This window comes from Taudactylus pleione, unplaced genomic scaffold (genome assembly GCF_031769625.1).
Source record: "Taudactylus pleione unplaced genomic scaffold, aTauple2 ptg000331l, whole genome shotgun sequence".
Lineage (NCBI taxonomy): Eukaryota > Metazoa > Chordata > Amphibia > Anura > Myobatrachidae > Taudactylus > Taudactylus pleione.
In genome coordinates, this window is record NW_028284732.1 from 2,699,229 (window position 1) to 2,771,317 (window position 72,089).

Genomic DNA, 72,089 nt, shown 5'->3' on the forward strand with positions numbered 1-72,089 from the left:
TTAGTAAGGGACAGAGACAACAGAACAGCATTCCAATTTAGATGAAATTTGCCTGAAACAGCAAAACTAAATTCATTTCCCACCACACACAAGAGCTGAGCTGGCATCTCATATGTTTAATGCAGGGAAGGGTGCAGGCAGCTTGTTCCAAACTGCTGTTATGGAGAGCAGATGGTACGAACACGCGTAGAGCAGCAGTGTGCGAAGAGCGGGTGTACTGTTATGACAGACTGCAGCAGTCCTGGCCTCCGTTTCCTAACTGCTTCTTGCAATCGCCTCATTACCAGAGCACAAGCCAATCAAACATAGCTGCCTATGAGAAGTTACAGTTTCTTCCCAGGATCCTTTGTAAGCTAGTGCATGACATAAGTTAGATGAGATTTGTGAAAATTAAAAGATATAGGGGCCTATATTTCAAGTTTTGTTTATATAAAATTATGTAGAAATTGCAGTTTCTGCATAATTTTATGTTTTTTTTTTTTTTTTTGCTATGTACTAACAGTCTAATGCAGGAGATTGCCCCCATTATCATCCATGAGTACTACAGTTTGACCCCTATGTACTAAACTGGCATCTGGACCCATTCATTTATCCCATCACTCAGATGGCGTAAGCCGATTTACGCCTATATAAGCATTCGAGCAGGAGAGGGATCTTATGATCCCTGCCCAATCAGCTTCCACCCAACTCCTGAAACTAACTGTGCACTTAATCAGTGTCAGATTCTCAGGAGTCTTTTGAAAACGGTGTAAGATTCCTCCTCTGTGGCCAGGATGTAACTTGCAGGGACAGCAGTTATCACTACCGCTGTCCCTGCAAGTTAACTTTAGTACATAGGTCTCATAGACATAATGTAAAATTTTATAATTGGCAATAGTTTTCAAACAGGTACTTCAATTACAATATATGTTGTCAGGGAGTTTTGTTGCACTTACAGAGCAATAAGTTGTGACACAGGTGGTAAGAAAGACGTATGAATACTAACACTAATAATGTAGTTTAAGTTTTTCAATTACTTTTTGCTGGTAATATCACCAAAGTCATGTGGATGATCAAATGATTTGATATTATTTCTTCGCTCATAGACAGCATGAATGGATCACATGTATAAGATCAGATCATGGTCAACTGGATTTTTTTTTATCAGTACCAATCAACATTGTGGTCAAATGAGGGTTTACTGGTTGCATGATTTAATATTAGGCTTGTGTTACCAAGACCATTTGGTTGGGAATTGATAGTACTGACTGCCAAGTGTTGTAGAACTACAAGTCCCAGCATACATTGCAAGATAACCGCAGGCAGAGCTTGCCTTGAGCTGTAGCTCCACAAAAGCTTGCAAGCTAGAGGCTGCAAAATACCTGTTCAATAATGTTACATAACTCCAATCCTAACATACTAGGTTCTAGTGACATTCCATTTCAAACGGTAACAAGTAAAAAAAAAACTATTTTTCAAAGAAACAGTTTCAATATTCACAAAGCCAAACCTCCCCAAACAGAGTCAAATATGTGCAATTAGAAATATCTCACTTCTGTCAGCTTGGGATTTGGAATGACGAGCTGTTGGTGTCTTATTCTAGGGAGATGTTTCAGAATCAAACATTTCAGTGGACAATACCGGCATCTAAGTCACTAGGAAGTGTCCAAAATAAGACCAGAAAAACAAAAGTCCAATATATTCAATCAAACTGAGTACTTGCAAGTATCTATGCAGTGGTGGTAGATCGTATCAGCAGCAACAATATGAAGAGAACCAGCCACATCTATCCTTCTGTAGTTGCCACATAGGTAAAAGTCATGCATAAAATATCCAGGTGTGCAAAATGAAAAGTATAACTTCCAATATATCAAGCATTTTTTCAGTCTTACTGGAATATATATTGCACTTGCAACAAATTTGTCTCTCGTTTATGCTGTGTTGCTAGGTGATCACTACTTCTAGGAGCGATTGGTCTTAATTTTACATCTTGCTACAATCACTTGCATGTACTAAAAGATCAGAGGTGGTGATCGCATAGCAACATTGCAAAAACAAGAGACAGCCTGGATCTAAACATTAGAAACACTTAGCACTCTTGTTTTAATTAAATGTTTAATTTGAATGCATTTTCGCAATAATATTACGTGTACTGATTTGTATTTTGTTCTCATATATTCTATCATTAAATCGTATTTTCAATTTGTTATTAATTAGTGCAGTTTTGCAAGTTAGTAGCATGTATGTGTGTGTGTATATATATATATATATATATATATATATATATATATACACACACACACACACAATTTGATCTTGTTGACTTGTAAATGATTACTGCTTTAAAATTTCAGACACTCAGTAGAATCTCATCAGAACATGCATCTCACAGGCTATGACATCAGACCTAGAATCCTTTTTGTCTGTAGAAGAGTGATTCCTCTGAAAACACGTAGCAGGGACGCCTCCTTGCCCGGTTAATGTGGCACTTCTGTAGTAGTGGTGGTGGACAGATGGAAGTGTTGCAATGCAGGTATGTTCAAAAAGTTTGTAAGTGCAATAAAGTCTGTGGGAGCAATTCAATTGTTGCTCCATTCGGGCAGGAACAGCCGTCGGCGCCGGCATTTCTGCTCGCACCCACCAGAGGAGACAAGCAGAAATGTACGAAAAGTCATGGTTTGGGCACCTTAATAAACTGGGACTTTAGATGGATTTAGCCGTTTTATGTGGCTAAACCAGGTCTAAATGTGCTCAACAAGCACGATACTAAATGGGCACCCAAAAACAATTGCATTGCAATATTGTGCACCCATTAATTAGTGTAACTTTAAACAATATATATACTTTCCAGTAAAACTGAAAAAAAAAAAAAAACCTAAGAGATATTACCTTACATAGCAATCTCTTTTATAGACAACAAATTGTATTTAAAGTTAGTGGTTCTTTAATATCCATGTAAAGAATCCTTCATCTTTTGTATTAAATTTACCTCATTTAGTCATTCTAGAGATCAAGATTTGAACCCTTATGTCTGAAAGATTGTATATAAATGTGAAAGATTGTATATAAATGTATAGAAATGAGAGTGCACTTACATTAGTACTGGAAAATTATTCTTTTGTACAACAATGTTGTACAAAATCGCTCCCTTATCCTGAATGCCTAGAGTTTTTTCATGAACTGTTATATCTGCTTTGGAGCCACTGGATGCCTAAAATCCACCAAAATAAATAAAGTAACCCATCTTTCCCCACTGTAACCCCATTCTCATTAATAGGGCTTTTGTTAGGCAGAATATTGAAACAGATTTGTCCAGTGAATCTATCAAAATAAATTTTACCCAAAGTACACTCGGCTACTTTACCCAATTACAGCGAGTACAAATATTTATAACTTTTTCAAAATGGAACATAGTTATAATGTCCAGCGGAAAATAATGTTTAAATCTAACTTACTTTTCTGTTCCTCCTGCTGGTGTGTTATAAGTGCCCATAGGTGAAAAACATGACGGTCACACAGTAATAGGGCCATTACCCAGTTTTTTTAAAGTGTACTCACAGTTGGACTTGCAGCATTCAAAATTTTATGGGGAGGGCACACTAGGGACTACCAAAATGTTATTTGTTCTTAATTTAAACTGGATTATGGCCCTCATTCAGAGCCGTACGCTCTGAGCAGAGCGCACGCTCTGAATGAGGGCCGCCCTCCTTAATTATGGAGCGTCCTCCTGGACGCTCGTATAGCTGTATTACTAAGCCTATACGAGCGTGCAGTTTGATGGCCGCGATGGTCGTGACTGCGAGCCGGAGCCTGCGGTTGAGGTTTTCAACCGCAAGGCCCGGAGTGATTTTGGCTCTATCAGAGCCAAAATCACTCCCACTGACATCACTAGTGATGTCAGTGGGCCGGCTTCTGACGGTAGGCGTTCCCTTGGGAACGCCCCCGTCAGGGAGGCACGCCCACGGCACGCCCACCAAAGGGGCGTGCTGTCAATCAACATCGACAGCACGCCCCCTTTGATCAGACACAACAAGCGAAGGAAAGTCCTTCGCTCGTCGCGTCTGGCGCATGCGCACCACGGAGCTCCCGCCGTCGTGCGCATGAGCAGTGCACAACATCGACCCACTTGCGAGCGGACAGCCGCTCGCGAGTGGGTCTGAATCAGGCCCTATATTTCTAAACCAAGTTTAAAGTATGGGGTTAAGAAAAAACATATTTAAAAAAAAGGTTAAATTCCATTACAGGTTGAGTCTCCCATATCCGAAAATCCAAAATATTTCAGGGCATCTGTGATGTCACGACGTGACCTGACGTCATGACGTCACTAGTATAGTGGCCAATGAATAGCGGTGTGGGCGTGGTTCACATGCCAGGCCACCCCCTGCAGCACCCGCCGGACCCCCAGTGGCAGCCGCCGGACCCTTCTGCGTCACCCGCCGGTCCCCTCGTGACACCCGCCGCACCCTTTCACCTTACCCGCCGGACCCTTCCGCCTCACTCGCCGGACCCCTCGCGACACCTGCTCCACCCGCCGGACCACCGCAACATCCACAGAACCCGCGCGACACCTTCCGGACCCACCAGCAGCACACACCAGGCCTCCCACTGTGCTCCCCCTCAGGTATTCCGAAAACCGTAATAATCCAAAATCCGAAATGCTCCTGGTCCCGAGCATTTCGGATATGGGAGACTCAACCTGTACTAGTACAGAAAGTGTAATATTACCAAATAGATGGAAAATATGCAAGTAGATGTTTCTATGGTTTAACAGATCGGAAATCACTTCCTGTCAATCACACTGAGATGGGTCTGCGTAGCCTCTGCGATCGCTGTCCCGATCGGAGCAACCAGTTCCCGCATGTGCACTGCGCTGCATGTGCAGTACACAATTGGCCGATTGTGTGCGTATAAGCAACTGCAATCCTTGCTGAATCAGGCCCCTAGTCTGGGATGGGCCTTTTGCACCAGAGTTATGCCAGCGTCCCCAGAAGTAGCAAGATGACCTAACAACAGGCATAACTAATTCAATAGCACTCTTGTAAAATGGAATGTGTTTAAAGGATTGTGACACACAATACAAAATAGGAATTATTTATAATCTCCAAAAACAAAATAAATCTACTGGCTTTGAAGCATCAATGGCTGAGCCTCACAATGACAAAGTAGCTTCTGCAAGTACAGGAGGGCAAGGTCACTGTCAAAGTAAAACAGAATATTGTGAGAATATAAAATTACTAGGGAACAATGTTATATGTCAAATAAAAAATGGTCCTGAAAGCTGGATGCAGCAACTGTATGGGAGAAAGTGATTCATTACCACTCACAAAGGTCAAGACAGCACCTTCTTATCTGGTAACCGTCTAAGTTTATTTAACCAATACCTATGTCAGCCAAAATGAAGTAACATTATACATTTTATTGGCTGAAGTTACAGGATCCATCTGAACTAATAATCAGATCTAATAACAATATGTCACATATGGGAGAGGAATAGGACCTCCTATAAGAGGCTGCATCCAGCGGCAAAACCAGTTTCACAATGTCAGCAATACAATTTATGAAAACAACCATTTTATGTTGGTGGGAGGAATGGAAAATAAAGAAGAGCAATAATGGAAATAAGAGAGAGGAGAATACAAGGGAACACAAAATAAAAGAAAAAATGCATCCCAGAGAGTATAAACACAAGTGTAGCCTCCACACTGTCCAGGGAAAAAGAAACGAGGCCGGAGGGCAGCTGTGGAAATTTCTCAGCCCTTAAACGTCTGCTCTCCAGAGTCCTTCAGGTGAACGGAAACTGCTTTCCGCCCCTATAAATTAAGATAAAGTTCCGTCAGGGAAAATGCAAGTCTATTATGCTCCCTGCTCCTCACAGGATACGGGAGACAAAAGGCTCAGTCTGGCCACGTGGCAAAGGAGAGTTGGGTGGCAACACACACAACGTGGGGGAGGTAAAGATAGAAACCTCTGCTCTCACCCCCTCCATAACAAGCGTCTCTCATGCGATGAGGAACAGGAGAGAGTGACCGATCTGTATAACTTTATTAGGATTGCTTCAGGCGCTTGCGAGGTGGACCCAAAAAAGGGCACTGGGCAGAGGCCAGGGAACGGTATGCTTCTGCTACCAGGTGTGGGTGTGATACCACCATAGACTTCCATCCTGAAGTTTCCATGACATCAGAAGCGTGGCTGGGGGAGAGAGAGCAGGGGAAATGTGTAAGTACAAATGAATTGCAAGAAGAATATTCTAGAAACAATGGCAATACAGTACAAGCCCTTCCCAGTTCTTCAAACACATCTTTAAAACACACTTACTAGTTGATGAAGTCAACGGCCTGTGTTTTCAGCTGGTCGGCACTGTGCAAATCAGCCAAAATCAGAATCTCTGCTGCGTTTTCCACTGACAAGTTACTACATAGAGCTTCCTCACACATCACCTTCAGACGCTCTAGAGCATACTGTAGACACAAGCAAAAGCAAAATGGCTTACAAAGAATTTATATGAAGGAAATGCATTGGCGACGGCTTCTCAATATTATCAAATGCACTAACAGGGAAAACATGATTATATTTAGAACTAATTAATAGTGAAACTCAAAGTAGTGCGGCATAAGTCAGTAATAAGTAGGACTATACTAAAGGACATTTATGAAAACCAATAGCAAGCTAGAAGATTCTGCTAATTTTTAAGCTGCAGTTAGAAAATGGAAGAAAGACATCTGATTTATCACCAAACAAAATAACTTCATGGCTTTGTAAAGGAGGCATCTCTTTTAACCACATTTCAAACTTATAATATAGAAAAACAATACATTGTAGTTGCACAAATAAAACATGCCATGTGTAAAGGACCACTACACCTCAAATGAAACAGTTTTTATATAGAATATGAGCGAATAGTATTCACAAATAAATAATATAAATGTTTCAGATGCTAATCAGAACTGGTTGTGGACACAGTAGACTTCCTGGTAGGCATATCATTAAAGCATAATGGTGCCAGGCGGTTTTACCATTCATTTTATGCAAAATAATGCTAACAGAATAGCTTATGCTCAGACATCCCAATTCGTACCTGGTTTGGGAACTCCTACATGATTTGTATTAGCAACACTTTTATTTTATGTATAGTCATTTATTAAACGCTATTTCTTAGTAATCCCAGGCAAGTACTCTAACCATTGCTACTTGGTAGTGCGGCTAGCATAGATCCTCTGGCCAGCATGGCATTTTATCTGAATGTAGTAATGCAGTTCACTCCAAAGGAACTTGATACAAAATAGCTTAGATCTACATGATCAGGGTACAACGTCCCTTTCGCCCCCACAGTATACTATTGCCTACCACTTCACAGGAAGCCAGCGATATTACTGAGGCACTATTGAATGCTGCACTCTAGAAAACGGCTTACACTACATCCTAATGTACATTGGTGACTGATCTAAGTTAACATTAACAAGTATCAAAATATTAAAACAAGAGTAATTATCAGAATAGGCATGTTTGCAAAGTTGATCATGGGGAACTTAAAGGTACCCACACACATACCGATGTACTCACGATCCGATGATGTGTCCAATTTCCCTTGAAACTCTCCCCGGCAGCTCAGCACACGATCAGCAAAAGATATGCTGTCCAATCTTCATATGATCTCCTGCAGCCAGACTTTTTTACTGTGCATTGTTTCCTAGATTGTCAGATCTGCCGTACTGCACGACAGATCTGAAGATGCGATGCGCGACCTGCGGGGGCACGCATCGCATCGTGATCGTGAGTGGGGACTCACCATTTGGAAATTTTTTACCCGATCTGTCGTTCCAATGTGTCAGAATCGGCCAGATCGGGGGAAAATAAAAAAAAAATCGCTGTGTGTGTGGGCACCTTAAGTGACATAGTGAACAATGCTTTGTGTTTGGTTTACAAAATAAGAGCAATGCCTGTCATGTATGATTATACATGTGTGGCTACTGGTGTTCTGTGGGGATGGATTTTCCTGGCAACCTCAGACATACACAGTTAGTGCACACAAGAAAAAGGTTTGTCTAGTTCAATTTAATCACTGCCTCTCCGTATATATCCGCTTTACAGCGCCTACACCATGTCCCTGTGGCTTACTTAAGGCTGCTGGAAATCTTTTCCTCATACAGCTGTAATTACAACAACTTTGTTGCTTTATTGACACGGCTGACAAACCTGTTTGCTACTGAAATATATTCCCTTTTACGATCCCTCCTTATTTATAATGCTGTGACAGAATACCTCTCACGTTATTACTCTGTGCCATAGGATCAATCAACTAGACATTAAAGTAAGATATACATGCCAATATTCTGTTGCATGTAGACCACTTAAGTACTCTACATTTTTTCCACTTGTCTACTGTATTCTATCAACTAGGGATACATTACAACATGTGACAGTCAGTGCTACGAATAGTCATTCAGCAGATACATTAATGGCGATAAAAACCAAGGCATCAATTAAGTGTGAATATATAAATTACCCGCCTAACTAAGAAAAACCAATGTACTTTGGTGTGAATGTAAAAAAGCCTGATAAATAACCTCAACTGTACATTCATGGATTGCAGAGACTTAATAAACGAGAAGCGAACACAAAGTTGCTTGACATAGGATTTGGGTCTAAAATTTACTGCTGAAAGTAGCAAGATTGTGTTTGGCAGACTGTTTTCATTGCTGCTTAAAAAAATAAATAAAAAACTACCGATGCTGCACAGCTTGTTTCCATATCTGCAGAGGTTGCTACATAGGGACAGCTCTTATACGCTATTAAATCGCAAGTAGCAGTGTGTTTTACATCTTTCAGCAGGAAATTTCAGGAAGGATTTCTATTTTAAGTATCAGAATTCTTCTTACTTCAAATTCTATTAGGGGACTTCTATTTATTGGTGCTGCCATTTAAGACCATAATGTTAGACATAATCAGCTGTAACCCATAACAACCAGGCAGATAAGATCAGATTTCATTAGTCTTTCTACACTGGACTAAAAGGAATTGGTGCGATTTACCGCCGGACTCAAGTCCGGAAGTTGGAATCCCGACAGCGGCTGCCCGACATGGGTGAAAATCCCGATCGTCTCTAAGGTAATTATTCACTAACCTAATTTCTTCCCCTAACCCTCCTTGGGGGTGCCTAACCCTAACCTTGCCCCCCAGTGCCTAAATCTAACCCCCCCTTCCCCGCCGCCTAAACCTAAGTCCCCCAGGGGGGTGCCTGACCCTAAGTCTCCCCCGTGGTGCCTAACCCTAACGCTCCCTTCCCCTAGCCTAACCCTAAATCCCCCCCGGGAGCCCTAAGCCTAACCCTCCCCCTCCCGCGGCTGTCCGCGCTCGGCATCACTTCGATCGGGATGCCAGGCGCCGGTCTCCCGGCATCGGTAAAATGACAGGGGTGTACATTTAGACACCTGTCATTTAACCCTCGCCGGGATAAAGCAGTCGGGAAGCCGGCTGTCGGGATTAGGTCCGCCGGCTTCCCGACTGCATACCCTATTAAAAGCTGCTACAGTTTACAGCACATTATTAAATAGGCCCTTTAAAAAACACCATATTTACCGTATATACTCGAGTATAAGCCAAGTTTTTCAGCACATTTTTGGTGTTGGAAAAGCACCCCACTCGGCTTATACTCGAGTCATGTCGAAGCCGGCAGCTGTGTGTTTGTTGTAATCAGCAGCCGATGAGAGTCTGTCAGACTCTCATCGGCTGCTGCTGCTCCCACTGAGGGAGCCATCTTCCGGCTCCCGCAGTGGGTAATGGGAGAGAAGTCGTCATGACGACATCTCTCCCATAATGCAAAGCGGCCAGAGGAGCCAGTACCAGCGTCGGGACCAGGAGCGGGGTTTCAGGTAAGTGTTTTTTTTTTTTTTGTTTGTTTTTATTACATCTCTCTCTACTGGGGGCACCACCAGGGGGGGATTAATACTGGGGGCACTACCATGGGGGTAAGATTACTACCAGAGGGGGAATATTACTACTGGGGGCAGTACCGGGAGGGGGGGGATTACTACTGGGGCAGTACCAGGAAGGGGATTACTACTGGGGGCAGTATCAGGGGGTATTACTACTGGGGGCACTACCAGAGGGGGAATATTACTACTGGGGGCACTACCAGGGGGGGAATATTACTACTGGGGGCAGTACCAGGGGGGGAATATTACTACTGGGGGCAGTACCAGGGGGGGAATATATTACTACTGGGGGCAGTACCAGGGGGGGAATATATTACTACTGGGGCAGTACCAGGAAGGGGATTACTACTGGGGGCAGTATCAGGGGGTATTACTACTGGGGGCACTACCAGAGGGGGAATATTACTACTGGGGGCACTACCAGGGGGGGAATATTACTACTGGGGGCAGTACCAGGGGGGGAATATTACTACTGGGGGCAGTACCAGGGGGGGAATATATTACTACTGGGGGCAGTACCAGGGGGGGAATATATTACTACTGGGGGCAGTACCAGGGGGGGAATATATTACTACTGGGGGCAGTACCAGGGGGGGAATATATTACTACTGGGGGCAGTACCAGGGGGGGAATATATTACTACTGGGGGCAGTACCAGGGGGGGAATATTACTACTGGGGGCAGTACCAGGGGGGGAATATTACTACTGGGGGCAGTACCAGGGGGGGAATATTACTACTGGGGGCAGTACCAGGGGGGGGAATATTACTACTGGGGGCAGTACCAGGGGGGGAATATTACTACTGGGGGCAGTACCAGGGGGGGGAATATTACTACTGGGGGCAGTACCAGGGGGGGGAATATTACTACTGGGGGCAGTACCAGGGGGGGAATATTACTACTGGGGGCAGTACCAGGGGGGGAATATTACTACTGGGGGCAGTACCAGGGGGTATTACTATTGGGGGCACTACCAGGGGGTGATTACTACTGGGGGCACTACCAGGGGGGGATATTACTACTGGGGACAGTACCAGGGGGGGATATTACTACTGGGGACAGTACCAGGGGGGGATATTACTACTGGGGACAGTACCAGGGGGGGGATAACTACTGGGGGCAGTACCAGGGGGGATAACTACCAGTAGCTGCTGCATTTCCCACCCTAGGCTTATACTCGAGTCAAAAAGTTTTCCCCGTTTTTTGTGGTAAAATTAGGTACATCGGCTTATATTCGGGTCGACTTATACTCGAGTATATACGGTAGATTGGTTTGTAACCTTTATCTTGGTCTGTTAGACAACAATGGTACCTTGTCTGCAGCAGCAAGAAGATCATCAGCCATCTTGTCAAGGTTGGATGCCTTCCCAGTGTAGATAAAACACATCATTTCCTTGAAGACATCCGGTTCCACATCTTTTATCTCCACGCGATTCTAGAATGAAAAACTCATCGTAACAATACTGAACATCAAGTCTATAGAGCGAATGCATACTATACTTCAAATCAACTGAATGAGAACTATACTTTATTTTTGTCAATTATATTTTCCTTTGCCTCCATTTCTGCCATGCAGTAATGCAATGGAGCCATCTGAATCCTTATTGTGCTTTCTGCTGAAGTCAAAATGGAACTAAATATGTGCAACACTATTGATCACTATGAGGTTGATGCAGCGTGACTAAGGACCCGAATCAGAGATGGACAGATTTGCAGAGCTGCACACAAGAGGCTGTGCAAATCTGTCCATCTCAGATGCAAATGCAGAAGGTGGTGTCAGATGCCTCCTTGATGCATTTGCGACCCCAACACTGCGACCGACGTCAGAGCCTGGGAGCACCATTGCGACTAGGGGCAGTATTCCATTTGATGCGAAAAGTAATTATCGCCTATTTCCAATATCCCCATATTCAATTTCATTGACTTTTCGCCAGTGCGAAAATTCAATGTAAAAAAACGGGGATAATTTTTCTCTCGTCTATAGCAGGCGAAAAAAGTGCAGAATTGGGGTCTAAGTTGGAAAGGCTTAAAGCTAAAGCTTCCCGCAACCTGCCCAGTGCCTGGTCACGCAGGAGACCAGGAATCTGCATCTGCCGACGCAGACCCTGGCCTCTTCCCTAACGGAAAATGGAGGCAACGCGCCTCTGTTTCTGGGAAAGGCAAAAAGGCATGCCCCCTCTCCACCCCGTAAACGCCGCAGCCCGTCAATCATGCTGCGGCTTGGGCGGTCTGCGAGCGAGATCACAGGACCCATTCTGCACATGAGCAGAAGGGGTCATGCGCAGGCGCAGACCCCTAACTATCGGAGATGGGTGTTCCTGAATGTACATCTCTGAATTAGGCGCTAAGCCAATCAGCGTGGTGTATCTTCCCACTGTGCATGCCCATAAATGAAACAGACACAAATGGAGAGTGGAATGCATTTTGGACAAACAAGCCTAAAGCTGCCAATCCACTAGCAGACCTCAAAACGACTGCACAATTACGACATTGTAATCGTGCAGTCGTTTGTCAGTCTGTGATGTGCCTACACTGAACGAGCAGTCGTTCACTGTAGGCACATCAACCATCTGCAAACATGCTGAACCTGACGTTATCGTCAGGTTGTCCAGCATGTTTTTCCAATGATAGATGTCTAAACGACAAGCGGGAGCGCGCATCGCTGGTCGTTTTAGTCATTTTTGCAAACGATTTATGAACGATTCAATCGGTCAACTTAATCGTCTAGTGGATGGGCACCTTTACGATTGGAGACAGGAGTGGAAAGGAGCTTTCTCATATAGGCAAAATTCAATAAGGACGTGTTCACGCAAAAGCATCATATTCAGACCAGCAATTATGTACACAGTGTTCTCCCCAGGCTGTTTTCTGCGGGCACATCGCCCGGCAGAAACAGCCTGCCGCCCGGCACTTTCCCCGCCGACCCCTGCTGTGGAACGCTGGCCTCTGAAGTGACCGGAGGCTAAAGAAACCTCTGATCGCTTCAGAGCCAAGCGTTCGCAGTGATGCACTGCGTGGGTGACGTCATCCGCGACGTGGAGGAGCCTGCCCCGTGCGCCTGCTGGAAGTAGTTAGATCCAGTCAGAGTGTGGCAACGGGAGTGGGAGCGCGAGCGGCGAGCAAGTAAAGGTAAGTTCTGGGCTGGGGCAAGGACCAGTCTGGGGGCATTGCCTAAGGGGCACTATTTAAGCCTGGGGGCACTGCATTAGGGACCAGCCTGGGGGCACTGCATAAGGGACACTATTTAAACCTGGGGGTACTGCATAAGGGACACTATTTAAGCCTGGGGGTACTACATTAGGGGCCAGCCTGGGAGCACTACTTCAGCCTGGGGGCACTGCACAAGGGCAAAGCTAAACTACAGGGGGCAATGCATAAAGGGGAAAACTACAGGGGGCACTGTATAAAGGGCACAAATACTGGGGGCACTGCATAATGGGAATTTTTGTCTGAGAGCCAGTGGGGGAGCAGCCCGAGACCTGTCGGGCTGGATTGGTAAGGGAGATACCCCCTTTTCCCGGCGCGCGCATAATTGCGAAGGCCCCCACCCGGCTACTTTTTGATGCCACCCGGCTGGAAAAAAATTCTGGGGAGAACACTGTGTACATATACAGTTGTTCAGAGTAGTGTTTGCAGTCGCTATACAGCATGCGCAAATAAACACAGGTGACCACTCTGCGTAAACTAGATGTATATGCTGACCATGCAGCCCCAGATGCATCCTCAGATATGTGAAAAAATACACAATTTGGCACACACACACACACACATATATATATATATATATATATAGATACACACACACACATTTTTTTTGTCATTTACACCTATTTACTACCACCTCAGCATCAGGGCCCATGTGGTTAGATGTGACCTATATAAACAATGATGATAGAAACACTACTAAGCACAATTATATCGCTGAACTTTTCTTGATAAGAATAAATGCAGTAAACAAAACAAAAACCATAAGTGCTGGAATTGGACCTGTAGCACATAGCAGAGCCAGCTTTGTGGCCTAAACAAATAATTATGAGAAGTTGCTACAAAGCAGGGACAATATGAAGGCATGGCGCATAAATATTGGTTAAGCCCACAGAGAGGTACACTTTAAAGTTAAACCAAGTCGAATGCCAATAACAGATTGTTAATAAGAAATAAACAACAATATTGAAATATAATTATTGTACCTTCTTACTCTCTTCCATCTCATGCTCAAACATTGCACTGAACACTGGAGATCGGGCTAGTGAGGAAAAACAAACAAAAAAAAAAGCACAAAATGATCTAATACGCATCATAATCCATTACACAGTCAATTCACTGACTAAGCTAATTAACATAGGTGCATTTCTACTTGGCCAACCGCATCTGTGTATATCTATATTAAGAAAACAGAAGGCTGATGCTTTGCCTGAAGCCAAATTGATGATTCTTATTAGTTGTCTGTGTGAAGCCAGACTGAAGACTTTCATTGGCTGTGATCCAAGGCAGCTGAATTATTGGTTCCCTCATTTGGAATCCATGGCCATAATCAGATAACTGGCTGCTTTTTCTTTCCCCCACACCCATTTCATAAATGCAGCTCTACACTATTTTTTAGTTTGCTTTCTCCACCATAGCAAATCTGTTTTACAGAGGAATGTACCATATTTTGTGTAAAAGATATTTTGCAGAAATCTTTATTATTCAGAATGGCTGTCAACATTACGCTACAATGTAACAGTGCCACCGATGGACACATACTCACAATAGTTTTCTATAATCTCTATGTGCATGCTATCTGCAAACTTGTCTGTGCCTTTTCTGCTCGGTCTCAACCCTGGCCCATGCCATGGACTAGAAAATCATTACTTAACACAAATGATATCAAACCGTCTCCCTAGGCTATTGTATTGTGTGAGAATAATCTCACATAAGTCAGACAAACAAGATTGATGGGAGCAGTTGAGCTGTGTACACACTTACAGATATATTGGCCGATCAATTGATCGGCCAATATATCTGCTGCCCATCGGCCAGTGTGTACCCGCGACAGGTCCTTGAACGACGTCGTTCACAGACATATCGCATTGGCACAGCCGATGGACAGATATGTCTGCAGACATATCTGTCCATCGCCAAGTGTGACCGGGCAGTCTGCAGACCCACCCCCCGGTCAGCGGGACCCGCCCCCTCCTACACACTGAACATAGATGATGGTTGTTCAGTGTGTACAACCATTATCACTCGATCTGCAGATATATCTGTGTGTACCCAGCATTAGGAACGAGATAATGGGACAAATAAAACAACACTAAGCTAAATGGTAAGGTCTGCAAACTTATTATTTTTACATTAACAGCTGGAATGCAGCTGTTCCCATGTGCGCACACAATCACTGAGCATTGCTGTCAGCTATGTCGCACCAATGGCTGCTGTGAGCCAGTAGCCATTGCTAAGCTAGCTAGTAGTGCCAATAATTATGCTGCTACCGGCTTAATTACCCAATATATACCAGCTTATAAAAGGAAATGCTTGGCAGGGGCAAGGAGCTTGTACAAAAAAAAAAAAGGATGTTTGGAATTCATGCAGTACAAGAAAGAGCCTCAAGAAACGCTATGTCTAATGCTAAATCTATCCATAAGTACTACTAAGAGATTTTATATTTATATAATTTTTTTTTTTTTTATTTCGTATGTAACGGAGGAGCCAGTCAAAGTCTGGCTCTGCCATACCCAAGATAAGAAAATGCATTTAATGCACTACCCCCTTAACCAGTCTGCATTGTCAGTACTTGTCTTGCAGGAAATGTTAGACATGTCTGAAGAAATACATGTTTTTAAAAAAACAGAACTAGCAAACAAACTTTGCAGAGTCCTGGCACATTCACTACAATCCCTAGCCTCTGATTTAGACTCTGATAAGATGCACAAGTCGGGCTAAAGTGTACTTTCCTCCCCCTTTAGGAAGTCATACATCAGTGAAGAATACAGCGACTGAACATTTTGAAAACTGGTTTTGCATGTAACACTATGCCAATGTTATAGCTTTGCTTTGCAAATGCACTGCTTTCATGATTATTTAGCCATCGGGAAGCACCATTTCATTGTGGTTTATGGAACACATTTCAGGTTACCTCAACAAACCAAGAAACAAAAATAGTTTGTGGTCATTTCATGATACATGAAAAGGCCTCCAGGAAATCTAGCTATTATGGACCACTGCGGGTGGGGAGAGAGGGAGAGAGGGAGAGGGAGAGAGGGAGAGAGGGAGAGAGGGAGAGAGGGAGAGAGGGAGAGAGGGAGAGAGGGAGAGGGAGAGGGAGAGGGAGAGGGAGAGGGAGAGGGAGAGGGAGAGGGAGAGGGAGAGGGAGAGGGAGAGGGAGAGGGAGAGGGAGAGAGAGAGAGAGAGAGAGAGAGAGAGAGAGATAGGGAACAACAGTCAGTTTAATTTCACAACAGGTAGAAACACAAGTTCTGTAAACCTTATAAATGGCAACCAGATAACTTCCTTGAATCAACGTTCAATAGCAAACACAACAAAAATCTGATCTTTCCACCTTAACCACCATGTATTTTGTTATTTTCCATTCTTACAAATATAGTAGCCTTGGGTCCTTTTCACAAACTACACCCTTCCTGTGTCAAAACTGACAACTTTTCAAAGTAGGCTTATAATTAATTACCTGCAATAAACAATGGGAGACATTTGTATATTTTATATTGTAATTTAAAGGAAGCACAAAGCACTGGACCCAAAGTAGTGCTGGCAGTTCCACCAGTTCATCTAGCACTCAACAAAATCATGGAATAATTTAGCACTGTGTAGATTTACATTAAAGGATATCATCCAAGCAAACAGAAAAATGTGACACTAGAGAAAGTATTGTGGATGCCATAACACATGTACTTTATGCAGACTAATTGGGCACAAACATGACTTTAACCCATAATGTACTCATATACTCTGCAAATTGGATGGCCAATAAGGTGATTTAAGCATAACTGGCAATAAACTGGGTGCAAAATGACCACCAATCCTGATTCACATCTGGCGGGGAGGTACTTTCAACATAACATACCTAAGTTGCCATTTTTAAAGCCAGATAGTAGTTCATTTGAGATAACCAGGCTTGAGCAGCAGCAGTATTAAGCTGTCAGCTATAAACAAACACAGTGATTTGTGATGCTGAAAGATATCATTGGCAAATTATACGCAAAATTAAATATTTCCAGAACAAAGTGGATCCAGCCGCCATTTTGATCAAAATAAAAACGTACTCGTCAGTTTTCATTGTTTTATAAATCTTCATTCTCTGCCTTGTAATCTAGTAATCTATAATAGGCAGAATGATTTATTTTTTTTGCCCTGGAATAAGACAAATTCCAAATCAATGAAAATAAGTGCGTGATGCTTTCTACAAAAATGGTAAAAAGCATAAATAAATAAATAATACAGAGGAAGCCTGAAACGAAAAGCAATTCATATGATAAACGCTGCAGAAGAGCATGTACAAACAATCATAATTACAATTATGAAGGTGGAAAATGGTTTTACAAATAAACAGCAAGTAAACTGTCAGAGCACAGAGAATTCCCTACCATATGAGCTAACACCAAAAACAATAAGAAAGGTCTCTTTTTAGCAGACCTGCAAGGATGGCTTTGTGTGCCTGGAACTCCTGTCCGGCCACGCACAGGCAGCAGTCGGTGAAACGCGAATTCTCCCACAGTCCTCCAAGTTCATCGGCTAGGCGACATTCTGGTACTTTGACCATGTTCATTGTATTCTGGCCGGAAATGTTCACAGAGTCCTGGACGACACTAACCTGGAAAGAAGAAACATAACCATGTTAAAATAAAATTTTAAAAAGTAAAGTCGGCAATAGTTTCTCAGTTATTACAGGTTATACACTCCGATGAATATCCTGCAAATGCAGAGAAACCAACAGTGTCATTTTTTAACCATATTTTTCCTATGTGGCCTATAAATAAGCACTATTGTTCGGCGTTGGAACACTTCAATTACGCTTTTCTATGCAGGTAATTATGGGACTTTTTGTATTATTATTAACATAATTTATTTATATGGCGCCACAAGTGTTCCGCAGCGCCTTACAAAGTACATAAACAAATAGGTTGACCAGTGACTTACAGTACAATACAAAACAATACAATACAGGACAGGACATGGATAATTATTATTATTATTATCCTTTATTTATATGGCGCCACAAGGGTTCCGCAGCGCCTTACATAGTACATAAACATAGTGCACAAACATAGTACATAGACATAGTACATAAACAGTTTAACAGAACAAGAAAACAGTGTCATACAGTTTAAGACACTACACGACAAGTACATGGTATATAAACACTGCTGCAACAGAAGCAGGATGGCAAAAGTCACGGGTTAGGTGCTTTGAGTATAGAGCAGATAATATAAGTAAAGAAAGGATAAGCACAAGAGGAAAGAGGGCCCTGCTCGTGAGAGCTTACATTCTAGAGGGGATGGGAAAACAGACAGGGGTGACACGGATGGGGTAGACAGTGAGCATTGGACAGAGGGTTAGGATGACAGATGGGTGGATTCCTATTTTACAGTATGTGTGGAAGTCATTTGAATTAAGATTTATGCCACTGACATTCTACTTTAAGAGGCAGTTTTTGTAGGTGTCTGTGGAAAGCCATGGCTGTTATATCAGTTTACGTGAAGTCTGACGGGTAGCTAAAGCCACTTCATGAAGGGCTAATTAGAGAGTTTGGTTAACGTATAAACCAGCAGTCTCAGGTAAATGTAGAAATTGGTAAAAGTAGTTATTGTAAAGAGATGTTCAGATGTAAAATAATAAGTTGTGATCAAGTGTGAATTCTATAAGGCACATTTATTGATTTGGAGGGTGATGGGAGACATGTGAGGTTTGCAGGATATTTATTCCATAGTATATCCGCTGTCCGTGTGTGGGGCCTGGATTTGGTGATATGTCACCAGATAATAAAAGCAGAAGGATGGAGAAGTAGATATAGTTGTAGGTGTGTAAAAAAATTTTTATAGTGACACAATGAGGCTGTAATTGTCAATTTTTGATGAAAAGAAAGCTCATTAGTTTTTAGAGGAGGTGAGTGACTCAATAGGGCGGCAGTGTGTCCAGAGAGGGGAGATGCAGGGAGAGTTAGGGATGTTATATCCTTAGAGAAAATACAAAGGAGGGAGCTGAAAAAAAGAAATGTGTAGTACATGGTGAGTTTTAGGTTTGTTTTTTTTTAGACATATTTTAAAGTAATCAGTATCTTAATCTGAAATTACCTTAGATGTTGGTCAATGTTTGTTCAACTGTTTGATTAACTGTTATGTAATCACACTTTGTGCATTTAACCCCAGCTGCAAACAGCCCCAGCTGCCCCTAGACTGAATATAAGGAGTGGTATCCCTTGATTAAGACAGGCTACAACTGACTCAATTGGCCTGCCGATCAAAGGAGATAACCCGCCCTGAGTTGGAGCAAAAACCAGGCCAGATATATACCATAAACTATGCTTCACTGACCAATACAGACTATACAGGAAGAGAAAAAAAAAAAAATCTATGCAAGAGATACAGTCACATACATTTGAATCCACACACGATTGCATATACATTGCTGCATTCGCAACCATAACACCCAGATAAGAAATAGAGCAAAGCAACCAAGTGTTACTGTATGTGTGCATACCTCACAGAACAGTGTCAGCTTGTCATCTGGGAGCAGCCCATTAGCCTCATCAAGCAGAAAATCCCTGCGGATGAATTTCTTAAAGCCCCAGTCCTTTCCCTGTACAAAGCGGTATGCCCGCTGACTCTCTAAAAGACAAGACATAAAAGCATATTAAAATAACGGACAGTTGATGATGAAAGCTTAGAGAAACATCTAGACTACATACCCATTGCCTTAGTCTCTTCCCCTTTGGCATTGAGGATGGAGAATTTGAATTTAGCGCGCACCTCACTCTTTGGACAACTGACCAGAAGCAGGTAGAGCGACAAATAATCCTTGCTCTCTTCATCCAATCCTTTAGGATTTACTCGCAGGCACCTGGAGGTAATGAGAAAATCCAGAAATATTGTTGTTCAACTTTTTTTTATGGTAGGAGTCAAACTTTATTAAAATGTAATGTAAAATAAAGGTCATGTAACAATGTTGAACATTCTGTAGGTGGTTTCAAGCATTAAGAGAGTTGAAAGCTGGGTACACACTATACTATGCTTCATACGATATATCATTCCGTTGCGGATTGGAACGATATCATACGGATCGTGCAGTGTGTACGCCCGACCCGTCGTTCACGATGGCCATTCATCGCATAGTCCCATATGCTGTTCTGCACGACAGATTGGACAATGAAATGAAAACCATGCAGCTGCATGTAATGATATATTGCACCGTAGTACACCGGATCATGTAGTGTGTACGGCACACAAAGTATTCGTGCATTGTGTCACCCAGTCACTGGGTACACACATCGTATAGGGTGTACCCAGCTTTAGAGGTCTATATATGACTTTTACTCACCAGACAGCCCAGCCCTAGAATATTACTTCAATTGACAAATGTCCACGGTACAGCAACTCTGTGGAAAACAGCTACTTACCATTTCAGTTTATCATTGGCTCCCGAGGAGAAGGTAGAGCTCTTTATCACCTCGCCCATTTCCTCACGACAGAAGCTGAAATTGTTGATTGTCCACATGTATGAAAATTTCACAACCTTTATCTGTGATGAAAAATAAAATAAAATGAAAAATAAAAAAAGACCCATTCCAAAACTTCAGCATATTTATTAACAAAATAAGAGCTACACTTGCTGTGTATTTTAAATATCAGTGAAGTGATTTTTAAAATATACAGCAAATGTAACAGTCTTATTTTATTCCATCATGTCCTTGACGTTACACGGTATCTTACCTGTGTGTAACACCAGCTTTCAGCCACAGGACCACTGGACATCTCAGCCGGGGGAGGGGGACTTGGCACTCGCGACATCGCCAGTTTGACAGCTTTAGCGAGGCGGAGGAAGGAGCCCAAGGGGCCTTCTCCTGACAGGAAAACACCACCTTAAAAAAGTCAGTGCATGGAAACCTACTAACCTAATATATAACACAAACAATGCAGCAAAAAACATAGTGAAATGGCTTGTCCTGCCCATAATTAATATGTATACATTATAATCTCCTGGCATGCCAACTAAGGAATCAAAGAAATGTGTATACTTAGAGTAGTGTTCATTCTAGCACCCTGCACCTGTCACAACCCATGCAGGTCCTCTTTCCTGCCTGGGGTGGCTTCTAGCAGCTGCGTGTGCTAGAAGCACCAGACCAGAGTGTGACACTCCAGGCAGGAAAGAGGAACTGCACAGTTTGTGACAGGTGCAGGGTGCTAGAATAAACACTATAGAGGGTGCCCCTATTCCAGAGGGTACATGAAATTTACTACCATGGCTCCTCAAATGTTACTAACCAATCTTGACATACTCTATGCCAGGTGTAGCCAACCTTGGTCCTCGTGAGCTGCCAACAGTGCATCTTTTACAGGTCTCCCCAGAGAATCACAAGTGAAATAATTAGCTCCACCTGTGGATCTTTTCAAATGTGTTAGTGAGTAATTAATACACCTGTACACTAGCTAGGTGATCTGGAAAACGTGAACTGTTAGTAGCTCTTGAGGGCCGAGGTTGGCTACCCCTGCTCTATGCCAACTGTAAAACTTGCCTTGGATAGTGTGACAAATTCAAAGTACATAAACTCACTGAATAACCATTTACTCTCACCTCAATATGGAGGCATATACTCATTCCTGGGGTAATAATACTAAATATGCTTCCCTCTGCATCATAGAAGGACTCAGCAGATTCTTAAATTTTATGAGAATATCTGCTCTAAATTCACTATCAGCCTGTGTGAGACATATGACATTTCGCCAGCACTCCAGTTACAGTACCTACAAATTAGTGGATCCATCTAAACTCAGGTTAAATTGTATGTATTCTGAAGGCAGCCACTGGATCATCTCCCTACTGTATCACAGTGTCCTTGAAACGGTATACAATCGGGAAACCGGCTGCCTTAATACCGACAGCCGGCTTCCCGACTTTCATATCCCGGCAAGGGTGAAATGGCGGGCGTCTAGATGTACACGCCTGACATTTCCCCGACACCGGGCGCCGCGAGCGGACAGCCGCCTGGGGAGGGTTAGATTTAGGGCACCCGGGAGGGACTCAGGGTTAGGCACCCCCCCTAGAGGGTTAGGGGGAGTGAGGGTTAGGCACCCCCCTGGGGGACTTAGGTTTAGGCAGCGGGGAAGGGGGGAGTAAGGGTTAGGCACCCCTAAGGAGGGTTAGGTTAGTTTATACTTAGCTTAGCGACGATCAGGATTTCCAGCGCTGTTGGGCTTCTGCTGCCGGGAACTCTGCTTTTGTCGGCCTGCCAATGCCGGGAATCGAACCGCCGGCCATGCGGCCGGTGGGATTCCTGTGTAGCTAGATGCCGACTCCACTACACACCTTCCAACACATTAGCTGTTATAGGGTAGGTAGTGGGAAGTTTGGAAGAGACCAGATACCACTGTGTGTACAGCTTGAAAGCACCATATTTATAGATGACTCTGCTATGTGTTGTGTGATGAGCGACCATCCCTTACGATACAAAGTCTGGCCCTTCATCTCTCCCAAGCAGTTTCAGGGGAATCGGGTTCGATTCCCGTCCCTGTCTCTGGCTTCTGGAAACAGAATCTGTATCTGATTAAGCAAATTGTTAATATACGGCTGACTCTTATTTTCTCTTCTCCCTATCTCTCTACATCCTTTCCATGCTATTTCACAGTTGTTGTAATGGTTAGCATTACTGCCTCACTGCACTGAGGTCTTGCGTTCCATTCACAACTAGGGATGTGCAGGCTCGGATAGGTTCGAGTTTGCACGTGGAGTTCGGATTTTTCCCTCCAAAAAAACGGAACTCAGAACGAGGCAAAACGTCATCTTACATGGACGAACATCATCATTCCTTGTCTTTTGTCCAGGAATGATGATGTTCGTCCATGTAAGATGACGTTTTGCCTCGTTCTGAGTTCCGTTTTTTTGGAGGGAAAAATCCGAACTCCACGTGCAAACTCGAACCTATCCGAGCCTGCACATCCCTATTCACAACATGGCCCTATCTGTGTGGAGTTTGCATATTCTTCCCATGTTTGCGTGGTACTCCAGTTTCCTCCTACTGGTAGGTTAATTGGCTCCACAAAAAATAACCCTAGTGTTTATGTGTGTACATGTGGTAGGGAATATAGATTGCTCCACTGGGGCTGGGACTGATGTGAATGGCCAAATATTCTCTGTAAAGATCTGTGGATAATAAATATTACAAGACTGAACAAATTCCAAAACAACTGAATAGCAATTAAAGTAAAACGTTACTCCTGCGATTGGTTCATAATGTCCTAAATTTAGTCTAACCACAACACTGCCAACAAGTACTTGGGCTTATTTCACTTTATATTTTGTTATTTTTGTCAATTTTCTCGTATCAGGTTTTCCTTCACTTCTGAGGAGTGTCATTTATTTTTGCTGTATCTATCTTTAGAAAAAAAAAAAAGTGAAAAGAATCCAAGCACAAAAAAAATAAATAATAATAATAATAATGGTCTGAAGGGATTGTTCACTTTGTACATCTGTAAAGTAGTTTCCATGCAGTACATGCATAATTGGCATTTTAATGTGATTATATGTCATTATATGGTCTCTCCTTTGGGTATCTCATAATGCTGAACTTTGCCCCAAGTTGAGACATGAATGGGAAGGCGCTGTGACCATAGGAGTCCATGAATCTAAAAGCCACCAATATTTCTGGATTAGCATGCCTGTGCAGTGTACACATAAAACAAACACAAAGTGAATAAATCCTTGCTTACATCTGGGGTCCGGTTACACCAGCACCCAAAAACATTGTGTAGTTTATCCCATGCACATTAAAGAAAATGCCCTAACCCAGATTCTGATGGGTGCTCATCTTCTCTTAAAAGAACTTGCTGGCTCTCAGATTTGAACGACTGGTTCTTAAATGTTAAATTATTTGTCCATCCCTGCCCTAAACCACCCTTAAACTCACCTGTCGATACAGTGGGAAACTCAAAACAGTCACAATATCAGCAGTTGTACAACGACGGGTGATATAATTCCGATACACGATTTCAGATATCCTATCCTTAGAGGGACAGAAATTAAAGATCACATACAAGTAACCGAAGAGTTTGTTGTTTTTGTTTTTTTAAATAAGTGCATATATCTGTTTAACCACTAAAAGAATGTAATGGAACTAGTGACATCATACAGTGCTTCTGGATTCCAAATTAATCAACAGTGTGCATTAACAAGCAAATGCTCTTTAGTAAAATGGTGACATCAAATTGAATGTGCTTTAACAAATCAGGTATTCACTTTTTAGCAAACTAGCGAAAATGATGGCAATTATCTAAAACAACGGGTCAAAGCTTATATGCTGCTGGAATTGGGGCCGTTGCCATGCAACCCTCATAATTCACAGGATGTTAGTGTGTAAAGAGTCACTAAGTAGTCAAATCTAAAATAACTAGCACCAAGAGTTAACAAAAGGCCGTAGCCAATAAAAAGTTACATAACAGAAAGTCTAGCCCTGCATCATAATCATACATCATTTACACCCCACAACTGTGTTATATAGAGAAAAGAGATGGCTGTTACTATGTGTGCACAGTATAAAACAATGTACAGGCACATACACAAACACTCAGTCCCTGTACACAACAAATAACACATGCTAATTACACACTATACCTCTGTTTTGACAGTATTACAGAATACTGATCACCACTCAACTACAGGAAATATTCATTCCAAGTGTTATTCAGCTGTCAGTTCCTGGTTCGTAGCCCCTCCCCCTCAGGTTCCCAGGGGCCCCTATTTCCTCCCCCTCGAGATACGCGGAACCAATACCCCGGGTCGCTGCCACCACTCCCTAGGGAGCTACGCCTTAGCGCCCCTGTCACCCTAACATGCAGAGCAGATCATAATGTGGCAGCATATGGGGGCACAGGAAGGCTCACTATATGGCAAGAGAGAAACCCTGCAGAGCTGCACAGCGCATGCGTCGGCCCAGAGGCGGTATCGCTCATGCGCAGACAGTCCGTGCTCTTTCCGCCGTACAGGGACACTAGACGCTACGCAGCCGCAAACCGGATTCTGGTTGAGTCGACGCAGGCGCATTGTGAGCCGTCAGCTGACATGCGCCGTGCAGCCAACAGGGTATCAGTCGCGCATGCGCAATAACACTATACTATTTTAGGATACACCTACCGGTTATGCAACTCACGGCTCCATCTCCTGGTTACGGACCAGACCAACCGTCCAGTAATAGCATCAGCTGCACAATACAGCACAAACGGCGATGAAACATCCACCTCCCAGAGGCCGCTCGGCTACACCCCGTAATAGAACGTTCCCAGGCCGGGCGCCGGTGACGTCAGTGCGCACGAATCCCGTAGTATGCACGAGGCAACTGCGCATGCGCGAACTCTAAAACTGTTCTGCTCAGATTTCCTCCATCAAAAGTGGAAGTTTTTAAATGTAATTTTGTAGCCCTTTGCTACATTACCTTAAGATGGAAGTAACACAATTACACAATTTTATTTATTTTTTGCAGTTCAGCTCCTTTCCTCCCATTCATTTATTAATCACTTGAAATTAATGTCTGAAACAAAGGGAAATCAAGTTTAATATGAAGTTCACTAAATAATAAATTTCCAAATTAATACAATTATATATGTAGTTTGTAATCAATTTAAAATTAAACATTACAAATGTTACTCAATATTAAAGTGATAGTAATTACAATAAACTAAAAAAGAAAATAATTTACATCATTTACAATTACTCAAATAGCCTCTAATGTGGAATTTCGAGTTGAGCTTGATTTGCATTTAAGGCCCCCTATGCCTGCAAGAGTAACATATTTACAGCAACAGCATGCCCACATAAGGTGCATCCTATTTTGAGTAGGTGAGGGTATTTCTTGTGGCTACTTGAGCCCTAGTATAAACATATGTGCTGATCATGGTTACTGTCATCACCTATATTTAAACACTGAACTAGAAAATATTTTGTTTCCAAAATTGTCTTTTTTCTTTTAATTAAATTATGTAGGCCTAACTATTTGGGCAATGGTCAAAGCCCTGTTTGGAGATTGTGTATTCTCTCCATGCATGCATCCATCCACACTCCAAAATATACTGGTGTGTATGCATGTACATGTGGCAGGGAACCTGTTAGGATGACAGTCTGTGTGGCCATTAAAAGCTGCCCGCTGCTGCCCTGAGCTCAGCCTGCAGGAAGATTGTCTTCCTGTAGAAGCACTGTCTTCTGAGCTCAGAGGCTTCCAGAATGTTTTTAGCAGCCACCAGTGGCCGTTTCTGACATGGGGCCTGATTCAGAGCTGCTCGCAAGTGGCTCGATGTTTGTGATCTGCGTATGCGCCGCGTCCAGTGTGCGCATGTGCGAGCCCCGCCAGTGACTGAAGTTCAGTCGCTACGGGGCTCGCTACACGACGGGGTGGCTGTTGATGGTGAGTGACAGCTCGCCCCATTTTGTAGGGGGGGGGTGGTTGGCCAAACGCAGGCGTTCCCTTAGGAACGCCTGGCATTTGTGGGAGGACCTACTGACATCGCAACTGATGTCAGTAGTGGACTTCCTGCTCTATTAGAGAAGAAAGTCCACTCGGCCTTGCGGAAGCCGTGACCCTACCACAGGGTCTAGTCGCAAGGCCGATGGTCGCAATTATCAAACAGTTTTGCGAGCGGCCGGAGAAAAAAAACACGCCCACAGACCTTGTGAGCGGCTGCGAGTGGGTCTGAATGAGGGCCTTGGTCACATCAGATTCGACTGTATCAGGGAAAGCCCTGCTCATGCGACCACGCCAAGCAAGTGATTAAAAGTTAATTTTTGTTTTCTATTTATTTTATTTACTGTGTGGAACTAATGCTGCCCATCCACTAGGCGATTTTGACAGGCGATTGCACTATAACAACTTCGTTATCGTGCAATCGCTTGCAAATCGTCCGCAAATCAGGCAATAAAATGTTAAACACGACCAGCGATGCGCGCGCCCGCTGGTCGTTTTTAACATCTATCATCGCCCGAACATGGCGGTCAACCTGACAACCGCCGTCAGGTTGCCATGTTCGGGGTTGATTGATCTGTATACACTGAATGTTCAGTGTATGCACTTCACCCTTAGGGGGACGACGGCACGATTATGATGTCGTAATTGTGCCATCGTCCCTGCATCTAGTAGTGGATGGGCAGCTTAACATGTGGATTATTATTATTATCATTTATTTAAATGGCACCACAAGTGTTCTGCAGCACCTTACAAAGTACATAACCAAAAAAGTGACTTATAGTACAATACAATACAATGAAGGAAAAGGACATGGATAATATACATTGATACATTGGTGGCCATAACACCCAAATAAGCAACAGAGCATAAGCAATCAAGTGTTAGGTGTCCTAGTGGTGAGCAAGAAGTAGATGAAAATAAAGTAAGGAGAAGCACAAGAGGGTAGAGGGCCCTGCTCGCAAGAGCTTACATCCTCAAGGGGAGGGGTAGACAGACAGGCATGATACAGATGGGAAAGACAGGGAGGAGGGAGCATGTAGCAACAAGTTAGGATGAGAGTGGATGCTGGTGTTTGTATTTCTCCAAGCACCAGCATGGTCTGGCATCCACAGGTTTGCTTGCACCTGTAGTTTGACAAGCACCGGCATACTTAAGAAGTTACTGGCTACCAGAACTTGCTTGGATTAGTAAATGTTAAACTCATCCTAAACTGCTGGTTAAACCATGCAAAGGCAAGCTATAGTTCTCTAACTGCTGGGGACTTCAAATCTCAGCATACCCTGTCAGACAGGGTCTTCTGGGATTTGCTGTTTTCCATTAGTCATCCGCATTGGAAAAGCATGCACACCTAGCATACACAATTCACAGTCCACGGGCCACTTATGGGTTAGGGAAAAATATAAATAGAAAATTGTCATAATTAGGAGGCTTGACCAAGCAGTCATAGTGGACAGATGTGATAGAAATCAATTCCGTGAGTATTACTCATTTGGGCTGCCTTTGTTCAGTTAAAATCAAACTGGCCATCAGATATTTATCTGGGGTTCTTCTTGGAGCCTCGCTGCTATCCTGAGGTGTTTTCTCCTTTACTGGCTGCGCAAGACTGCCAGCATAGTTGCTCAGTCATGCTCATTGTAATTTTACTTTGCAGGTTTGCCACTAATGATTATAATGTAACAACATCTCAAGATGGTATTACCTACCTAGCATATAAAGAATAGCTTATGTCGCTTGTTAAATTGAGCCATTTTGCAGTCCCCAAAGCATCCTATGGGGACTGTGGTAAACAGAGCCATAACTAGCTATGGGCGAACGGTGCCGCCGCACAGAGCGCAGCGTTCTGTGGGTGGCACAGCCGACCATCCACAGTCCCTGTATCTGGCTAACAAGGTGCCTGGAGCGGTGCCCTGCAGCCAGAAGCACAGATGCAGTGCCGCCCAGAGCGTCTTCTGGACACTCCAAACTGCAGACTGCAGCCATATCATCCCCCAGAGCATCCTGAGGATGCTTCGGACAGCGCTGTTGTTCCAGTCGCTTGTGACCCTGCCACGGGGGGTGGCATGACATTGTGACTGATGGGAACGTAGCCGGCACAAGGTGCTGTAACTCAAATTTACGGAGCTGGTGGTAAAAGGTGAAATGGGACTGCAGGAATAATGTGTGATTTCTCTGCGGTAGCCCTCTTGTTAAGTAATAACCCCTTTCTTTGTAAAAATGATCACTGTTTCATAAATAGACCTCAGTCTTTTCCAATAATTTTAAGTTAAGTTAGGCCCCTAACTATGCACAGTAGCCCATGTCTTGTACTATATATAGTGGTATTCAAATTATCTTTTGCCAGTGATCATTCACATTGATCTAAGAAATGTTGCTCCCAGGGTCAATTATAGTCCCCAGAAGCAGCATCAATATATGACAAGCACACTGGTTAATAGAGATAAATACTGATTTTTACTCTGCCATTTCCTAATAAATGGCAAGTCTATATAAATATATAATGTGATTTCTCTGTATGTCATATTCCCAAGAAAGATGAGAACAATATTTCTGTCATTAGGTCATTTCTTTCAGTCTAGAAAGAAAACATTTAACATGTCACTGTCATTACTGCACAGTTTCCCTAACAAAGACTAGCCTGTAAACCATTCTAAGTGTACATTTTAGCCACATATAACATGATATATATTATAATATATAGAGCCTCACTGCCACTTTTTACATCAATTGAAACAGGTAAATTCAACATTAATCTGAAGATGCTGTATATGTCAAGGAAACAACAGTATATTACAAAGAGCATATGGAACTTCACCTCAGGGATTAAGAGTGGGTCCTAGCTGCCTTAGATAGAGATGCAGATCACACTTGCCGTTTATGGAAGTGAGAAGTTATATGAGAAGCGAGTGCCAGGTTAAGCACCCTGCACCAATTCAGAGATGCACCTGTGACTGTGGTCCAGTCGTTGGCTTAGCTTCTGTGGTATATAGAGTAAAGAGTAGCCCAGCCACAAATTACCTACAAGAACCTATGTAAGCAGCTACTCAGCCCTGCCCCTTGGTTAACTGTCAGAGTAATACCCCTTTTACACCAGAGCAAAAACCTGGGTTTTTGCTGGGTCTACCCAGGTCGCAGCTCAGTGTAAAAGGGTCCCTGAAAAATAACCTGGGTCAAGTGACACTGCAATCCAACCCAGGTAGCTACCAGGGTTGGACCCAGGATAGCCCCAGGTAATGGTGCAGTGTAAACGGTGCAACCCGGGTTATCTGACCTGGATCATGCCTAAAATGAGTGGATTGGTGGTTGTGGAGCATTCACCTCCCACTTTTTATGACCTCACAGGTTTAGCAGGGCAGACCTCAGTTCAGTGTGAACAGGGCTGACCTGGGAGTAACCCAGATCAAAGGTGCAGTGTAAATGGGTCTGACCTGGGTCTGACCAGGGTTGGAACCATGTCCAAAAACCCAGGTCGGACCTTGGTTTTTGGTGGAAAAGAGGTATAACTAAATCACTTTTTCCTGTCCGTTATCCCTAATCTGCATATGCTGTACCCCGAAGCCCTCACTTTTCCTAGTCTGCATAGGCTATATTTATAATTCTTTGGTGTTCTCCATCTGTGTAGACTGCATTTAGAATTCCTCTGTGTCCCTAAACTGCATAGATTATACACAGAATCCTTCAGTGTTTCCAATTTAAATAAGGTAGATTCCTGTCAGTACAAAGATCTCCTTGATAGAGAAAGAAAATACTCAATCCTAGGTTCCTATAGAACAGTGGTTCTAAAACTTAGTCCTCAGGACCCCACACAGTTCATGTATTGCAGGTCACCTAGCAGGTGCACAGGTGTAATCATTGCTCACTGACACATTTGAAAAGATCTACAGGTGGAGCTAGTATCCCACTTGTGATTCTGTGATGAGACCTGGAAAACATACACCTTTTGTAGTCCTGAGGACCGAGTTTGAGAACCTGTGCTATAGAAAGATGTGGCCCTTCTAAAAAGGAATGGCCATTGGTGGGTAAACTTTGGTGGTTAACATTACTTCTTGATCTTATGGCTTAAATCAAATATAGATGCCTATGTATGCTATGCTATGGGACGTAAAGGATCCCCCAGTAGGTGATGGGCTGTCACTTGATCCTCTGGCTAAGAAGCTAGGGATGGCCTTTGGAGGGTTGTCCATTGATTGTTAACATTGATGGCACACAAACCATCTATGGTGAACCATCAATGGTGCATTCCTTGATGGCCACTGCTGCTAGGGGAACAGCTGGCCATGGGCAAATCAAGAATGGGGGCAGGGCTTAGTGGCCTCCAGGCCCTGTCAAGAAATAAAACATCAGCTCTGAGAATTATTAGCTCTCTGCCATCAATGGCAAAACCATTGGCCATTGATAGCTAACTATAGATTATCAATGCTTCAAGCCCAAGGTGCTATGTGCCCCTGGTGTAGTCTGATCCAGGGGTACCTGAAAATGCACTGGTATGGCACTTTGCACTGAGCACCTTTTTATCATGCAGCACTATTTTTCCTTTGCCCTAGCATTCTGGCTGGGACAAAGATAATTTTTTATATTCCTGGCTGAAAGGCTGGGGTCTATTTATTTATTAATTGCACTTTCTTCTTCAGGGATACCAGGGGGAATATTATGGTTGGAGACCAGGCACCAAAAAGTTAAAGCTTCAGCTCCCAGGATCCCTCGGGTCCTCCTCCATATATAACCTGCCCCTAGCTATATATCGGTCCTGACTAATCGCTATAATGAAAATAATTGCTTTCCAAGCTGATTGTGTTTCCAACGCACAAAAAGTTATATTGTTAAAAGTACAAGTATACCACGCTGTGATCTAGACAATGAGCGCCAAAAGCAAGTATAATACAAGGGACAGATACATATGCAGGTGCACTGGTCACCAGTCTACAGTAATCAAACCAGAGGTCTGTGGTCATCCAAAAGAATGGCTGGAGACTGGCAGCCGTACACAAGCTATATACCTTACAAAGTTCAGTACAAACAAAGAAACTAGGTGTCATGTTTTCATTGGTTCTTGCTCCTGGACATTCTGTATCGATGCAGGTCATAGGTCAGTTCATATGATGTCATTTGGGGTATGTCTTGACTCTTCAGCAAATGCTTTGTGTGGTTTTCCCGCCGAAGAAATGCTAATCTGACTATTGACACTACATACAGAGTTTCACATTCTAACCACTGTCTATCTATATTTTCATATCTTGCGAATGCATGATGCGATCTCCTTGCGGATAGAACCAGAGATCTGGAAATAAACAGGGATTTAGAATGGTACCAAACAAGACATGTCCATTATGTTTCTGTACCTTAAATACTTTATACCTTACATTTCACAATATAAGCATTAGCTAATAAAACATCTAATATTACTTTTAATGTGGAGAAACATTTTTATAAGTTATTGTATGTGTAAGTGTGAGAATATTGTGTTGTTTCGCTAGTTTGCGTTGTGCGTATGTATGGGTGCGTATGCACTCAAGGATGCGTGCGCTCGCAAAGGTGCATCGTGAATTGCACCGACATAAATCAGACGAGCAGATGACCAAATTGTCAGATACAATTGTATTGTGATCATATACAATTATTCGACTTCGACAGTCCACCCTTTGATAACAAACAAGACGCTATCACAATTTAGTCTTAATATATTCAGTTATACACTATAAAATATTATTTAATGTTATATTATGGGATGGCACAAATTGGTCATTAAACTATCAACAATGCGCCTCTGGGAGGGGCATAAAACTACCCTTATACGCACACCGTGGATCTCTGAGGATCATGGGAAAATTGTGGGGATGCACCTAACCTATAAAGGAAATTTTGAAGGGGATACAGACTATATTATTTAAGATGTTTAAGGTAACATTTAATAATACATTTCATGCATGGCTAAATCTATCCACCTTTCATCATCTGACTGTACATTCTAGTTCAGGATTGTAATACAGTTCTTCATTTACCTTGGTATCCATCTATTACTACTAAACACCATCATAATTTCAGTTTCCCTGTTTGTCTTAGTAGTACATTTTCCACACTTCAGTACAGTAGGAACACATCTGACACATAAGCCAATTGCTAAGATGACAATAAGTAGGAGGATCAGTAGCTTACCTACACTACCAACTAATTCCTGGACCCACTCTCCAAGACCGGAGAGCCATTTTACAGGGTTCAACCACGAGAACCACTCTTCTACCTTTTCCTCTACCTCAGCCAGTGAACTATTATGGTTCTTTCAAAATTCCCATTTCAGCTACAGAATTTCGTCCATCTTCTGGTCTATCACTTCCTTGGGGTCACTTGTATTATTGGTGATATATGTGCAACACTTGACACCAAATTGGGTGTCCAGAGTCACACAGTATCCACCAGTAATAGCTGTTAAATAATTTAACACTAGTCTATGTTGCACAAGTTCTTTCTTATAGGCCTGTAACTCCTTACCTGTGTACCTGAACGTGTCATCATACATCTCGGTAATATTATCTATTAATTTAGCAAGATCTTGGATGTATCTAAAATTTAAAGTACCCCGAGCGATCCTGGTGGGATCTAATGCTACCAAAATTTGGAAGCCAGTTGTTTCGCTAATCAACTGTGTGGCTCTATGTACTTCACCAGGTATCATATTTTTCTTGTCACGGTGTTCATACTGTGTATGAAGATATGGTGATGGTATGTTTTTATGGATACCAAGCATTTCACTATGTGTAAGGGTCATAACCTCGGGTAACACTCTACCAATAAAACATAAACCTTCTGAACTCGGAGAGAGCCACTTATAGGCTTTCCTTCCACATATATAATACATATCATCTGGGAGAATGTAAGGAATAGAATGCATCATTATTCTTATACACATTTTTCCAACAAAGGTTCCGGTTCCCATTTCCTCCATTTGGCTAATACAAGTTTCTGGTTGTATGATCTTTGCACAGTACCCTGGTGGTACTCTTCCAACCATTACTTTAACATAACTACGGGTGTACCTGTACCTGTAGAATCTCCCACTTGTAATAATTTTGTGTAAAAGTTCAGAATCTAGTGGTACATCATCAGCTCTTTGTGAGAAGGTCATTGTCTGAATGATTCCGGTCACCACCCAATTTCCAGGTTTATTGAAATTGGTGAAATTTAAACATAACAGGGATCTATCTACCTGATACTGGTGGAGCTTTAAATTAGGGGGATTGGATATGTTAAATTTCTTGTCCACCGCTTTCCCCCCCTGTAATTCAAGAACCTCAGAGACAATTAACAGGAATGGTACTAATCCTACATTATGTTGTCCCTGAGGCACGTGAGTGCAAACCCAACATTCAGTCTGGTTTAGGACCTTACCCACTAAGGAATGGTAATCCTCTAAAGGATGCTCGCCCAAATACAGATTATTCTTGGGCTGGCATCGTTGGATGCACTTCTCATCAATTTGGGATGCACAGGTCACACACATACAGTATTCCTCAGATAATAGACCTTCACACTGACTCTGAGATTCAAGGCTAACAGATCTTTTAACAATTCCTGTATTGATTTCGATCATATACTGCCCTGATTGTTTTGTCGCTCTTTCTCTCAACCCTGCTCCATCGATACCACTACCGGCCTCCCTTTCCGTCATCCACCCTCCGTTACAGAAGCAGGACATCCCGAAACAAATTAGAATGAGAAGAACCCTGGAAGGAAACACAAACGTAATCACAGCCCGCCACTCCATTGCTGGCCTAGTGGTCTGTATACTTCTCTAGCTCAGGTGTTCCACTGCAGTCACTAACTCTCCCGAAACAGGCTCTCAATCGACAGCTCCATGTTATCTGCCTCAACTCTGCCTTGTATCTCCTCCTGGTAGTTAACCATTCTGCAGTGGGTGGAATGGATCCAGGTATCTTGATCTGCTACTTTCATGGATGTCATACTTGTCATCAGCACCTGATACGGCCCTTCCCACCGGTCTGTCAAACAACCTGAACGTAAAATATTACAGATCATAACATATTCTCCAGGTTCAACATCATGACAGCTTGTTTCAGGCATGTCAAGTAACATCATTTTCAATTTCTGCTGCTGCTGTTTCAGTTGTTTACTCATTGTTATAAGATACCTCACAGTAACCTCATTACTACTCTTTAAACAATCCAGTTTCAGCCATGATCTTACTCAATTTGTTTTTAATAGTACCGTTCATCCTCTCCACCTTGGCGCTGGCTTGTGGTCGGTAAGGGGTGTGAAGCCTACTTATTAATACCCATTACCTTACACATGTTTTGGAATACATCACCTGTTAAATGAGTATCCCTATCACTTTCTATGATTCTAGGGATACGGTACCTGCATACAAACTCCTGGACAATCTTTTTAGCAGTAAACGCAGCAGTATTAGTGGCCGCTGGGTAGGCCTCTACCCAATTAGAAAACACATCTATACAAACTAATACATACTTGAGATTCCTGCAGGGTGGTAATTGGTTGAAATCAATTTGTATTACCTGAGAAGGTTCGTCTGTTGGAGGGATGTGGGATGGCTCAGTTGGTATTGTTTTTCCAATGTTTTTCCTCAAGCAAGTCAAGCAGGACATTGCCCTCTTTTCAGCTCGGGAAGAGAAGCCTGGTGCACACCAATATGCTCTGGTCAACTTGCACATACCTTGCTTTCCCAGGTGAGCAAGACCATGCGCTGCCTCAGCCAAGCTTGGGTAGTATGCTTTGTGTGCCACCGGCTTACCTTGTCCATCTCTCCAGAGTCCAGAGGACTCCTGTCCACATCCCTTTGATCTCCAGACTGCCTTTTCCTGAATGGAACACAAATTTTGCATCTCAATTAACCTCTGCATATCAATTGCCTGAAAAACCATCATTTGATTAACTGGCATGTTAATTCTTAACCCTGCTGCCCATTTGGCAGCTTCGTCTGCTCTGTTATTGCCCAGTGACACCGGGTCTTCTTCACATGTATGGGCTTTACATTTGATGACAGCTACTGCCTTTTGTAACTTAGCATACATAAGTTTTATCACTGCAGGATTTATTAAACAGAAAAAAATGGAACAGAATAAAAATGGAATGATATACCATGAATGTATGTGTGTGAAGTGTACATGCGTGTGTGTATGGGGGGAATATATGATATACTGTATGTTTATTTGAAGGGAATTTTTTTTTTCATTATTCACCTGCACTTCCGTCCTGACTACTCGTCTATAGATAAATTCTGGAAAACAATCTATCAGAGAAAATAATTATTGGTGCATGTCTGTGCGTGGGTGGGGTCTCATGGTAAAGTAGCCATGATGGTATAAAGAGATTGTTCTTCATCATTTACAACAACATAATCCTGTGCATATTCTCCTGTGTCAGTTTATCTATGACAACTCCCATCCATGTAAAACCATCAAATCTGCATTTTCTACTGATGTATGACATATGTCAGGACTTGCAGTAAAGGTCTGATTCAAATACTCCATAAAATCCTGTGTATCAGTATACCTGCAAAACTCACCTTCAACCAGTGACTTACCTCTCTCCACCCTTTGTGCATCTTGAGGCACACATGGCAAGCACGTCGCTGGATTTAACATATTGCACTGTTTATCTGGCTGAAAAAACGTGTCTGGTTTGGGCAGAATTCAGCAAAGCAGACACAGCATGTGGTGTATAAACAATCATATCATAACCTAATACTACATTCTCGCTCTTGTTTACCAGTACAGCGGTTGCTGCTACACTTCTTAAACACGTTGGGAGTGATCTTGCCACAGTGTCCAGTTGTGCACTGTAGTATGCTACAGGTCTGCTAGCATCACCATGTTTTTGTGTGAGGACACCTGCTGCACAGCCATCAGCTTCCGTACAAAAGGTAAGGATTTGCTGTTGGTTTTGCAGCAGTGTCAGTTGTCAAATGTCGTCAAGTGTCTTAGACCCTGGGTTAAATAGTGTCCCAAGTATTTGACCTTAGTCTGGCATGGCTGTCAACCAGTGGCAGAAATTCATCCCAGACACCCGGAAGCAAGTTATAATTTGGTTCCCCCTCCGTCACTGCTGCTGACACTGTAATGTAGCAATTCGCATGCTGACAGGCTATAGATAGATGAAGGTAGCAGCTGATGGATTGACATGGAGCTCTCCACTAGTGTATGGTGGCTTCTCAGGTGCCGGGGAAGAGGTGCCATGTATTGGGCGGCTGTGACAGTACACTACGGGTACATAGTTACAGCCCTAAGTGGGGTGAATATATTGTGGACAATGGAGGAGGTGCCCCTTTAGAGCTGGAGCCTGACGGCAGGCGCCTCCATTGTCTCCCATAGTTCTGCCCCTGCTGTCAACCTCGTGTCCTATTTGTGAGAGATGAAGTAACAACAGTTTAGTATCATTTAACGAATTAGAGCACAACAAATATTCAGCAAAACTTCAAATATTATATGTGTTTTACATGCGATCTAATACACAGATAATACAGTATAACACACCACAGGTTACCCTACTCAGAAGTGAATTCCTTAACTGCTGTATTGCAAGTACATACAAATGAGCACATACAATACTCCAGACAGAAAATTCCCATATGCAGCATGTACAAACTATACACAGGGAATTTTCATATTTGGATTTTGCTGTGATTAATTATGAATTCTCCAGTACTTTTACAACATGCACTGTACATGTACTTAAATGCATAAGTTTCACTGCAGATAATGGATCTGTTGTCTAGACTTAAGGAACGCCTACCATTTTGTGATGTTTTGTGATGTCAATGAGGAGTTTCCTGCTCGATCAGAGCAGGAAGCTCCCTGGGGCTTGCGGTTGCTGAGACTCAACCTTAGGGTCTCGTCGCAAGCCCTGATGGTCGAGATGGTCTTGGTCACCAACAGCTATTGCGAGCAGCCAGGTTGATGGTCACAATGGTCAAGACCATCGTGACCATCAGACTTGCGACGAGACCCTTGTGGTAGGGTTTTGTGGCCGCAAGCGCCAGACAGCTTCTGCCTCTAATAGAGCTGGAAGCTCTCCCACTGACATCACTGGTGATGTCAGTGGGGCCGCCCCCAAATGGCAGGCGTTCCTTCGGGAATGCCTCGGTTTGGCCAGCCACCCAGCCTGCCCGCCTACCAAATGGGGCGAGCTGTCAATCACCATCGACCCCCTTTGGTGCGAGACCCGGAGCTAGCCGGGTCTAGTGCATACGCACGACGGAGCCGGCTCCATCATGCGCATGCCCAATGGGCAAACATCGACCCGGTTGCGAGCACTCAGCGTTCACGATCGGGTCTGAATCAGGCCCACAGTGCATTCTTACCTGCATATGGTGCCTTTTCACCCATAGTTGTGGAATCGAGATCCGTACACTATCATGCGACTTCCGGTGACGTGATATCCATTGCGAGCCCCCATCTATCGATCTTGACTAATCGCTATAATCAACCAACTGCTTCAAGCCCAAGGTGCTATGTGCCCCTGGTGTAGTCTGATCCAGGGGTACCTGAAAATGCACTGGTATGGCACTTTGCACTGAGCACCTTTTTATCATGCAGCACTATTTTTCCTTTGCCCTAGCACTCTGGCTGGGACAAGGATAATTTTTTATATTCCTGGCTGAAAGGCTGGGGTCTATTTATTTATTCATTGCACTTTCTTCTTCAGGGATCCATAGGGATACCAGGGGGAATATTATGGTTGGAGACCAGGCACCAAAAAGTTAAAGCTTCAGCTCCCAGGATGCCTTGGGACCTCCTCCATATATACCCCGCCCCTAGCCATATATTGATCCTGACTAATCGCTATAATGAAAATAATTGCTTTCCAAGCTGTGTGTTTCCAAATCACAAAAAGTTATATTGTTAAAAGTACAAGTATACCACGCTGTGATCTAGACAATGAGCGCCAAAAGCAAGTATAATACAAGGTACAGTTCGATACATACGCAGGTGCACTGGTCACCAGTCTACAGTAATCAATCCAGAGGTCTGTGGTCATCCAAGAGAATGGCTGGAGACTGGCATCCGTACACAAGCTATATACCTTACAAAGTTCAGTACAAACAAAGAAACTAGGTGTCATGTTTTCATTGGTTCTTGCTCCTGGACATTCTGTATCGATGCAGGTCATAGGTCAGTTCATATGATGTCATTTGGGGTATGTCTTGACTCTTCAGCAAATGCTTTGTGCGGTTTTCCCGCCAAAGAAATGCTAATCTGGCTATTTACACTACATACAGGTTTTCACATTCTAACCACTGTCTATCTATATTTTCATATCTTGCGAATGCATGATGCGATCTCCTTGCGGATAGAACCGGAGATCTGGAAATAAACAGGGATTTAGAATGGTACCAAACAAGACATGTCCATTATGTTTCTGTACCTTAAATACCTTATACCTTACATTTCACAATATAAGCATTAGCTAATAAAACCTCTAATATTACTTTTAATGTTGAGGAATCTTTTTATAAGTTATTGTATGTGTAAGTGTGAGAATATTGTGTTGTTTCACTAGTTTGCGTTGTGCGTATGTGTGGGTTCGTACGCATCAAGGATGCGTGCGCACGCAAAGGTGCGTCGTGAATTGCACCAACATAAATCAGACAGGCAGATGACCAAATCGTCAGATACAATTGTATTGCGATCATATGCAATTATTCGACTTCGACGCATAGGACTTCAGTTGTTCATTTGGTGCGGCAGGATCAAGACGCACCTTTGTAACAGGGGACTGCTCAGGCAGTCCTAAGCTCTTATTTTATGTTTCATTTTATTTTATGTTTTTGGGTTGGCAGTACTAAGTGTCTGAATTTGGATGCATATACTGCGACTCCATCTACCTCTTTCGGGCCGCAACACCAGTAACTGGGCTAGGGATTTCGGCGGGTCGTGGCTAAGCTTGCTAGCCACAATGCTGTGACTTGGACTGCAATCGGACACACGGAGATGTCAGGTAAGGCAATTCCTTGCTTATGGGGAATCGCAAGCGGCAGTCCTTGCTTCTGGTGTCAGAGACACACCAGAAGCCGCTGCTGTCAGGGCCAGGGATTGTCCGCGTCCTCACTACACCACCGAGGCCTTATCGTCTGATGCTGGGGATCGTCAGCAGATGCTTCTGCTGCCACAAGGCCAGCGTACCCGGCTGGTTAACGCAGCTTAGGGGAGGTAGGCACTCCCCTGGAAGCTCCTCCCCGACCCAGACGCAGTCCCTACAAAGGTTTCACGCTTCTGGGTTGCTCCTCCTACCCTCCACGTGTGTATGAGAAGCTCATGGTTCACGCTCAGTGTGCCCTGTAGCTGTTGGTCTCAGGAGGGTTTGGGTCAGTCTGCCTGTATACCTCTCCCTTGGTTAAGGTATATAGTGCTCTACATCCTACCATTCCTTTGTGTTTGTGTAGTTGATTTAGAGTCGATTGTAATTTTATTATATATGCATTGTATGTGACTGTTTGCTTGCTGCTGTATTAACACAGTCTTTTATATATGTCTGTCAATTATAACTATCACTGTTTTTTCTCTTCATCCTCTGGGGTGGAGGTTTTTTTCTGAGTACTTCACATTCATTTAGATTTTGTGAAGGCTGTCATATAACATTGCACTTATTGCCTTTCCTGAACATGTCAAAAGATAAATGGATACAGGAAGTGCTGGTTTTATGTAAATCATATATGGCTTATTTGTCCCCTCAGGACATTAAGGACGGTTTGTGTGTTGTCTATCATAAAGAGCCACCTAACCAGTCCAGTTTACCTGTTCCTGGACAAGAGCCTTCTTGGGTAATGAAGCAGTTTGTGGATGGTATGGCTGCTCCCACTATGCCTCCTTGGATGGGGAGTCCACAGCAGGGTATGATTGCACCTCCTATGCATTTTTCCTGGAAGTATGTTGATGGCCATTCTAGTCAGAGTATGGCACCATCTAATGTTGATAGCAGGTCGGTAGTTACTAAGGCGCCTAAGTGCACGTTAGCTTTTTATCAGTCTGCTCAACATATGGATTCAGACATCATCAGAGGATTCAGATGATGCGCAAAGTTCCTCTCCAGTGTCTAGCTTGGGTGAGGAGGACCATCCGTCTACAGTGGATGTTCCATCTTTGGTGAAGGCAGTTAAATCAATCCTAGACATTCAGGATGATGAACCAGCTCATAGTAAGAAGGCTCCAGTGTTTAATCACCACTGGAAGGAGGTCAAAACAGAGTTTCCTGTATCTGAACAGCTCACTGAGCTTATGGATGAGGCATGGAGTAACCCTGACAAACGTTTTTATGTGAATAAGAGAATAACATTGTTGTATCCTTTCCTGGCTTCTGTATGTACTAATTGGGAGGTACCTCCTACTGTGGATGCTTATGTGATGCATTTAATTAGAAATGCTACATTGCCTATTCCATCGGCATCTTCCCTGAAGGATTTTACGGATAAAAAGATTGAAGTATGTCTTAAAATATCTTTTCATCATCTGGAGCTGTTACTCGTCCAGTTATGGCTGGAGCCTGGGTAGCTAAAGCTGTTGAAGAATGGATGGGAGCATTGGAAAATTCTCTACCAAATTCTACTAAAGAGCAGATGATTTATATCTCCCATATACAGGAAGCTGCTTCCTATCTGGGAGGAGCAACAGTAGATGCTGGAATTTTTGCTTCTAAACCATCAGCAGCTTCAATAGTGGCACACAGAGCCCTTTGGTTAAGATCCTGGAAAGATGATACAGGACCAAAGAAGGCACTGGAAGTTTTACCTTTCTATGGAAAAGTACTTTTTGGAGCAGAGTTGGATAAAATTATAGCTACTCTGGCAGCTTCAGAGTCAGCAGGTCAGCCACCTACGGCAACTATAAAGTCTAGGCAGGTTTCTTTTTGGTCCTTCCGTTCTCAGGGATGAGCAAGGGAGCAGCCTTCCTCTAAGATATCTAGTTTTTGCAAATTATCAAGGCGACAAACTAAGAGGTCTTGCCCGGCAAGACATCCAGCTTCTAAACTGGATGACAAACCCTCTGCTTGATGGGGCGGGCCTCCTCCTGGGGGATCCCAGGGTGGGAGGCCGTCTTCTTCAATTTGTGGATTGTTGGCATCAAACAACAACAGATGCCTGGGTCCGAGAAGTGGTCTCTCAGGGGTATGCCTTCATTTTCAGGATGCATCCTCCCCAAAAGTTATTTTGCACATATAATCCAGTAGATGCAGTAAAGGCTTTGGCACTTCAGGAAGCCATTCACTTCCTGCTGCAGATGGAGGTTTTAGTCCCGGTTCCTATGTCTCAACAGGGAAGGGGCTATTATTCCAATCTATTTCTGGTTCAGAAACTGAATGGGGCTTATCATCCTATACTGAATCTAAAAACCCTCAACAGGTTTATCCATGTACCCAAGTTTCATATGGAAACTCTCCGATCAATTATTTTGGCAGTGGAGCCGGGGGATTACATGGTTTCCTGGACATTCAGGATGCATATCTGCATGTACCTATTATATCATCCCACCGGCAATTTTTACGGTTTGCTGTCCTTCAGCAACATTACCAATTTCAGGCTCTACCCTCTACAGCTCCCTGTGTATTGTGATATGATCGGGGTTAGGGGTCCCTCTCCTGGGGTAGACGGACGCCTCCTTACACACAGCAGCCAGGAAACAGCAGTAGTCGTGGGTTTTCATGCAAGCTGGTCGGCCCCAGTTTTTATTGTGTGACATCAATAATCAAACAGACAAAACATAAAAATAAACCCTAGCCCGTCTGGGCTCTAACTAGACAGGTAACTCCCTCTCTACATGTGGCAGGGCCTACTGTCTTATCACAAACATAGTACATACAATGTCACAGTGTCTCAGAACAAAGCCTCAATGTCTGTTCTCCCCAGGGTGTGTGAGACACTGCATCGAAACTCTACACAGCTCTTATGAGCCACTTCCAGGTGTAATCATTAATTAGCCTGCTCTCAGGCTGAAAAGCCAAACATCTGAAGCAGCCCTGTGGATGGAGCCCTCCCTTCTCTCTCACACCCACACCCCCAGGACCCATTATCCGGCTTTTACCTAAAGCCGACACTCAGATCTGTTTGTAAAACAGACTCTTCCTGGGGGGTTAAGATACAAATTACAGGAATCTGGGATACATATACACGCCATCCCTAACTTCTCCAGTGCTTCTATCACAGTATTTACTAAAATAATGGAAGTCATGATGGCCTATCTCAGGCGTCAGGGAGTCAGAATTCTGCCATATCTGAATGACCTTCTGATAATGGCACCGACTCCAGTTGTTTTACAAAACCATCTTAATCTGACATAGCCTGCTTACAAAAGCACAGCTGGATCATCATTTGGAAGAAATAATCACTTTCTCCAACACAACAGATGGTACATCTGGGAGCTCTTCTGGATTCTTGGGCACAGACGGTGTTTCTGCCAGAGGACAAGATTGTGGCCCTGTCGTTGCAAATACGCAAGCTGCTTCAAAAGTGAAGGGTATCCATTCAGTTTGCAATTCAGGTCCTGGGATCAATGGTATCCACCTTCGACATGGTGGGGTATGCTCAGTTCCATTCCAGGTCTCTGCAAAGATTGATTCTCTCCAGGTGGAACGGACAGTATCATTGAATAAAGTCCCAGAGGATCCTTCTTACTCCAGAGGTTTGTCACTACCTCCTGTGGTGGCTGAGAAAGGATCATCTGAACAAAGGGGGCCCATTCTGGATTCCAAATTGGTTGCTGCTCAAAACAGACGTCTTCATGGATGGAGAGCAGTGACTGGTTGTCACACCTTGCATGGAAGGTATACAAATCAGGAAAGTCATCTGTCAGTAAACATTCTGGAACTGCGAGCAGTATACATAGCACTTGTCATGGCACAGATCCAGTCCGACAATGTGACAACACTGGCCTACCTCAATCATCAAGGAGGCACAAGAAGTTACGCAGCCATGAAGGAAGTGACAAGGGTTCTGATTTGGGCATTATGTCCTCTTCTGGCCATCTTGGCAATATTCACCCCGGGAGTACTCAATTGGGAAGCAGATTTCCTAAGTCACCAGGACAAATACTCCGGAGAGTGGTCTCTCCATCCGGGAGTGTTTCAGCTCTTGGTAAACAAATGGGGTCTACCAGAGATAGATCTCATGGGATCACGTCACAACCACAAGGTCCCCAGGTACGGGTCCAGGTCCAGAAACCCATCAGCAACCTTCGTGGATGCACTGGCAGTAAGATGGGACTTCAAGCTGGTGTATCTCTTTCATCCAATTTCCCTTCTCACAAGAGTTCTCAGGAAATTCAAGCAGGAAAGCAGAACATTAATACTGGTGACTTCAGCTTGGCTCAGATGTCATTGGTTCACCGACATACAGAATTTATCAATAGACAGTCCGTATCCTCTTCCTCTATGGCAGGATCTGCTAACGCAGGGTCCCTGCCGGCATCCTGACTTATCTCATCTGGCTTTGATGGCATGGCTCTTGAATCTTCCAATTCTGTAATTCAGACAATGCTTAGGGCACGGAAGCCTGCTTCTGCCTGCATATATTAGAGAGTTTGGCATTATTTTGATCAATGGTGTTCCCACAGAAAGAATGATCCTAATGTGTTTAGGATTTCCAGGATACTGGCATCTCTCCAGGCAGGTTTAGGCCATGGTCTCCATCTGGCTACTTTGAGAGTGCAGGTTTCTGCACCATCAGTCTGGTTCCAGAGGAAGATTGCCTCATTACCAGATGTTAGAATTTTTTTCCAAGGAGTTCTGCGAGTTCAGCCTCCTTTTGTTCCACCGGTAGAACCGTGGGATTTGTGTTTGGTTCTTAAGGGGCTACAAGCTCCTCCATTTGAACCTCTAGACTCTGTAGATTTGAAGTGGTTGACAGCGAATACACTTTTCTTCTTGCTATATCATCTGCTCACAGAGTCTCTGATTTTGCAGTGCTTTCTTGTTGCTCTCCATTTTTGATTTTTCACCAGGATAAAGCTGTTCTTCATGCAAGGGAGAGTTACTTTCCTAATGTAGTGTCCCAAATTCATGTAAATGAAGAAATTGTAGTTCCAGCTTTTCAGGTTCCAGATCTTTCTGTAGGTGAAGCCTCCCTGGATGTGGTTCGTGCTCTCTGTATCTACAGTATCTGGAGCACACAAACCCTGTTAGAAAATCAGATACTCTTTTTGTATTATATGGTTTTCACAAATGAGGATGGCCAGCTAATAAGCAAACTCTGGCGAGATGGCTATGGATGACTATTATCTCTCAGGTGTACACACAGGCTTATCTTCGTGTCACAAGCACGGTGACAGCACATTCTACTTGGTCTGTAGGGCCATCATGGGCATTTAGTTATGGTGCCTCTGCTGAACAATTGTACAATGCAGCCACATGGTCTTCTGTCCACACTTTTCTTAGGTTTTATGCCTTTGATACTTTTGCCTCTCAGGATGCTTCCTTTGGAAATCAAGTTCTCCTTTCTGGTCAGGAGCATCCCCCACCCTAGGGGAACTGCTTTAGGACATCTCCATGGTACCCTGATGCACCTGGCCACATGGGTAATTTTTCTCTCATTCACAAATTCCCTCATTTTGTGTAAGATTGTTTCTGGTATAGATTGATCTTCCTTCTCCTCTTTCCTTCTTGTGCCTTGAGGCTTGTTAACTAAACTGAAATCCTATTGCTAGGGGTGGGGTATATATGGAGGAGGACCTGAGGCATACTGGGAGCTGAAGCTTTAACTGTTTGGTGCCTGGTCTCCAACCATAATATTCCCCATGGTATCCCTGTGGACCCTATGGACCTCGAAGAAAATGAGTTATCTAGGTAAGGCAACCATAACATTAAATTTTCTGCACCTTTTCACCACACATTTTTATGTTTTTCGTGTGTGATTCATGTTTGTGGGGGTTTGGGTGAGACTCTTATGGACCACTCTCTCCCCAAGTTGCCTGAGATGCTCTATTACTTGGAGAAAGCTGAAGAGTCTGTTACCCAGGGGGAAGCTTCAGCCAACCCTGGGGAGAAAGGGGTGACCACGAGCCTTGTAGTGGAGGGAAGCCCGAAGACCCTTGCCCCCTAAGGGGCCTTTTGGCTTTGGGGTTGGGGATTTCAAAGGGTCCCGAAGACTCCTTTTTTCCCTCAAAAGGATGGAGAGAAATGGGGCCCTTCTCCTTTTGGAGAGGGTCCAAAGTCCCATGCCCCAGCACAGTTTTGCACTGCACTAAGTGATAGGAACAAGCACCTTGGGCTTCAATAAAAAAAAAATAGTGGTTATCATCAATGGTATAATACCATTCAAAGGGAGACCATCAATGGTTTCAACCAGTGATGGTCATCCCTGCTCTATGGCATACTGGGCTGCTGGCCAATCAGAACTGAGGGGTGGAGCTTCACGGGTGCATTGGGGGCTTTCTGCCATCGCTGGTGGAAAAACAAAAACTATCTGACATTGGCTATTAACCATCAATGTTTTGTAAACATTGATGGTCAGTGGCTATCCCTACTCCAAAGCAGAGAAAGAGTTCAGCTTTTGGCCAGTAACTTGTAATAACTATTTCAATATATTGCCTCAGCTAGAGTACAGTTATGTTATGTCACTTCTACTACTGCTACTATTCAGCTTCAGTGTATTGCTTAGCTTAGGAATGGCCATCAGTGGGCTGCCCATCAATGGTCACCAGTGGCGGATTTACATCTTTGGGGCCCTGAAGCTTGAACTGTTATGGAGGCCCCTTTGCAACCAGCAACAATAGGGCAATATTCAACAAGGTCCAAAGGGCCTGGCTGCCATTGCAAATACCTTGAGGCTCAAATGGTGGAGATGCAGAAACCCCCCAGAGAGTGAGACTGTAGATGGATAGATAGATAGATAGACAGATTTAAAAACCCCCCAGAGAGTAAGACACTGTTGATAGATCGATAGATAAATGTAGAACCCCCCAGAGAGTGAGAGACTGTAGATAGATGTAGAAAGCCGACAGAGAGTGAGAGTAGATAGATAGATGTAGAAACCGCCAGTACGACACTTTAGCCAGACAGACAGACAGACAGACAGACAGACAGACAGACAGATAGATAGATAGATAGATAGATAGATAGATAGATAGATAGATAGATAGATAGATAGATAGATGTAGAAATCCCTGAGAGGGAGAGACATTGAGGCCCAAATGGTGGAGATGTAGAAACCCCCAGAAAGTGAGAGACTGTAGATGGATAGATATATAGATTGATAGATAGATAGATAGATAGATGTAGAAACCCCCCAGAGAGTGAGACACTGTTGATCGATAGATAGATAGATAGATAGATGTAGAAACCTCCCAGAGAGAAAGAGATAGATCACATACAAAACCAAAACTTACTTCCTCTGTAGGATCCCAGCTATTGATCCTCCTGAGTGGGATCTCTGGAATCCCCCTGAGTCAGGTCTCTTCCCCATGCTGCATGCTCCTGACACTGACAGCAGCTCTCTATTCTGCACCCGGCCGACTCATAAGAGCCATCCTTTGGACAAAGCTGTAGATAGAGTGTCTGCTGCCCAGTACTGATCAGGGGGGGTTACTCAGAAATTCACCCTACATGCACTACTGTAGAGCATATTCTAAGGTCAATATTAAGTATTTCAACCCATTAGCTTATGAATATATCACTAAAATAACCTTAGTTTAATAACACACACTTAAAAAACTCCATTGATTTTGTTGAAAAATTCACTCATCAAAAATACATTTGCTACTGGGCCCCACTGGGGTTAGGGGCCCTGAAGCTTAAGCTTCATTAGTTTCAATGTAGATCCAAATGATGGCCACCATTGATGGTTTCATCTGTGATTACTGTTGATGGCACAAAACTATCTACGGTGAACCATTGATGGTTTGCAGCCCTCAGTGACCACCACTGCCATGGGGCATGGTGGGCCACAGGCCAATCAGCATCCGGGGCTCCATGCTATCGGGAACAAGAAAAAAACTGTTGGTTCCCAGTCTGGCATCAATGGAAGTTGGAACTCTGACATTGATGCTGAAATCATCGACCATCGGTAGTTAAGTATTTGATGGTCAATAGCCATCGCAAACATTGCTTCAGCTAATAATCAGCTTCTGTTAATACCCAGGAAAAGAAATAAACTAAAATGTGCATCATTGAAGGAAGATCACTTGGCCAAAGGGTGTAAACTTTCTTACAGGGATTATTACAGTGTTGTATTGTATTTTTAGTCTAGATTATATTAACCAGTGAAGGGTTACTTTATTGATAGAGTATCAATTGTTAGAGTGATTATTCTGCCTATTGCTAAATATACGGTTATGTATGTGTACGGATTATGTAGAAAAACACAAGTATTTGAAAAGGAAACAATTGTTACAAAATATATGTTGCCTTGTTAAACTGTTAACCTTCTTTAAAACCTTTATAGTGTTACGGCTGAAAAAGTGCTCCAGTCCTAATAACACTAAATATTATTTTGTAAAAAAATCTGTGTGATTCTTGGGTCTGGAGTTGGGTTATCTTCACCCTTTTGCCAAGGAAAAATAATAGGAAAAAAACACCCTTGTTGCAGTGTAAATTGATTGTTTGAACCAGCCCCAATCCTCCAGACACTTTGAATGAGTGTTATACTTATTACAGCTTACAACATACAACATATTCACTAAGTTAAATGATAGTCTATCAATAAAGATACTCCTCACTGTTGAATTCAACTCTTATTCCTATCCTTAAAACCTAACAATATATCCTAATACGCTACATTAACATAATCTAGAATATAAATACAATACTATAATAATCCTTGGGGGAGTGTCACACTCCTGACAAGAAGTCCCAGGAATACCACAGGCAGCAGAATCCACCTCGTGCCAAAAATAGGAATGTCAAGTCCTACAAGCAGGAATGTCACAGGCAATATTGATAAGTTATCAATTTCAAAAGTAGAACTGCAATTTGCAAAGCACTTAGTCAAATGGCAATATGCAGTAAGCAACAATATACTTGTATATATATTTCTATAAGTGTTATATGAGATGGAACATTAATATTAATACAACAAGCGATGTGATTACATTTCACCATTATGAAGCAATTACACGCCACCACATTTGTGGTTACATTCGAACACTAGTCTCAGCGATTTGAGATTGCAACACACACAGGGAGTTTGGGCGCCCTAACCTGGACTTTAGAGAGGTTTAGCCATTTTACGTGACTAACCCCGGTTTAATTACCTGAGAAGAGCGAGATAATTAAAGGGCGCCCAAAACAATTGAATTGCAACATTGGGTGCCCATTAATTACTGCGACATAAAAAACAATTGAATCTCCCCCAAGGAGGTCAACCAAATTATGTGTTGAAAACAAGAAGAGGTAGATAATACTGCACACTGTGATTATAAAATAATTATATTAAGCGGTGCACTATTGCACTCACCAATCTTAGAATTGAAATGGGTAATCTCACAACGTACAGCAATGATGTAGTGGAGGACTTCTGCTGCTGCATAGTACTAGTAGTAGTCTTCCAGTACTCAGAAAAAGATTAAAGGAGAAGATTTATGTATATAGGTGGACATTCCTAAAATACATTGTACATGGTATTCACCTTCTACATCCAGACCATGGACATTTATTTTTAATGTACAGCCATGGCCAAAAGTTTTGAGCATGACACAAGTATTGGTTTTCATATAGTTTGCTGCTTCAGTTTTTATGATAGCAATTTGCATATACTCCAGAATGTCATCAAGAATGATCAGATGAATTGCAATTAATTGCAAAGTCCCTCTTTGCCATGACAATGAACTTAATCCCAAGAAAAACATTTCCACTCCATTTCATCCGTGCCACAAAAGGACCAGCTCACATCATGTCAGTGATTCTCTCGTTAACACAGGTTAGAGTGTTGATGAGGACAAGACTGGGGATCACTCTGTCATGCTGATTGAGTTAGAATAACAGACTGGAAGCTTTAAAAGGATGGTGGAGCATTAAATCATTGTTCTTCCTCTGTTCACCATGGTTACCTGCAAGGAAACACGTGAAGTCATCAATGCTTTGCACAAAAACGGCTTCATGTGCATGTAGTAAGATTGCACCAAAATCATTTATAGGATCATCAAGAACTATAAGGAGAGAGGTTCAATAGTTGTGAAGAAGGATTCAGGGTGCCCAAGAATGTCCAACAAGTGCCAGGACCATCTCCTAAAGTTGATTCAGCTGCGGGATCAAGGCACCACCAGTGCAGTGCTTGCTCAGGAATGGCAGCAGACAGGTGTGTGTGCATCTTCACACACAGTGAGGCGAAGACTTTTGGAGGATGGCCTGGTGTCAAGAAGGGCAGCAACGAAGTCACTTCTCTTTAGGAAAAACATCAGGGATAGACTGGTATTCTGCAAAAGGTACAGGGATTGGACTGCTGAGGACTGGGGTAAAGTTATTTTCTTTGATGAATCCCCTTTCAGAATCTTTGGGGCATCTGGAAAAACACCTGTCCGGAGAAGGAAAGGTGAGCGCTACCATCAGTCCTATTTCATGCCAACAGTAAAGCATCCTGAGACCATTCATGTGTGGGGTTGCTTCTCAGCCAAGGGAGTGGGCACACTCACAATTTTGCCTAAGAACACAGCCATGAATAAAGAATGGTACCAAAACATCCTCCAAGAGCAACTGCTCCCAACCATCCAAGAACAGTTTGGTGAAGAACAATGCCTTTTCCAGCATGATGGAGCACCATGCCATAAGGCAAAAGTGATAACTAAGTGGCTCGGGGAACAAAGACCTTAATCCCATTGAGAACTTGTGGTCAATTCTCAAGAGGCGGGTGGACAAACAAAAACCCACAAATTCTTACAAACTCCCAAGTATTGATTAGGCAAGAATGGGCAGGCCATATAACAAGAAACTACCCATCAACAGGAAGATTCTCCCCTCTTCTCAACATATAGAAATATCATCATTTTTTTAAACAAGAACAATAAAGAAGATATGCTTTATTGAAACAACATTGTGAATAGAAAAGGACTTTTATCCTATGCCATTTTTATATATTCTCCTAATTTAATTTTTATTGTGAATTTTTCAGCATCCGTAGCGCCTGTATATGTTTTGTTACTTTTTATATTTATTGTCTTTTCAAACAGTAGGGGTACTGCTTTATAAAACAGAATAGGTTGCAGATGGAAAGGGCGCCAACACACTTCCGTCTGTTTATTATTTTGTGAAAACCAATACTTGTGTCATTCTCAAAACTTTTGGCCATGGCTGTAAGTTTGGTTTTTAATGTAAGTTCTCAATGTCCGTCAGTTTGTTGGAGCCAAGAACTTTATGGATTTGTTCCTATAGTGCTGCTAGGGAATGAATGTTAAGGAATAATAGGAGTGTGTTTCTGTGTACACCAGTATATGGTACAGTATCATAGGAGATATACTTCAATTGGTGCTGAATCTGAATGCCAACTCAAAAAGTGCTCAAATAAGGATTTTATTAATTGAAAAATGTATAGTTTTTACTTGCATAAAGTAAATGATCCAACCATAAAATAATAATAATCTAGAGAGATTTAGAGCCTGATTCAGAAATGTACGCAATGCTGATATTTATGCAGATGGAGCGACTGTTTGCCATTGCGCATAAGCATAAGACGCACTTGGCACCCACAGCAAATGTTTTGCGACTACACTCGCACAGAGGTCCTAATTCAGAGCCGTACGCTCTGACAGAGCGCTCGCTCTGAATCAGGGCCGTCCCTCCTCCTTTTTGGAGCTGCCTCCTGGCCGCTCGCATAGCTGTGGGTGACCACCCACAGCTATAGCGAGTGGCCAAAATAATGGTTGCGATGGTCAAGACCATCGCGACCATCAAGCTTGCTATGAGACCCTTTGCGGTAGGGTCTCGCTGCCGCAAGCCCTGGAGTGCTTTGGCTCTATCAGAGCCAAAAGCATTCCCACTTACATCACTAGTGATGTCAGTGGGGTCGGCCCCAGACGGTAGGCGTTCCCATGGGAACGCCTCCATCTGGGCAGCCACACCCCCAGCACGTCCACCAAATGGGCCGTGCTGTCAATCACCATCGACAGCACGCCCCCTTCGGTGCGAGACCCATAACGACCGCTTGGCCGTCGTTATTCCGGTCTCATGCATGCGCACGATGGAGCCGCCTCCGTCGTGCGCATGCACACTTGGGCAAGTTCGACCCGTATGCGAGCGCTCACGAGCGGGTCTGAATCAGGCCCAGAGGATTCAATCGAAAGATGAGTGACAGGTAGGGGAGTATTTACTAAAGTGAGAGTTTTTAGAAGTGGAGATGTGGCCCATAGCAACCAATAAGATTCTAGCTATTATCTCCCAGAAGGTGCTAGATAAATGATAAGTATAATTTGATTAGTTAGTATGGGCAACATCTCCACTTCTAAAAACCTGCACCTTAGTAAATACACTTTGTAGTCAGCGTTTGGTGGAGGTAATGCGGTAGGGTGACTAGGCAAACTCGGGCATGTTTTAACGCTGTTTCATGGGCGTGCATAAATTAGCCACTGCAATCTCCTTCGCAGCATGAGAGCTCTCTGCATGTTAGGAGAGATGCCATGTTTGAGACAGGTCAGACTTGCCACATATGCTGCATGGATGCCCGAACTGCATTGATGTTACCGATTATTACGCTGGTGCATGAGGTCGGACGGATATGAGAAGGCAGCAGTGGGCGTTTCTATGCTCGGCTAAGCTTTGGAAACATTAGCATATTTTCCCAGCTGCGTTCCGTGCGAAATTACAGATGCAATTGCATTAGCGTACATCTGTAAATCAGGCCCTTAGTGCAAAAAATGCACAATCACAGAAGGAATGAGGGAAAACAAGTAGGAAAGGAGATCAAAAATGAGTGTGATGGATTGAGAGCTTTATCTAAAAAGTGTAAGTACAGTAAGTGACTCAGTAAAATGCAAAATGTTCCGCTGGATGCTTCCTCTGGCAAGTGTAGAGAGAAGTGGTACACTTGCATGAGGAAGCGGACAGCGGCCATAGAAACACATTGCATTTTACTAAGGTCGCTTACCTATAACATTTTTTATTTTATAATCTTACAAAGTGTACACTATAATTCACCATTTCTTGATATTTGGTACATCATTTGGATATTGAACTCCCAGAATCTCCAGATCTTGCCCAACGTATAACAGCTCAGGGTATTCTGGAATGATGAATAAACTATCACAAAGGAGTGACAAGATAAATTAAATATATTAGCAAAAGTTAATCATGTAGTGCATTAATATAAGTAAATAACCCTTGTGTAAAAGACCTTAAATGTATAAGCTTCTTTGTGGCAATAAAGGTTGAATATATTAGGGATCATATTTCCTGGCATTGATTAAATGCATTTTACTAGCATTTTTACTTAAAAGGGTTGTGGCTTGTGGGGAAGTAGGTGGTCATTAACAGTAAGTTGCCAAAGTTGGTAAGAAAGTATTTCAGTTTGTGTGATTTGGAGATGTGGTTTTTGCTGATCAAGGCTTATTTTGTGCTTTGTGGGAATGGGTCAGGGCATATTATCTCCCAGTTTTGTTCCAATAAATGTTGGGAAGTAGTGATAAAAATATAAGGAGACAAACATTGGGGAGACTAATACAAAGGTATATGCATATTGAAAAGGAATGTTATTATAGGAATTAAAACTTTGCAAACATGTGCCATAACCAAAAAAAACATAAAAATAGTGACAAAAATTGAGGCTAAAATTATTAAGATTAATGAATTCTACAGGAGGAACTCAGGGCCTGATTCAGAGCTGCTCGTAAGCGGTCGCTCGTTCGTAGTCAGTCGATGTTGTATAACCACGCATGCGTCGGTGTAACAGTGCGCATGTGCGTACGTCTGATTGCGGTCATTTTTCAGTCGATCGTAGACACAGCGAACAGGAAGTGACATGTCAAATGTGATTGACAGAATTGTCCGTTTTGGGGTGGTGACGGGGGTGGAGATTGAAAAACGCAGGCGTGTCGAGGCGTTTTTTGGGCGTACATAAATTATCTTATGTGAGCGCCAAATGTGAATGGAACAAGTGATACGTCACTGTCTCATACAATTTCCATTAAGACTGCTCGCTCAGCTTGTGGTCTGGTATAGTCTACCACAATGACGCGGGTCTCTTCGTACTTCCCTGGGCTCATCGATGGTGTAGTGATTTATCAATTGAGGCCACAAAAACAATCATCTTTTAATTGCAAAACTGCTTGTAAGGTGTTTAGCAAATAGACCTTTTTTAGTAGCTAAAAACCGAACGCAGGTGAACTACTCAGCTGCTAATTTCTAGGTCATACAATCAATTAGCTAACAATTTTTTTTGGGGGGGGGCTTTTAAAAAATTTGTGTTTCTTTTTTAGTGAAACAATATTGTACACCTTTTTTTTGTTTTCTTAATTTTTGGGGGGACAAAAAACCAATCGTCCTTTTGTTTTTGGCTAAGTGGTAATTAAAACTCATAAATTGTTTTTAACCCTTTTTTTTCAAAAAATTAAATGTTTCTATTACCGTTGTATTGTTTCTAAGTGTGTTTGAGGGATTACCTTTTATCCCGTTTTTGAAAAAATCAACAATAGAATTTTGCAGATTTTTTTCAGAATTTTATTAAATGATTGTGTCCATTTTTTTTTTTTTTCCATAAAAATATTTCATTAAAGGTAAAAAATGTTAACAATGGTTTGGGCCACACACACACAAAATAAGTGGCATTTGAACTTAAAAAAACAACAAAAAACAATTCACAAGAAAGGAGAGGGAGGTTGTTGTCATGAAGGAATATGGGGCAAACACAGAGATGGATTGTGGGGTAATTAGCCAGTGCTGTCATCGCCTTTTAGGCCTTTTGGCCGTGGGTTGGAGGGAGCCAGAACGGGCCCGGGAGCTCCTTCGGCTGGCCTGGCCAGAGGCAGATGTTGTGGCCTCTGGACTAGGCATAGGGCTAGGCACATTTGGAGGGATGGCTGTTGTTGTGCCAGAGGTGGAGGGTCCTGATGTTCCGGCAGGAAGGGAGGCCAGCTCCAACATGTGCTGGCGAACGAGCTGCTCCAGGGCATTTGCAATTCTCACGTTTGCCCCAGTATTTTCCGCCAGGGCATTTGCAATTCTCACGTTGGCCGCAGTATTTTCCTCCAGGGCGTCCGCCACCTGTAGCAGATTGGCGTCCATCCTCAGCAGAATCTCGGTGTGCTGATCCGTTTTAACATTGAGATCAGTGAGGAGGGCCACTGCCTGTGAGGGGGAATGGCCTGGACTGTCTGCCACAGGGTCCCCAGCTGGATCTACTGCTTCCTCCCCTCCAAAGCTCACCTCTGGAGCAGACTCATCCGCTGTGTCTCTGTGAGAAAAAAGAGAAAAGATTACATTTCTAATCGTGATATTTTACAAAACACATTTCTGAGTTGTTAACATTACAACATTTACCTGGGGCAACATGAGGAGCCGCAAAGTCTGGCATGTCGGTATCCATGTTCGACACGCCAAACACCTCCTCATCCTGCACACACCCCTGGGCCAGCTCCTCCAAATCCGTGAGCTCAAGTGACACAGGGGTGGGACCCCCACCTGTTCCCCCTGCATGCCTAGCCCTATCAGCCGTTTTTTGTTTAAGCCGATATTTGAAGTCGCTCCATCTGTTGGTTAAAAAGTTGGCATTATTAGTGCAGTATTTGGACCTGTAAACACTTTTTAGTCAAATGTAGTTTTTACGTACCGGCGTTTGACCTCCCGGGTTGAGCGTTCAAACTCACCCACCCCATTGACAGCACTGGCTATGTCATCCCACAGTTTCCATCTCGGGTTGCACCCATATTCCTTGGTGCATGTGCCAGGTTGTCGTTGCACATTTGCACCAAAACCTCCATCTCCTTCCTTGTGAATTGTGGCTACCTTTTTTTTTGGCCCTAGTTTGCCTACTAAGCCCAGCAGCCTCTTCCATGGCATCCTCCACACCTTTTTTTAAAATGGTATAAAAAAATTTAAAGTTAAATGTTTCAAAATGTAATGTTAAACATAAGTATTTTCATAAGCATTTTCACATATTATATTTTATAAATGTATTTTTGTTTAACAGTTATTTTGGCTGTGACCAAGTGACCTTTTCGAACTTTGGGATATTTGTCTGTTTTTGGTAAGTGTTTTTGGTTTGATTAATTAACAAATTAGATGTGTTGGTCTTAGCATATGTTTCGCTAAGTAATGTGTGCTTGTTCTGTGTAAAATCCTGTCTTAACTCTAAATGTAGCATACTATTTTGCGAACTAATGTGTGCTTGTTCTGTGTAAAATCCTGTCTTAACTCTAAATGTAGCGTACTATTTTGCAAACTAATGTGTGCTTGATCTGTGTAAAATCCTGTCTTAACTCTAAATGTAGCGTACTATTTTGCGAACTAATGTGTGCTTGTTCTGTGTAAAATCCTGTCTTAACTCTAAATGTAACGTACTATTTTGCGAACTAATGTGTGCTTGTTCTGTGTAAAATCCTGTCTTAACTCTAAATGTAGCATACTATTTTGCGAACTAATGTGTGCTTGTTCTGTGTAAAATCCTATCTTAACTCTAAATGTAGCGTACTATTTTGCGAACTAATGTGTGCTTGTTCTGTGTAAAATCCTGTCTTAACTCTAAATGTAGCGTACTATTTTGCGAACTAATGTGTGCTTGTTCTGTGTAAAATCCTATCTTAACTCTTAATGTAGCGTACTATTTTGCGAACTAATGTGTGCTTGTTCTGTGTAAAATCCTGTCTTAACTCTAAATGTAGCGTACTATTTTGCGAACTAATGTGTGCTTGTTCTGTGTAAAATCCTATCTTAACTCTAAATGTAGCGTACTATTTTACGAACTAATGTGTGCTTGTTCTGTGTAAAATCCTGTCTTAACTCTAAATGTAGCGTACTATTTTGCGAACTAATGTGTGCTTGTTCTGTGTAAAATCCTGTCTTAACTCTAAATGTAGCGTACTATTTTGCGAACTAATGTGTGCTTGTTCTGTGTAAAATCCTATCTTAACTCTTAATGTAGCATACTATTTTGCGAACCAATGTGTGCTTGTTCTGTGTAAAATCCTGTCTTAACTCTAAATATAGCGTACTATTTTGCGAACTAATGTGTGCTTGTTCTGTGTAAAATCCTGTCTTAACTCTAAATGTAGCGTACTATTTTGCGAACTAATGTGTGCTTGTTCTGTGTAAAATCCTGTCTTAACTCTAAATGTAGCGTACTATTTTGCGAACTAATGTGTGCTTGTTCTGTGTAAAATCCTGTCTTAACTCTAAATGTAGCGTACTATTTTGCGAACTAATGTGTGCTTGTTCTGTGTAAAATCCTATCTTAACTCTAAATGTAGCGTACTATTTTACGAACTAATGTGTGCTTGTTCTGTGTAAAATCCTGTCTTAACTCTAAATGTAGCGTACTATTTTGCGAACTAATGTGTGCTTGTTCTGTGTAAAATCCTGTCTTAACTCTAAATGTACCGTACTATTTTGCAAACTAATGTGTGTTCCCTTCTCTAAATTTTTGACAACTCTATTTGGCTTAATTCCTAGTTTATTAAATTAATCTTAAAAATATTTTCTACTTATGAAATGTAGGTGGATTTTCACATGACACGACCCAGGCCTGTAAGAATCTTTGGTTTTCTTTGAAAAGATAAGTATATTTTTCTTAACACATTTGTCTAAAACAATAACTACCTGGCTTAACATTTCAGGTTGATGTTGGTCGTATTATATTGGCCCTGGTTCCAGAACCCGACCAACCTCAACTTCGTCCCAGGCATAGGCCTCGTAGGTGTGCAAGGCCCCAGATATATAGAACACGTGTCACCCTTTTTGGAATGCCAGATGATGAGGTGTTAAGGCGATACCGTCTTCCGCCACAAATCATCATAGACACTCTCTCATTAATAGAGAGTGATCTTGAACGGCAAATTGACAGTCCTACAGCAATACCACCACTTACGCAATTAATGTTGGTGTTACATTTTTGTGCCTCAGGATCCTTTCAAACCACCGTGGGAATAGTGGCAGGAATCTCCCAATCCTCCTTTTCAAGGATCCTGAGGGCAGTGATGGATGCACTTTTTAAACACCTCCACATCATTTTATTAAAATGCCATTGGATATGGGTTCCCTTAATGTGGTGAAGGCTAATTTTTACCAAATTGCTGGCTTCCCACACATCATAGGGGTTGTGGATGGCACTCACATACCACTTCAGCCTCCAGCAAGTCTGGAGGCAATATTTAGGAACCGCAAGCACTTTCATTCGATGAATGTAATGGTGGTATGTGATGCCTCCCTCCAGATCCTGTCCCTGAATGCCAAATTCCAAGGCAGTGCACATGATTCCTTCGTCATCCGGCAATCAGGGATTTGGCACAAATTAAACAACCTACAAGCTGGTGATGCATGGCTTCTGGGTAAGTTGACACCTTCTTTTGAAACCAATGCAAAGCTTGGTACACAATGGTCCTGATGTTGTTTTTTATATTTTCACAGGAGACAGTGTTTACCCTTGCACGCCCTGGCTGCTCACTCCTTATTTGGTTCCCACACCAGGGCCACAAAGTCAGTATAATTCCGCACTTACAGCCACCAGGCAGGTGGTGGAGCACTGTATCGGCCTTTTAAAAGGCCGATTCAGAGGTCTCCACCACTCTGGTGGCGACCTCATGTATTTGCCGGCTATGGTTTCGAAAATTGTGGTCATGTGTGGGATATTTCACAACATCGCCATAAGGAGTGGTGTCCCAATGCAGATAGAGGATGCCCTGCCTGAGGACGGCCCACCCGAGGTTGGTCGGAGGTCAGTATGTGGGGGGGCCATACGCGATGAAATTGTTGCAAGATTTTTTAGGTTATTATTTCCACAAATTTATTTAATTTACACAATGTAGACATGTAATATTTTAATGTACACTTTTAACTTTTATTTTTTGTTTTTTTTGTTTTATTCCCTAAAATGACCATAAAAATCCATGCATACTACCTGATCAACACAAATGACATTATGTGGACACTTTGGATATAACTTTGGGAACAATGATTTCTTCTCCTCATTTGTGGATTCATGTTGGCATGCTACTTCTTCAAACAGTTCCTGATTTATTTTTATTTTGGGTGGATTTTGGTGTTGTTTGGACTTTTGTGTGTGTTTTCAATGTGTGAATTTATTGTGTCATTTCACTTGGTGTTTATTATTTGTGTGCATTAAATGTTTTTTTTTACGTTAACCAACCATTTCCTTCGTAAATTACAACCAAGTGTAACCTGCTCCAAAAAATGAAAACTTGCTTAATGCCTAATACTGTAATTTCTACATTTGTAAACTTTTGTACCCTGCTTTGTTGCTAAAACCAAACACCAAAGGTATAATGGTGAATCAGTATGTTTTCAATTCTAGGCCTAAGCAGGTAGCTTTAATTTTTACCTTACCCCCCCAAAAAAAATAAACGAGTTTTGAGGTAAATTTTACAAACCTATTGGTATTGTTATGTGTTTAATGTGCAAGCTTACATTCTTACTTTTGCTTTCTACAAACAAATTTACATTACTTAAAAACTTAGGGACAAATAGTAGACTTATGTAAGGTTCAACAATCTAAGATTTACAGACAAGTAATGAGACTTAAATAATTCTTACAAAAATTTTTTTATTTTTTTTTGGATAGTAAAAAACTTAGTGGTGCAGGATCGCCAAAAGGTGGTCCAATGGCAAGGACATGTCTCCTGAGATCCAGCAATACACCAGCAATTGCCTCGTTACACCTCTGGTCCTCTGTGGGTTTAAAAAATGTGCGGATTACTAAAATGACACCTTCATTTAGAAATTTAAAAAACTAAGCCAAACTACGACATTTGTTGGTACCGTAAACAAGAAAAACACAAGTGTGAGTGTTTGGACACGTGTCATATGTGTAAGGGGAAAACATCCTTGACATTGTTTCCCAAAGATATAGATAAAAAAACATTTGAACTACTTTACTATTTTGAACTGCACAGGCAAAAGGACAACATCAACCAAAATATTAAAAACTTTCAAAAAGCATAGTTTAAAATGTAAACATACCGGGCACACTGCTGACTGGCCCTGGAACCCCGAATTCCTCCTCATCTGACGTGGGCCAGTAGATCATGGAAGGAGGAGGGGTAATGTGGGAAGAAGTGGAGGGTGAGGAATAGAGAGGGGCGGTTTGAGGGGAGGGGGAAGTTGGAGGGATGGGAATGTGAGGAGAGGGAAGGGACTGATGGTCGGAAAGGTCTGGGGTGAAGGGGGAATTTGGAGAAGAGTGGGCAGAGGATGTTTGGGTGGGAGTGGGGGATAGGGGACGAGCCACCCGTCGGCAACGTCAGAGTCTCCGCTCTGCCCCTAAATGATGGTGAAAATCATTTTTAATTACAAAACATTTTTTTTTGTTTTAATCCAAAAAAAAAAATAAACCAACAGGGGTATACTGTAAACATGCACACGCAGGTATGTTCAAAATAAACCAACAGGGCTATACTGTAAACATGCACACGCAGGTATGTTCAAAATAAACCAACAGGGATATACTGTAAACATGCACACGCAGGTATGTTCAAAATAAACCAACAGGGATATACTGTAAACATGCACACGCAGGTATGTTCAAAATAAACCAACAGGGATATACTGTAAACATGCACACGCAGGTATGTTCAAAATAAACCAACAGGGATATACTGTAAACATGCACATGCAGGTATGTTCAAAATAAACCAACAGGGATATACTGTAAACATGCACACGCAGGTATGAGCCAAAAAAAACAACCCATAAATGGAACTTCAAAAGATATACAGAAAGACTTACTTTGGGCAATCCGGAAACGCAAAAGGGCCAGCAGGCGTGGTGATCTGCGCTGCAGATCCGACCACCTGCGTTCCAATTGGGCTATATTTCAGCGATAGCCAAGGGAACGCAGGCGGCGGCGCACCTCCGCGTATGCCCTCCGTTTCAGGAGGTTGGTGATGGGGGGGCGGATGGTCCGTTATTCGGTGGTCCATCACCTCAGTGAGGACCAGTAGCTCACGCCGACAAAAAGCGGTGGCTCTCATGATGGCAATGATTTTTTTTACATAAAACAGTTTTAATAAAGGACCTAGAAAAAATGTGAATGGCTAATGTACTTTGTAAATTAACAGGAACAATTCTATTGGTTATTGTATGAATCATGTGACCTACACCCTCACAAATATAATGTGAGCTATGATAGGCTTGATGCAGTGACATGCTTTAGCTAATTTAAATATAAAAATGAAAGTAAAAGCTGCATATAAAAAAAAGGCAAAACAATAGTAGCATTCAAACCAACTTTTAATTTAGAAAAACCATCCCCTTGGTCAAACCGTATGTATTCTGGGGAACAAATGACACACACTAACAAGAATAAAGTTTATTGACATTGAAAAAAAAAACAGAATTGCAAACATATGAATAACAATTAAGGTAATTAATATAGTGATTGCCAGTAATCGATTCAAGTATGTTTGCAGAATTAAATAGCAGGCAATCGAAAACTGACAGGGCCACTTCCGGAACTGACTTGTGCGAGCGCTCCATGCAACCAAAGAGGAGACGGACGCTCGCTATTTTGAACGTTCGCTAGCTAGAGGAGGGGTTGGGAGAATATGGGGCGGAAGGTTAGCTATGAGCGAACATGTGAGCGAGCGATTGAATTTAAATTTTTCCGCTCGTACGGCGGACGAGTGAACGGCCACTTGCGTCCGGGTCTGAATCAGGCCCTCAGTTAAGATGGGTTAAACAATATCATCAATAGTTGACCAATTTAAATATAATGTCGAAGCTGGATAATTGGCTGAGACAGAATCTGTTTAAAATTAGATTAGAACGACGCCATCTTGCGAATGGCGACAAGACTCCATCTTAGAAATAGGTCACACAGCGCCATTTTGTCAAAACCACATAGTACACAAAACACAACGCAAAATTGCTAATAAGTAGCACGGCCAGCTTTTTAACAATCTTCCCCAAACACATACCGACGGTGTCTGACATACATAAAAATGACTTTCCAACACATTAAAATCACCACAGAATTAAATATGAACAGCACTAAAAAGTAGCAAATTAGTGGTGTTTTCCCTGCATTCACATTAACACATACACGCGATGTTAAACAGTGTAACCTACTGTTTTTATGTTGAATATTACACTTTGTACGTTGGAAACACATTTCAATGTCTGAAGGTTTTTATTTTACTGTACGACTGCGTACGCAAATAGCGTCAACTTAGAAGGTATAGGCAGGAGAGTATAAAGGTTTAGAAGGTATAGGCAGGATTGCTCAGAGGTTTAAAGTTAGTATCGTTAGTTGGGGGCTCATCGAGTGAAGTTACGATACCAATTTACACGATAAATATACGGTTATCAATCTCTCATCAAAGGGTGGAGTAGCCACACGCAGTTTACCTGTAACCACTTGATGCTGAGAGATCGCTATCCATTATCGTGTGAGTTAAGGTACGCTGACTAGAATCCAGGGACAAGAAAGGAAAAAGTTTGTTTTCCTTTGTTGATAGAATTGCATGCTAAAAGGGGTACCGCAGTATTGCGTACACGGCTGGGTCACATTTTTGTGTATGCAGTAGAGACGCATTTTTGCGTACGCAGTTAAGGGTAACAGTCATACGGTTGTGTAGTGGTCGCATTATTGTGTATGCGACTAGTCGCACAATAGCATATACGTATTTCCGGTCTTGCTGCCACATGTTTTAAAACAAAGCCATTGAGATTACTTTATCAATTGTTTCCAATAACTGGGTTAACGTGTATTTTTCTGCGCAGGAAAAAAGTGTGTAACTGTGAGTATTTGTTTAGGGTGTAACACGGGACCTAAATGTTAAGGGTATCGTAGGACCCTTAAGTGCTAGGCGCAGGAGTTGGCCTAGTGACTCGGTAGCAGCTTACCATTTACTTTACACAAGGCAGGTGTATGGGTTGTTATTTTTGTTAGGGTTCGGCTCCCAGTGTGATTATAGTATTCAGTAATCAGTGTGTGATAATCTGGCTTATTTGAGCACTATAATTGAACCACACAGTTTTGACTAAACTGTGATTGTGAACTGGTGAGAGGGTGGATGAAATCAACTGGAAAACAAAGGGTACTTTGCTGCCCCCTAGCAGTTGGAAAGTAGTCAAAAAGGGATTGCTGTGTGGAAGCTGCATTTCTTCCATAGGTGAGTGGAAGCATCTAGAGGTCTTCCATAGGGTTCGTGGATACACCCTTTTTCCAAGGCGTCCGCAGGTAAGTGAAAGTATCTTGACTGTCTTTCACCAGTTTAAATCTTTATTGAAAAACGTAGGAGTCGTCCCAAGATGGGAGCCACGCAAACAATAGAGATGTTAGACAATTATGTGCTGCTAATGGAAGCGCCGCTTGGATCGGCCCGTCGTATTATGCATACTAAGTACGGTGCTTATGCAATAAGGTATTGTGACGTATGGTTTAAGATAACGATGAAGAGTGTTAGACCATTTCCCAGAATTGGTAGTTTTGATAAGGATGCAAAATATTACGAATGTTTAAAATTGTAGCAGCATGAAGCGGATGCATGGTTTAAAAATGTGCAAGCGATGCAAACTAGCGTTGCGAACGCATTACCAGAAAGTACACCCGCAAGCCACAAAATAGCGCGCACGTGCAGCAAGATAGCGTTGTGGAAGGATTTGCCAGTGGTTCACGTGCACCACCGCCACCTTATGTGGATGGGGGTGCACGTACAGTTATTGAAAAAAAAAACATAAAAATTTAACAAGTAATTTGTACCCTCTCTTAAGTAACCATAAGGAAAATGTTTATGATGTGGATGATGAGCCTACTGTTATGTCGGCCATTTCCCATGCTGTACACATGTTAGATGCTCCACCACGACAATCACAAGTGGTGCCGCCATCTCCATCAGTGATAGTACAGGAAGTGTTAACATCCACTGCATCCGTAGAGGAAGTTGTTAACCCTATACGTAGCAGTATCAGACTAAACCCCCAGCCAGGTAATAAGGTCAAAAGTAGTAGTTCGGCCAGTCTGCATCCCATCCGGACAATAACTGTTCCGAATGGGAATGTGGATGCGAACGGAGTAGTGCCCACAAGGGAAGTAGTAATGCATTGTCCTTGGACAAGAGCGGAGCTAAATTCCATAATGAATGATTTCCCCGATCCCAAAAAGGAATTAGCCAAATGTCAAAGAGTTTTGAGAAATTTTGGGTAGTTCTCACGAGCCAACCAACAAAGATTGGCAAGTGGTGTTAAGGGCTTGTCTACCACGCAAAAACAACGTGACAAAATTTATCACGGATTGTGTATTGGATGGAGATGTTCCCTTAACAGACGAAATTAATCAAGGAAATATTTCCCGCATTGTAACTCAGTTGGGGGTATATTTTCCAGTAGTAGTTAACTGGAACAAAATTTTCACCATAAAACAAAAGGAGAGTGAATCTGCAGAAGATTATTGTGACCGGGCTCTGCAGGCTATCACAGTACTGTCACAATCATGGGATTTGGAAGCTGTGTTCCTGGACTGGGCCTTGGACCTGTATTACTTGGCGCAGATGCTCGCTGGAGGAGACTTGGCTTAATAAAGTTTCTCCGCATGAGAGGGTGCAGCTAACTGATAGGAGTTTGAGGAATGTAGAAGTAGCGTGGTAACTTGGAAGCTACGTGGAGCGGCTGGATAGCCGTGGGTAGACGTTGGTAGCTGGGTGGCTACGTGGAGCGGCTGGATAGCCGTGGGTAGATGTTGGTAGCTGGGTGGCTACGTGGAGTTTTTTTAAAGCAGGCACATGAAACAGCTAACACTAACAGGTTTTGCGAGTTTACAGTTTTTTTTTTTTACTTAAAAAAATTTACATGTTACAATTTTGTGGGAAACCTGCTTAGGCCGAGATTCCAAAGCATACTGATTCTACATAATACCTTTTGGTGTTGGTTTGGACCCACAAAGCATAGGTAAATAATGTGCAAATTGCCACATTACAGGATTAACCCTTAAGCAAATTTAACGTGGGTGAACCTGCTTACACTTGCTTGTAATGTACAATAACATTTTTGGGATTACAAAAACTAAAAATTTATTCACCACATAAAAAAATAAAAAAAGTGTTGGTTCACAAACAATACACACAGTGATAACAATATGTAAAAACCAGCAAACACCATAAGAAAAATTACAAGAAAAATCAAGAACTGGTTGACGAATGAGCATGCCAACATGATTCAACAAATGTTGCGTGTCAAAATTGGGTCCAGAATATATATCCAATGTGTCCTCATGAAGTCATTTTTTGATAGCAGGAAGTAGTCATCATCGTTGGAGTCCAAAAGATTATGAAATAAAACACAAGATGGGAAATAAAAAACCAATTAATTTGATGGTCTAAAAAATTCCTTACGACTTTGTGTCAAATAACTTCTTTTGTGCCAATAATTACCTAAAATATCTGGCCACCACATCATCGCGTATGGCCCCCCACATACTGACCTCCGACCAACCTCGGGGGGGCCATCCTCAGGCAAGGCATCCTCTGGCTGCATTGGGACCCCACTCCTTATGGCGATGTTGTGAAATATCCCACACAGGACCACAATTTTCGAAACCATATCCGGCAAATACATGAGTTCGCCACCAGAGCGGTGGAGGCATCTGAATCGGCCTTTTAAAAGGCCGATACAGCGCTCCACCACTTGCCTGGTGGCTGTAAGTGCAGAATTAAAATTACTTTGTGGCCCTGGTGTGGGAGCCAAATAAGGAGTGAGAAGCCAGGGCGTGCAAGGGTAGCCACTGTCTCCTGTGAAAAAGAAGTGACAACATCAGGAACACTGTGTATCAAGCTTAGCATTGGTATGTACTAAAGGTCTCCACTTACCCAGAAGCCACGCATCACCAGCTTGTAGGTTGTCTAATTTTTGCCATATCCCTGATTGCCGGACGATGAATGAGTCATGTGCACTCCCGGGTAATTTTGCATTCAGGGACAGGATCTGGAGGGAGGCATCACATACCACCATTACATTCAGTGAGTGATAGTGTTTGCGGTTCCTAAAAATGGCCTCCAGCCGTGCTGGAGGCTGAAGTGGTATGTGAGTACCATCCACAACCCCTATGATGTGTGGGAAGCCAGCTATTTGGTAAAAATTGGCCTTTGCCACACTAAGGGCACCCATATCCAAAGGCATTTTAATAAAATGATGGAGGTGCTTGAAAAGTGCCTCCATCACTGCCCTCAGGATCCTGGAAAAGGAGGATTGGGATATTGGCCCCAAAAAATAACGAAAAATACTTATCTTTACGATACAATCCAATGATGCTTACATGCCGGGGTATTGTCATGATTTACAAAGCCTAAAAAACAAAATACCAGAAGAAGTAAAAAATGTTTGGTGGCCATTTAGGATTTTTAATTTGGTAAAAGACAAAACATAAAAGGGGATAAACACACATTTCTCCAAAGAGCAAACTGACAGTGCGCAGACTTCCACAATTTGGGGCCCAAACAACAACCAAGAATGGGAACGGTAAATATCACCCAATTTAACTACAGAAAATAAGCAGACAAAAATGCACTAATTAGTTCGCAATTTAACTACAGAAAATAAGCAGACAAAAATGCGCTAATTAGTTCGCAATTTAACTACAGAAAATAAGCAGACAAAAATGCGCTAATTAGTTCGCAATTTAACTACAGAAAATAAGCAGACAAAAATGCGCTAATTAGTTCAGACTTTTAGGAAACACAAAAACAAAGGTAAAAACTGTAAGGTGCACAAAAGATGCGTAAAAAAAGACATGAACATTTAACAAACAAGTGAAAATCCAAACTTACCAATACAGGATATAGAAGTCACCGAACAAAAAGGTCGTTGGGGCAGAGCCAAAAGAAACCTACAAAAGGAGAATTTTGAAAAATTTAGGGAGCAAAAACTAAATAAAAGAAGGATAGCCAAATTGAACAAAAGGAAGATGGCAAAAAACTTACCAAAAAAATACACCACAACTAAAAGAACCACACCAAAAAAAGCGAACGGAAAGATAAACTAAAAAAAACCGCACTGAAAAAATCGCCAAACACCGCCAAATACAATTCCCGCCAACAATCCACTCCGACCAACGTAACCTCCAACAACCAACACCCGCCACCTAGACTCGAGACGGCCAAAGCCATAAATAGTGTTTATTTTCCCACTCAAATTAAGGAGGGATCATAGGAACGCACAATCAATGATGCGGACGAATAATAAGGACGCATGTATAAATACGTCACGACCAAAAAAAAACGGTCTGGTGTATTTCTTGTTTTGGTATGAGAAATGGCTACAGACCAGCCAAACAATGGCCAAGAGGCGGCCGGTAAGTTTTTCTGGCATTTCCAAACAAGGATTATTTTGAGGCAGAATATAGTGAAAGTTGGCAAGCTAAAATTTCACTATTTTATTGAAAATAGGTGTGGAGGATGACATGGAGGAGGCTGCTGGGCCCAGTATTCCGGGCAAAGCAGGGAAAAAGAAAAGGCAGCCACAATTCACAAGAAAGGAGATGGAGGTTTTGGTTCAGAAGTGTGTGGACATCCTGCCACAGGCAGACAGGAATATGGGTGCAAGCCAGAAGTGGAGAATGTGGGAGGAGATAGCCAGTGCTGTCAATAGGGTGGGTGATTATGTCCGTCTAGCCCGGGATGTCAAACGGCGGTAAGTAAAAACTTGACCACCCAAAAAAACCAGGGTGAAATAATGCAGGAATAATGGCTACTTTTTCATCCACAGATGGCAAGACTTCAAATATCGCCTGAAACAAAAAATGGCAGACAGGGCTAGGCATGCAAGGGGGACAGGTGTCATTGGAGTTTAATGATTTGGAAGAGCTGGCACAGGGGTGTGTGCAAGATGTGGAGGTGTTTGGCGTGTCCAACATGGATACGGACATGCCAGACTTTGTGGCTCCTCATGTTGTCCCAGGTAAATGTTGTGATGTAACCAACTCTGAAATGTTAATGTGACAATATGTAGATTGTAATGTTCCTCTTTTCTCTTTTTTCTCACAGAGACACAGGCGGATGAGTCTGCTCCAGAGGGGAGCCTTGGCTGCAGAATTTCTGCTGGCTCTGCAGGGAAGGAACCAGTACATCCGGCTGAGGACCCTGCAGAATCCAGTCCAGGGCAATCCCCCTCGCAGGCAGTGGCACTCCTCACAGAACTCAATTTTAAATCGGATTCCCATACGGAGATTCTGCAGAGGATGGACGCCAGTCTGTTACGGGTGGCTGAGGCCCTGGAGCAAAATGAAGCGGCCAACGTGACCATTGGTCAGGCCCTGGCTGAAAATACCAGGGCCAACATCAGAATCGCAAATGCCCTGGAGCAGCTCGTTCGCCAGCACATGGTGGAGCCGACCTCCCTTCCTGCCGGAACATCAGGATCCTCCACCTCTGGCACAACAACAGCCATTCCTCCAAATGTGCCTAGCCCTGTGCCTAGTCCAGAGGCCACAACATCTGCCTCTGGACAGGCCAGCCAGAGGACATCCCGGAGCCGGTCTGGCGCCCACCCTACCCTAGCCAAACGGGGAAAGAAACGATGACAGCACTGGCTACTTTGCCCACACTCCTTCTGTGCTTGCCCCATATTCCTTTCTGGCCAAAACTTCCCTCTCCTTTCTTGTGAATTGTTTTTTTTATTTTTGTCGTTTTTGTGCCAAAAATATAATTTTACAAAAAAAAATGTGCCAAATATTAGTGGGTAACAAGGACCCCAAAAATGTACGTGACAATGCACGATCTGTTTTAAAATGTGTTTTGCAAATAAAACCTACAAATTGTTCTCAACTGTATTGTGACATTAATTGAAAATTGGTTTATAGTTAATTCTGTCCCACAAGGGAAAAACAAAATCTGAGTTTTGGACTTTCCCAAAATCAAGGGTTAAAACAAAATGTTACTTTAAGGAACACTTTGGAATTAAAAAAAAAAAAAAACCAGCCCAATGCAAAAGGTTACAATACACACAAACATGATTACAATATTGTTACAAGATGCAAAAATACTAACCAAATTGTAAAATACATTCCTACAAAAAAACTCTAATTGATTGTGTAATCCTGAAATTAGCAGCCGAGATTTTCAGCTGCATACGGTTTTGTGCTATTACAAAGGGAAAAAAAAAAAAAAAACATTACAAGCTGGTTTTCAATCCAAAGTTGATTGTTTTTCTGACAAGCCATGATAAATCGATGAAACATCGAGGAGGCCCGGGCAAAAGGACAAGGCCATCGCCATTGTGGTCGAGTAATCCAGACCCTAAGCTGTGCGAGCAGTTTGAACGGAGAGAGGATCATCCAGTGACGTATGAGTTGGTACGAACACATTGGACGTTCGCATGAGCTAATTTAAAAAAACCGAAAAAACACCTCGCCACGCCAGCGTTTTTCCATCTCCACCCTCGTCAACGCCCAAAAACGGCCTGTTCTGTCAATCACATTTCACATGTCACTTCCTGTTCGCAATTTGCCGAACGAGTGCAAAAAAAAACCTCGCAATCTGCCGTACGCACATGCGCAGTGTTACACCGACGCATGCGCGGTTTCTCAACATCGGAACGCAACGAGCGTACTGCTGTTAACGAGCGGCTCTGAATGAGGGCCAAAGTCCGTAGTGACAAAGTTCTCTGCTGCTCCAGAATCCAGAAGAGCTAATACAGCTTTGGAACCTCGAGGAAGCTTTAACTGAGCCTGGATGGTGGAATCAGACTTCCTATGTGATTCGATGGCAACTCCTAACTTAACCTCCCTGTCATAAGTTAGGAGGAGGCGTTTCCGGACGAATTGGACAGATGGGACAGGATCTAACTAAATGTTGAGGAGATCTGCAGTACGTACAGAGGTTCTGTCTCTGCCTTTTCTGTCGTTCCTCAGCTGATAGACGAGAGCGGTTGACCTGCATGGGTTCCTCGCCCATAGGAGGAGAGGATAAACGGGAAGCTGGACGTGGCCTTCCGTGATCTAGTCTGCCTCTTTCCAAGGCACGCTCCCTGTGACGAAGATCCACCTTGTTGCAAAGGGAAATTAAATCATCCAAGTTGGTTGGGAGGTCACAGGAAGCTAAGTCGTCTTTGAGTCTTTTCTGAAACACCACTCCAGAAGGCAGCGATGAGAGCATCCTCGTTCCAATTGAGTTCTGAGGCCAGAGTTTGGAACTGGACTACATATTGACCGACGGTCCTGCTACCCTGACGGAGGCGTAGAATATCAGCTGATGCGGAAGTGGTTCTTCCAGGTTCGTCAAAGATCTTGCAAAATGTGGAAATGAATTCGGAATAGTTGGAGAGCAGAGGATCCGACTTCTCCCAAAGGGGTGAGACGAAGTCGAGTGCTTGGCCAGAGAGCAGAGAGATGATATATGCCACCCTGGTTCTGGCTGTCGGACAATTGGCGGATTGTAGCTCGAACTGGATTTTGCATTGGTTTACAAAAACCCTGCATAATTTGGGGTTGCCATCGAACTTGCTTGGAGGGGAAAGCTGAAGACGAGCAGGAGGTAGAAGTGGGGGAGCAGGTGACACCACAGGAGGAGAGGCGGCTTGGGAGCCAGCGGGAGCGGGATGAGCCAATAAGGACTGAATGTTGTCCAAGCGTGATGACATATCTTGGATGAACTGGATCAACTGGGCCTGAGAGGACTCCTGTCTTTCCAGATGAGATAGTACATCCTGCGAGGGATCTACCCCAGATCCTTGACCACTTGCCGAGTCCATCTGGCCAGTGCAAACTGTCACAATCGTGGGATTTGGAAGCTGTGTTCCCGGACTGGGCCTTGGACCTGTATTACTTGGCGCAGATGCTCGCTGGAGGAGACTTGGCTTAATAAAGTTTCTCCGCATGAGAGGGTGCAGCGAACTGATAGGAGTTTGAGGAATGTAGAAGTAGCGTGGTAACTTGGAAGCTACGTGGAGCGGCTGGATAGCCGTGGGTAGACATTGGTAGCTGGGTGGCTACGTGGAGTGGCTGGATAGCCGTGGGTAGATGTTGGTAGCTGGGTGGCTACGTGGAGCAGCTGGATAGCCGTGGGTAGATGTTGGTAGCTGAGTGGCTATGTGGAGCGGCTGGATAGCCGTGTGGAGATGTTGGTAGCTGGGTGGCTACGTGGAGAGGCTGGATAGCCGTGGGTAGGCGTTGGTAGCTGAGTGGCTACGTGGAGCGGCTGGATAGCCATGGGTAGGCATTGGTAGCTGAGTGGCTACGTGGAGTGGCTGGATAGCCATGGGTAGGCGTTGGTAGCTGAGTGGCTATGTGGAGCAGCTGGATAGCCGTGGGTAGGCGTTGGTAGCTGAGTGGCTACGTGGAGTGGCTGGATAGCCGTGGGTAGGCGTTGGTAGCTGAGTGGCTACATGGAGCGGCTGCATTGCCGTAGGTAGGCGCTGGTAGCTGGGAGGTGAATACTAGCAGGAAACACCTTCAGAGCACAGTGGGAAGGCTCACTTAGTAGAACTAAGAAAGTAGTTGCACTGGCAACTTGTGTCAGCTTTGGGGATCCTTTTATAGTGACGCTGAGAGCTGACAGGCTGAGAGAGAAGGAGAAGATTCCTCATTGGTGGAAGTAGAGTCACATGGGCAATCCAAGATGGCCGCGCCCATGGACCGGAGGACAGCACTTCTAGGAAGAAACCAGCAGAGACCAGCGATCAGCAGGAGCCAGCAAGGAAGCAGCACAGCAGCGGGACCCTCCAGAGGAGTACGGCGCGGGAGCCGGAAGACAGCACGGGTCAGCGCCCGCAAAGGTAAGCGGTGGGGTCTGATTCTGGGGTCTCCAGAGTGGCATGTGACAAGTACACTGGGTTAGAAGATATTAAAGATAGCACTCACCACAGGGGAATGATTGTCACTATACTCATGGATGGTCTTAAAGAGAACCTAAAGACCCGGGTTCAGAAATCACAGCCTGGCTGGAGGGGAGTCACAATAGATACCCTCATAGAATCCGCCATAGAACATGACAAAAACATCTCTAAAAAGGGAGAGACCCAGAGCGAGAAACTAATGGTTGTCAATATTCAAGCTCTAGAAGGAATGACGGTAACATCATAGCCAACCGACACACCTGCACCCACATCCACACCTGCACCTAAACAGTTACACGTCCTCTCTAATCCCACACCACTGCAAACGCAGCCATACCCCACTTATCTTACACAACCACCGGTTCCATACTACCCACAAACTCCATATCTCCAACAATATCCTTTCCCTCAATATCCTTACCCATACCCACCACCTTTCTCTCCTGATCAACCTAAACAACGATCTTTTCCTTCATCCAACCCATGAAAGTGTTATAATTGCAACCAGCTAGGACATGTAAGTAAGAACTGTACGTTGAAGAGGATAGGATCCCCTAATCAGGTAGCACCTGGATATCACCATAAAGGATATACACAGAGACCAGCAAATGTCCAACAGGTACAAGCTCCTATTGTGGCCGTTAATGCTTTATTGG

The 72,089-nt window shown here is 43.1% G+C and overlaps 2 protein-coding genes across 6 annotated transcripts; both read right to left on the reverse strand.

Annotated features, from left to right (window-relative positions):
* Positions 1-5,054: 5,054 nt before the first annotated feature.
* SPOP (speckle type BTB/POZ protein) lies at positions 5,055-25,437 on the reverse strand. 5 transcript variants are annotated; one of them, XM_088443584.1, is made up of 11 exons: positions 25,251-25,437; positions 24,028-24,118; positions 20,837-20,967; positions 20,524-20,645; positions 19,816-19,967; positions 19,608-19,735; positions 17,544-17,721; positions 14,102-14,157; positions 11,224-11,346; positions 6,295-6,437; positions 5,055-6,168 (listed from the first exon to the last, which is right to left on the reverse strand). In XM_088443584.1, exons 3-11 carry the CDS (start codon positions 20,912-20,914, stop codon positions 6,024-6,026), a joined length of 1,125 nt encoding a protein of 374 aa, XP_088299710.1. In that variant the 5' UTR covers positions 20,915-20,967; positions 24,028-24,118; positions 25,251-25,437; the 3' UTR covers positions 5,055-6,023. The 5 variants fall into 5 exon arrangements, with proteins under 5 accessions (XP_088299710.1, XP_088299707.1, XP_088299708.1 ...); XM_088443581.1 differs by having other exon boundaries at positions 24,028-24,123; XM_088443582.1 differs by lacking the exon at positions 25,251-25,437 and adding an exon at positions 24,732-25,131 and having other exon boundaries at positions 20,837-20,985; positions 24,028-24,123.
* Positions 25,438-32,563: 7,126 nt separating this feature from the next.
* On the reverse strand, positions 32,564-34,231 carry LOC148509138 (uncharacterized). The gene is given in 1 exon segment (XM_088443604.1): positions 32,564-34,231. A coding segment is annotated over 1 exon segment (1,668 nt).
* Positions 34,232-72,089: the final 37,858 nt, after the last annotated feature.

Bases quoted from the DNA above. Each gene is read 5' to 3' on its own strand.
- SPOP (XM_088443584.1), bottom strand. From the start codon at position 20,914: ATGTCGCGAGTGCCAAGTCCCCCTCCCCCGGCTGAGATGTCCAGTGGT. The intron at 19,968-20,523 runs GTAAGTAGCTGT...CATTACCTCCAG, and splicing joins GCCAATGATAAACTGAAATG to GTGCCTGCGAGTAAATCCTA. The intron at 11,347-14,101 runs GTACAATAATTA...TTTTCATTCTAG, and splicing joins AGATGGAAGAGAGTAAGAAG to AATCGCGTGGAGATAAAAGA.